Source organism: Xenopus tropicalis, chromosome 4, assembly GCF_000004195.4.
Source record: "Xenopus tropicalis strain Nigerian chromosome 4, UCB_Xtro_10.0, whole genome shotgun sequence".
Classification (NCBI taxonomy): domain Eukaryota; kingdom Metazoa; phylum Chordata; class Amphibia; order Anura; family Pipidae; genus Xenopus; species Xenopus tropicalis.
In genome coordinates, this window is record NC_030680.2 from 120,341,140 (window position 1) to 120,413,228 (window position 72,089).

The 72,089-nt window shown below is 41.8% G+C and overlaps 4 protein-coding genes across 5 annotated transcripts in view; 2 read left to right on the forward strand and 2 right to left on the reverse strand.

Annotated features, from left to right (window-relative positions):
• The window catches only part of aco2 (aconitase 2), a 16,504-nt gene extending 15,436 nt beyond the window's left edge, over positions 1 to 1,068 (reverse strand). Inside the window, 1 exon segment of the mRNA NM_001011445.1 lies at positions 1,016 to 1,068. Within this exon segment, the coding sequence (NP_001011445.1) occupies positions 1,016 to 1,051 (36 nt within the window). The 5' untranslated portion in view covers positions 1,052 to 1,068.
• Positions 1,069 to 11,490: 10,422 nt separating this feature from the next.
• On the forward strand, positions 11,491 to 16,982 carry phf5a (PHD finger protein 5A). The gene is given in 4 exon segments (NM_001130240.1): positions 11,491 to 11,676; positions 13,670 to 13,693; positions 15,091 to 15,257; positions 16,801 to 16,982. Coding segments are annotated over 4 exon segments (333 nt in total). The 5' UTR covers positions 11,491 to 11,624; the 3' UTR covers positions 16,891 to 16,982.
• A 7,960-nt stretch (positions 16,983 to 24,942) lies between these two features.
• tob2 (transducer of ERBB2, 2) lies at positions 24,943 to 35,727 on the forward strand. Its single transcript, NM_001016213.2, is given in 2 exon segments — positions 24,943 to 25,118; positions 33,133 to 35,727. A coding segment is annotated over 1 exon segment (897 nt). The 5' UTR covers positions 24,943 to 25,118; positions 33,133 to 33,137; the 3' UTR covers positions 34,035 to 35,727.
• A 25,726-nt stretch (positions 35,728 to 61,453) lies between these two features.
• The window catches only part of gtpbp1 (GTP binding protein 1), a 22,492-nt gene continuing 11,856 nt past the window's right edge, over positions 61,454 to 72,089 (reverse strand). The window contains 9 exon segments of one of the 2 annotated variants that reach the window (NM_001078704.1): positions 61,454 to 62,282; positions 62,988 to 63,029; positions 65,046 to 65,228; positions 65,822 to 66,000; positions 66,596 to 66,731; positions 66,860 to 67,042; positions 67,158 to 67,302; positions 67,413 to 67,527; positions 68,880 to 69,003. In NM_001078704.1, the coding sequence (NP_001072172.1) occupies positions 62,190 to 62,282; positions 62,988 to 63,029; positions 65,046 to 65,228; positions 65,822 to 66,000; positions 66,596 to 66,731; positions 66,860 to 67,042; positions 67,158 to 67,302; positions 67,413 to 67,527; positions 68,880 to 69,003 (1,200 nt within the window). In that variant the 3' untranslated portion in view covers positions 61,454 to 62,189. 2 annotated transcript variants of the gene reach the window in all.

Below are 72,089 nucleotides of genomic sequence, written 5' to 3' on the forward strand. Positions count from 1 at the left end.
CTTACAATCTAAGGCACCTATCACATTCTCACTCAGTATGGTCAGTTTAATCAGGAACCAATTAACCTACCAATGTTTTCTTTTTCAGTTCTGGATAGTGTAAGGAAGTAAGAGCACTTCAAGGGAACCCATGCAAGCACAGGGAGAAATTACAAACTCATGCACATAGTGCCTTGGCTGGGATTGAACCACTGCCCCGCAGTCACCAATTATCACAATATTATGAGGCTGCTGAACTACTTTTACCAGGCTGTGGCTCAGACATGGGAGTATAAAAACAGGACTCCCATAGGGTATATTTATCCTGCTGTGTAAAAAGTGGAGTGAAGCATTACTGGCGATGTTGCCCAGGGCAACCAATCAGCAATGAGAGTTTAGAAGTTAGAAAACCAAAGCAAAGCATCTGATTGGCTGCTATAAGCAAGATCAGCAATAATGTTTTACTCCACTTTTTACACAGCATGATAACTATACCCCTTGTTTACAGATAAACAATGGGCCCTTTGTCAGCACAGTTAGTGAGCTAGTACCATGGGCTACTAAAATTGAGAATGGCTACTTGGGTTACTTTTCGTTTTTTTGATAACTACTGTATGTGTTTAATGTGTATGCATTTCCTTGAGTTCTCTGGTGCAGCGCACAAGCTAAGCTGGCCAGTACCGGGGAAGGTCACCTCCCTCTCCGCAATACAATAACTGTTCTCAACGCCGCTGTCACCTTGAGGTCACCTTGAACCTGAACTTGATAACCGCCCCATCTTCCTAGCACCGAGTTACAAATACGAAGAACAGATAGTATCAAACGCACGACTAGAATGACAGTGACAGGTTACCACGGTAACAGCAGTCAGGTCACCTGTCAGGGACAACTCAACCTCATGGCGCCTTGGCGCAGCGCGCAGTAGCCGGACACCATATTATAAAACACAATGCCACCGCCAGAACAAAGGCTTCCTACAACCCCCCTCACTGCCTCAGGTCACTCGCTTCGGTTTTGCTGGTTCCTATCTACTTACCTGAAGCCGGCTAGCAAGCAGACAGTAGGACGCCATTTTGTTCACTGACAAAGATGAAGCCACATGACCGTGACGTCACGTCACCGACATTTATACATTGGTAGATGGGCGTGACCTAATAGAGAATGGGTGTGTTCTTAAAGATCCTGCTGTAGCAGTAAATAAGAAAGTAGTGATTCCCAGATAAATGTACGCGGAATTGCGTTGAATTCGGGATGACTTATGGGCGTGGCATGGTCAAGTTCAGTGCAGAAATTAGGCAGGTTTTGTTACGTGAGAACAGTAAATCTATTAAACCACAAGTGAAAGGTTTCCATGTATCTGACAGGACAATGAGGTTAGAGAAGAGTGATTATAACAGATGGTATTGGGCCAGTGGGACGTTGTCCTTGATCTTTCAATGGATATTTGTATCTGGTTTCTGTGTGAATCATTTCCTTTGCTCACAAGGAGGCTGCCATACAGGTGCTTAAAGGGGGCAGTGAGCATAACAGATAACATGGAAGGGGGCACATTTACAAAAGCACGAACGCACGAGCGTTCCTGCGAACGCTCCAAGCGTATTTTCGGCGATTTTTTCGGGCGTCCGCACGACTTTTTTGTACGGTGCACAACTTTTTCGTATGGCACACGACTTTTTCGGACGTTTGCACGCAAAAAAACGGAAAAGGATTTACGGCTGTTTACAATTATTCGGTACGAAAATTTTGTGACTTTCGGATCGCCAATACGATATTATCGTGACCAATACGATTTTTTCGTAAGCATTTTCGTGATATTTGCGATCTTATGAAATTTTCGTTTCCAATACGATTTTTTCCCATTCGTGATTCGGATTCATGGATTAGTAAATGTGCCCCTTAGAAGGTCCCCAAGGAGGAACCAACTATTAATCCACAGGTCACCTGTGCCCCTCTGCCAACAATTAGAATAGGGCCTATTGGGGCCCCTCTGCCATGGTGCCCCTGGCTGCAGTACCCCCTGACAGTGACCCTGGATTTGGCACTTTATCTGTGGTTTTTAATTAATGGGTCAAGACTTAAAATTGGATCATATGCTGTTAAGGTTGGGTCATCACGACCCCATTAATTACAACTGTAATTAGAATAAATTAAAATCAAATGAATTGCTGTAAACATATTCAGAGTAGTCCTTGAATTTTCTATTTTACTGGTTGTGAAGGTCAGAGTGACAACAACCCCCCATATGTAAAAATCCTGACTTTGCTATACTACATATGCGCCAGTTCTGGACAGCAGCAAGGGATCACTGGAAAAGCTCTAAAAGGGACTGTCTATACACTCACCTGGCTCAGTATGCTAACATTATGCTTTCACTAATAGAAGTCACATTATAATCTAAATTTAATAGTCTGTACAATAAAAACATAACTTGTATCTGAAAGAAGTCCCTCAAGGATGGTGCCAGTAGAATTTCTTATTTATGAGTACTAAAGATATAGATCTGTGATTTTGTTCCATCTGGAACCTGGAGATCCACTCTTGCTTAACTTATTTCTCATAATATGAGTAATAATAACAAACTAACAATAGATTGTTAGCTATTCAGGACATGGAACTCAATTCTGCAGGATGTTGAAACTCATATCACTTTTATTTATTCTCACTGTCTAATTTATATTAACTGCCTACACTTGTGGCTCTATATAAATATATAAACACAAAACAGTACAAAAACAAGATATCAGGTTGTCCAAGATCCCTATATTTTATGCCTTAAAAAATATTGCAAACGTCTGTTTATTGCCTGGATTCTGCTACATTATTTCAGAAATCAGAGCCAACAGTGAAAAGCACAGAAAGGAACAGACTGATACTGAGTTTAATACCAGTTCCATTTAGAAAATTGAAAACCATTGAAAATTTACCATCTAGTCCGATCAGCAAGACAACTGATATCTGTCAACTTGTATCCCACCATACCCACCATACACACACTAAAAATCATACGAAACCTCGTTCCATACAATAATATTGATGTGTGTATGGCCACCTTTACCCTTAGGCTTACTGACAAATGTAACCTCTCTCTCACCTTGATCCTTTGTGAAGTAATGGATTCAGGCATTTGAAGTCCCTCTGTATTCCACAGTGGGTTATGTAATGTTTTAATTGCTGTTTATGGCAAAGTTGTTTAAAATGTGAATAATTTTTGCACACATTAACATCTGATTTATGTTCACCTAAGGGGTAATTATATACACCCTTTTCAACAAGAGTGCAAGGAATAGTACTGGATATACCTTTTCCCTTTTGTTTTTATTAAGAAATATCCATTGTTTCACTTTAGCACCTCCAGTCACTTTGTGCTCTGCCAAGCATTTTTGAAGTTCATAGAACAAACCAATCCACAAATAAGCACTCTTTATAAAGGGATGCTCATTATTTCAAAGGCTTTGGGAAAGTGGGGGGTTTGTTTATTCAGAGCTCATTGTCTTTCTTTGGCTAAATGGCCCTGTTTATAGGTAGTAATTAGTGAAAAGCAATTGTTTTCTATTAGTGCTTTGTCATGGAAAAAAAATTATGACACATTTTTTTTAATTAAAAGAACACATAGGGGCACATTCATCAAAGTATGACTGGTCCGAATACAAAAAAATTGTGTTTTTTTTAAAGGTTACAATTTTTGCGTATTTTCTGCAACTTTTTTGTACTTTGCGACAAAAAAGCCAACAAAAAGGTGCGACAAAATTGCATTTGTCACGCCCAGTACGAAAGTTTTGGATTCATTAAAGCTTCGTTATCGTAGCTTTCCTTGGGCCAGGTTGGAGCTGCAGAGTGCCATTGAGCCCTATGGGAGGCTTTCCTTGGGCCAGGTAGGAGCTGCAGAGTGCCATTGAGCCCTATGGGAGACTTTCCTTGGGCCAGGTTGGAGCTGCAGAGTGCCATTGAGCCCTATGGGAGACTTTCCTTGGGCCGGGCTGGAGCTGCAGAGTGCCATTGAGCCCTATGGGAGAATTTCCTTGGGCCGGGTTGGAGCTGCAGAGTGCCATTGAGCCCTATGGGAGACTTTCCTTGGGCCGGGTTGGAGCTGCAGAGTGCCATTGAGCCCTATGGGAGACTTGCCTTGGGCTGGGTTGGAGCTGCAGAGTGCCATTGAGCCCTATGGGAGACTTTCCTTGGGCCAGGTTGGAGCTGCAGAGTGCCATTGAGTCCTATGGGAGACTTGCATTGGGCTGGGTTGGAGCTGCAGAGTGCCATTGAGCCCTATGGGAGACTTTCCTTGGGCCGGGTCGGAGCTGCAGAGTGCCATTGAGCCCTATGGGAGACTTTCCTTGGGCCGGGTCGGAGCTGCAGAGTGCCATTGAGCCCTATGGGAGACTTTCCTTGGGCCGGGTTGGAGCTGCAGAGTGCCATTGAGCCCTATGGGAGACTTTCCTTGGGCCGGGTTGGAGCTGCAGAGTGCCATTGTGCCCTATGGGAGACTTTCCTTGGGCCGGGTTGGAGCTGCAGAGTGCCATTGAGCCCTATGGGAGACTTTCCTTGGGCCGGGTTGGAGCTGCAGAGTGCCATTGAGCCCTATGGGAGACTTTTCTTGGGCCAGGTTGGAGCTGCAGAGTGTCATTGAGCACTATGGGAGACTTTCCTTGGGCCGGGTTGGAGCTGCAGAGTGCCATTGAGCCCTATGGGAGACTTTCCTTGGGCCAGGTTGGAGCTGCAGAGTGCCATTGAGCCCTATGGGAGACTTTCCTTGGGCCGGGTTTGAGCTGCAGAGTGCCATTGAGTCCTATGGGAGACTTTCCTTGGGCCAGGTTGGAGCTGCAGAGTGCCATTGAGCCCTATGGGAGACTTTCCTTGGGCCAGGTTGGAGCTGCAGAGTGCCATTGAGCCCTATGGGAGACTTTCCTTGGGCCGGGTTGGAGCTGCAGAGTGCCATTGATTCCTATGGGAGACTTTCCTTGGGCCGGGTTGGAGCTGCAGAGTGCCATTGAGCCCTATGGGAGACTTTCCTTGGGCCAGGTTGGAGCTGCAGAGTGCCATTGAGCCCTATGGAAGACTTTCCTTGGGCCAGGTTGGAGCTGCAGAGTGCCATTGAGCCCTATGGGAGACTTTCCTTGGGCCAGGTTGGAGCTGCAGAGTGCCATTGAGCCCTATGGAAGACTTTCCTTGGGCCAGGTTGGAGCTGCAGAGTGCCATTGAGCCCTATGGGAGACTTTCCTTGGGCCAGATTGGAGCTGCAGAGTGCCATTGAGCCCTATGGGAGACTTTCCTTGGGCCAGGTTGGAGCTGCAGAGTGCCATTGAGCCCTATGGGAGACTTTCCTTGGGCCGGGTTGGAGCTGCAGAGTGCCATTGAGCCCTATGGGAGACTTTCCTTGGGCCGGGTTGGAGCTGCAGAGTGCCATTGAGCCCTATGGGAGACTTTCCTTGGGCCAGGTTGGAGCTGCAGAGTGCCATTGAGCCCTATGGGAGACTTTCCTTGGCCGGGTTGGAGCTGCAGAGTGCCATTGAGCCCTATGGGAGACTTTCCTTGGGCCAGGTTGGAGCTGCAGAGTGCCATTGAGCCCTATGGGAGACTTTCCTTGGGCCAGGTTGGAGCTGCAGAGTGCCATTGAGCCCTATGGGAGACTTGCCTTGGGCCAGGTTGGAGCTGCAGAGTGCCATTGAGCCCTATGGGAGACTTTCCTTGGGCCAGGTTGGAGCTGCAGAGTGCCATTGAGCCCTATGGGAGACTTTCCTTGGGCCAGGTTGGAGCTGCAGAGTGCCATTGAGCCCTATGGGAGACTTTCCTTGGGCCGGGTTGGAGCTGCAGAGTGCCATTGAGCCCTATGGGAGACTTTCCTTGGGCCAGGTTGGAGCTGCAGAGTGCCATTGAGCCCTATGGGAGACTTTCCTTGGGCCGGGTTGGAGCTGCAGAGTGCCATTGAGCCCTATGGGAGACTTTCCTTGGGCCGGGTTGGAGCTGCAGAGTGCCATTGAGCCCTATGGGAGACTTTCCTTGGGCCGGGTTGGAGCTGCAGAGTGCCATTGAGCCCTATGGGAGACTTTCCTTGGGCCGGGTTGGAGCTGCAGAGTGCCATTGAGCCCTATGGGAGACTTTCCTTGGGCCGGGTTGGAGCTGCAGAGTGCCATTGAGCCCTATGGGAGACTTTCCTTGGGCCAGGTTGGAGCTGCAGAGTGCCATTGAGCCCTATGGGAGACTTTCCTTGGGCCGGGTTGGAGCTGCAGAGTGCCATTGATTCCTATGGGAGACTTTCCTTGGGCCGGGTTGGAGCTGCAGAGTGCCATTGAGCCCTATGGGAGACTTTCCTTGGGCCAGGTTGGAGCTGCAGAGTGCCATTGAGCCCTATGGAAGACTTTCCTTGGGCCAGGTTGGAGCTGCAGAGTGCCATTGAGCCCTATGGGAGACTTTCCTTGGGCCAGGTTGGAGCTGCAGAGTGCCATTGAGCCCTATGGAAGACTTTCCTTGGGCCAGGTTGGAGCTGCAGAGTGCCATTGAGCCCTATGGGAGACTTTCCTTGGGCCAGATTGGAGCTGCAGAGTGCCATTGAGCCCTATGGGAGAATTTCCTTGGGCCGGGTTGGAGCTGCAGAGTGCCATTGAGCCCTATGGGAGACTTTCCTTGGGCCGGGTTGGAGCTGCAGAGTGCCATTGAGCCCTATGGGAGACTTTCCTTGGGCCGGGTTGGAGCTGCAGAGTGCCATTGAGCCCTATGGGAGACTTTCCTTGGGCCAGGTTGGAGCTGCAGAGTGCCATTGAGCCCTATGGGAGACTTTCCTTGGCCGGGTTGGAGCTGCAGAGTGCCATTGAGCCCTATGGGAGACTTTCCTTGGGCCAGGTTGGAGCTGCAGAGTGCCATTGAGCCCTATGGGAGACTTTCCTTGGGCCAGGTTGGAGCTGCAGAGTGCCATTGAGCCCTATGGGAGACTTTCCTTGGGCCGGGTTGGAGCTGCAGAGTGCCATTGAGCCCTATGGGAGACTTTCCTTGGGCCGGGTTGGAGCTGCAGAGTGCCATTGAGCCCTATGGGAGACTTTCCTTGGGCCAGGTTGGAGCTGCAGAGTGCCATTGAGCCCTATGGGAGACTTTCCTTGGGCCGGGTTGGAGCTGCAGAGTGCCATTGATTCCTATGGGAGACTTTCCTTGGGCCGGGTTGGAGCTGCAGAGTGCCATTGAGCCCTATGGGAGACTTTCCTTGGGCCAGGTTGGAGCTGCAGAGTGCCATTGAGCCCTATGGAAGACTTTCCTTGGGCCAGGTTGGAGCTGCAGAGTGCCATTGAGCCCTATGGGAGACTTTCCTTGGGCCAGGTTGGAGCTGCAGAGTGCCATTGAGCCCTATGGAAGACTTTCCTTGGGCCAGGTTGGAGCTGCAGAGTGCCATTGAGCCCTATGGGAGACTTTCCTTGGGCCAGATTGGAGCTGCAGAGTGCCATTGAGCCCTATGGGAGACTTTCCTTGGGCCGGGTTGGAGCTGCAGAGTGCCATTGAGCCCTATGGGAGACTTTCCTTGGGCCGGGTTGGAGCTGCAGAGTGCCATTGAGCCCTATGGGAGACTTTCCTTGGGCCGGGTTGGAGCTGCAGAGTGCCATTGAGCCCTATGGGAGACTTTCCTTGGGCCAGGTTGGAGCTGCAGAGTGCCATTGAACCCTATGGGAGACTTTCCTTGGCCGGGTTGGAGCTGCAGAGTGCCATTGAGCCCTATGGGAGACTTTCCTTGGGCCAGGTTGGAGCTGCAGAGTGCCATTGAGCCCTATGGGAGACTTTCCTTGGGCCAGGTTGGAGCTGCAGAGTGCCATTGAGCCCTATGGGAGACTTTCCTTGGGCCAGGTTGGAGCTGCAGAGTGCCATTGAGCCCTATGGGAGACTTTCCTTGGGCCAGGTTGGAGCTGCAGAGTGCCATTGAGCCCTATGGGAGACTTTCCTTGGGCCAGGTTGGAGCTGCAGAGTGCCATTGAGCCCTATGGGAGACTTTCCTTGGGCCGGGTTGGAGCTGCAGAGTGCCATTGAGCCCTATGGGAGACTTTCCTTGGGCCGGGTTGGAGCTGCAGAGTGCCATTGAGCCCTATGGGAGACTTTCCTTGGGCCGGGTTGGAGCTGCAGAGTGCCATTGAGCCCTATGGGAGACTTTCCTTGGGCCGGGTTGGAGCTGCAGAGTGCCATTGAGCCCTATGGGAGACTTTCCTTGGGCCGGGTTGGAGCTGCAGAGTGCCATTGAGCCCTATGGGAGACTTTCCTTGGGCCGGGTTGGAGCTGCAGAGTGCCATTGAGCCCTATGGGAGACTTTCCTTGGGCCGGGTTGGAGCTGCAGAGTGCCATTGAGCCCTATGGGAGACTTTCCTTGGGCCGGGTTGGAGCTGCAGAGTGCCATTGAGCCCTATGGGAGACTTTCCTTGGGCCGGGTTGGAGCTGCAGAGTGCCATTGATTCCTATGGGAGACTTTCCTTGGGCCGGGTTGGAGCTGCAGAGTGCCATTGAGCCCTATGGGAGACTTTCCTTGGGCCAGGTTGGAGCTGCAGAGTGCCATTGAGCCCTATGGAAGACTTTCCTTGGGCCAGGTTGGAGCTGCAGAGTGCCATTGAGCCCTATGGGAGACTTTCCTTGGGCCAGGTTGGAGCTGCAGAGTGCCATTGAGCCCTATGGAAGACTTTCCTTGGGCCAGGTTGGAGCTGCAGAGTGCCATTGAGCCCTATGGGAGACTTTCCTTGGGCCAGATTGGAGCTGCAGAGTGCCATTGAGCCCTATGGGAGACTTTCCTTGGGCCAGGTTGGAGCTGCAGAGTGCCATTGAGCCCTATGGGAGACTTTCCTTGGGCCGGGTTGGAGCTGCAGAGTGCCATTGAGCCCTATGGGAGACTTTCCTTGGGCCGGGTTGGAGCTGCAGAGTGCCATTGAGCCCTATGGGAGACTTTCCTTGGGCCAGGTTGGAGCTGCAGAGTGCCATTGAGCCCTATGGGAGACTTTCCTTGGCCGGGTTGGAGCTGCAGAGTGCCATTGAGCCCTATGGGAGACTTTCCTTGGGCCAGGTTGGAGCTGCAGAGTGCCATTGAGCCCTATGGGAGACTTTCCTTGGGCCAGGTTGGAGCTGCAGAGTGCCATTGAGCCCTATGGGAGACTTGCCTTGGGCCAGGTTGGAGCTGCAGAGTGCCATTGAGCCCTATGGGAGACTTTCCTTGGGCCAGGTTGGAGCTGCAGAGTGCCATTGAGCCCTATGGGAGACTTTCCTTGGGCCAGGTTGGAGCTGCAGAGTGCCATTGAGCCCTATGGGAGACTTGCCTTGGGCCAGGTTGGAGCTGCAGAGTGCCATTGAGCCCTATGGGAGACTTTCCTTGGGCCAGGTTGGAGCTGCAGAGTGCCATTGAGCCCTATGGGAGACTTTCCTTGGGCCAGGTTGGAGCTGCAGAGTGCCATTGAGCCCTATGGGAGACTTTCCTTGGGCCAGGTTGGAGCTGCAGAGTGCCATTGAGCCCTATGGGAGACTTTCCTTGGGCCGGGTTGGAGCTGCAGAGTGCCATTGAGCCCTATGGGAGACTTTCCTTGGGCCGGGTTGGAGCTGCAGAGTGCCATTGATTCCTATGGGAGACTTTCCTTGGGCCGGGTTGGAGCTGCAGAGTGCCATTGAGCCCTATGGGAGACTTTCCTTGGGCCAGGTTGGAGCTGCAGAGTGCCATTGAGCCCTATGGAAGACTTTCCTTGGGCCAGGTTGGAGCTGCAGAGTGCCATTGAGCCCTATGGGAGACTTTCCTTGGGCCAGGTTGGAGCTGCAGAGTGCCATTGAGCCCTATGGAAGACTTTCCTTGGGCCAGGTTGGAGCTGCAGAGTGCCATTGAGCCCTATGGGAGACTTTCCTTGGGCCAGATTGGAGCTGCAGAGTGCCATTGAGCCCTATGGGAGACTTTCCTTGGGCCAGGTTGGAGCTGCAGAGTGCCATTGAGCCCTATGGGAGACTTTCCTTGGGCCGGGTTGGAGCTGCAGAGTGCCATTGAGCCCTATGGGAGACTTTCCTTGGGCCGGGTTGGAGCTGCAGAGTGCCATTGAGCCCTATGGGAGACTTTCCTTGGGCCAGGTTGGAGCTGCAGAGTGCCATTGAGCCCTATGGGAGACTTTCCTTGGCCGGGTTGGAGCTGCAGAGTGCCATTGAGCCCTATGGGAGACTTTCCTTGGGCCAGGTTGGAGCTGCAGAGTGCCATTGAGCCCTATGGGAGACTTTCCTTGGGCCAGGTTGGAGCTGCAGAGTGCCATTGAGCCCTATGGGAGACTTGCCTTGGGCCAGGTTGGAGCTGCAGAGTGCCATTGAGCCCTATGGGAGACTTTCCTTGGGCCAGGTTGGAGCTGCAGAGTGCCATTGAGCCCTATGGGAGACTTGCCTTGGGCCAGGTTGGAGCTGCAGAGTGCCATTGAGCCCTATGGGAGACTTTCCTTGGGCCAGGTTGGAGCTGCAGAGTGCCATTGAGCCCTATGGGAGACTTTCCTTGGGCCAGGTTGGAGCTGCAGAGTGCCATTGAGCCCTATGGGAGACTTTCCTTGGGCCAGGTTGGAGCTGCAGAGTGCCATTGAGCCCTATGGGAGACTTTCCTTGGGCCAGGTTGGAGCTGCAGAGTGCCATTGAGCCCTATGGGAGACTTTCCTTGGGCCAGGTTGGAGCTGCAGAGTGCTATTGAGCCCTATGGGAGACTTTCCTTGGGCTGGGTTGGAGCTGCAGAGTGCCATTGAGCCCTATGGGAGACTTTCCTTGGGCCGGGTTGGAGCTGCAGAGTGCCATTGAGTCCTATGGGAGACTTTCCTTGGGCCGGGTTGGAGCTGCAGAGTGCCATTGAGCCCTATGGGAGACTTTCCTTGGGCCAGGTTGGAGCTGCAGAGTGCCATTGAGCCCTATGGGAGACTTTCCTTGGGCCGGGTTGGAGCTGCAGAGTGCCATTGAGCCCTATGGGAGACTTTCCTTGGGCCAGGTTGGAGCTGCAGAGTGCCATTGAGCCCTATGGGAGACTTTCCTTGGGCCGGGTTGGAGCTGCAGAGTGCCATTGAGCCCTATGGGAGACTTTCCTTGGGCCAGGTTGGAGCTGCAGAGTGCCATTGAGTCCTATGGGAGGCTTCCAAAATCATGCACAGAAGGATCAAAGTCAGAAAGATTTTCCCACATTTTACGACTGTTCAAATATAAATATATATATCGTAAAGATCCGATTTTATTATATTCTTAAATACAAATTTTTCGTACTTCAAAAAGCATGATACAAAAAAACGTATTTGATACGATTTTTTTTGTATCATGCTTTTTAAACGTATGAACATCGTACTTCGATAAATCTGCCCCATAGAATATATTTTAATTGCATTTTCTTTATTGTACTTTATTTTTGGCAAAGTATGTTTAGCTGTAGACTGCCCCTTTAAAGGAAACAGTACTATGGGGCCGAAAAAACGCAAATCTTTTATAAAGCGAAACGCCTATTAACAGGATATCCGGTGTAAAAGTTCATCGCACAAGAAGGAAGAGAAGCGTCTAAGCGATTCTTTAACCAATTGGAACCCACAAGCTAAGTTTCCTAGGCGTAACAGCAAGGAAATGACGTAAAGTCCATGGGCGAGAAAGAGGCTTGGAACACAGAACTGGAGTGAACGCGCGGCCGGCGAAGGAAAGGAATTTAAACAGACATGGCGAAGCATCATCCAGATTTGATTTTTTGCAGAAAACAGGCGGGCGTGGGTGAGTTGCGCTGGGTAATGTGTTCGGTGTAACGGTGTAAAACTGAGGACAGAAAACTCTCCTCTCGTAGGCATTATAGATTGGCCGTTTCTATTGATTGCCTTTCTAAATCATTCGGATAGCACGTTCGGTACTTGTGTATACTCTCCTTGTATGCGTATGTAACAGGTATATGTGTTCCCTCACAGGGCTTCATTAACCCTCTTTTATTTGTTATCCACAATACTTCAGTTTTATAATTGTTATGTATATTTATGTTTCAGATTGTAGTTTGAGAGGTGGAGCTTGAACCTGATCTAGTTATACGCTGAATGCTAACTCCTTGATTATTGCAATTCTACTAAAGCACAATCTGACTTTCCTATTTAAACTCATGCAACAGAACTTGTCCTATATTTGCAGAAATCTGCAGAGAAACCTAACTTCTTATTTAAGGGAAATGTTGATTATTATAATTACAGAGGTGATCTGCACAGTAATGTTACTATTGAAGTGCTTTCCAACATGAATTTCTTATGTTATGAATGTGAGGGAAAATGACAAAACACAATGTTTAGGTGCATCGAATGGGTGAGATTACTCTGTGACCTGTGTAATGGCAAAAAAACAGCGTGCTATAGAAACACAGATTTGTATTTTTTATTTTTTTTTAATGTTTTCCTTTTTCTAAAGCTACATTGTATTTAACATAACAGATAATGAATTCTAAAGCTTAGGGCTTTCATTGTTGTGGACCTCCTGGTAATCTGATACTATACATGCAATGATACGTCGGTACATACAATACTGAAACAGTTCCAGCCAATACCATTTGAGGTTAATTAATGCCTTACTGAATTTATAAATTAATTTCATGTTTGTACTGGCAAGTTGTTGGAGCTAGTAAAGCTAGTCTTTACTACAGCTTTCAAAGGACATGTAAACCATTTATCTTCCTACCACGTATATAAGTTGGCACATACCCCCCCCCCCAACCAAACTTTACCATTTGTACTGCATATAACCCCTCTGTTTGCCAAAACCATCACATTTTCCTAAAGCAAATAGCAGCTTTACCCGGTGGCCATATTCTCTCTCGCACATCTTTAGTGACATTAAAGGAGAAAAAAATGTTAGGCAGCCCCACGTGGCTTTAATCGCTTACTTTTTACCCTGTGTGGTGCCCCTGTTAGGAGAAAACCGCACCAGCACTGGGTAGCTGTGAGCAAGTGTCTCCTCTTCCTTCTCATCAAAATCCCTGGGCCGGTGCATGTGCAGTAGAGTGAAAAGCCGACTTTTTTGTTAAAGTTTGGCTTTTCACTCTACTGCGCAAGTGCGCAAAGAAAGAAGAGGAGACCACACTCGCAGCTACCCCAGGCTGGTGCGTTTTTCTCCTAACAGGGGCACCAGCCCGGGGTAAAAGGAAAGCAATTAAAGTCACTTGGGGGTGCCTAACGTTTTGACACCCCCAAGTGACTTAGCCTTTCCTTTTCCTTTAACATCTGTAAATTGCACATATTAAAGTTACTTTAACAAGAAGTCCTGCTTGGATTGTGCCCTGTAACCGTAAACTGAGCTCCAGCAGATTACACAGCGAGAGCAGCGTTTCTAGGGAAACCAGCAGTGATCTCTTCATTGGCTGCTAGACTGGAGGCTGTGTTTGGTAACCTGAGTTAAGAAGAACTGAGCATGCTCGTTAGCCACCAGCCGAAGTCAATTCATAAGGGATGGGGCAGAGCGGGTTAGAGGAGGAAAAGAAATCCTAAGTGATTAAGGGGATACTGCAGCCTTTCTATTAACCGTTTGAACAACAGGAGTGGCAGGTATTTAAAGATTTCAATGAGGCTGTTCACTGATTACATTTTTGTTTGTTTTACATGTCCTTTAAAGCATTTTAGATATTTAAGATATGTGTACAACATGATGACCACTGTTTAATATATATATATATATATATATATATATATATATATATATATATATAAACACTTACATTTATAATTTTCTATTGCAGCTATTGGAAGACTCTGTGAAAAATGTGAGTATATATAATTCTTAAACTTTTAAAATATAAATTGCATTTGTTCATATGCAAAAAATGTTTCACCTTTGTCTTCTTTGTGCAACTGATTATTTCTCAACAAGCAATGGTTTTTAAGTGTTGCTGCCAGTCCTATATCTGATATCTCTGATATATCTGATTATATATTCTATATTCAGCAGTTGTATTACATTAGACATTATTAAAAAAATGACATTGCTTAACATCTGCTGAGTGGGGAAAATCAAGAATTTACAGTCTGTTTAAAAGTGTGTGTAGTTGTGGGGTGCATGTAAGGTTAGACTTAAGGTCCTCATACACCATAAGATCCGCTCGCTTGGCGATGTCGCCAAGCGAGCGGATCTTCTCCCGATATCCCCCACCTATGGGTGGGCGATATCGGGAGAATCCAGGGTAATTCGATCCCTGGGGCCAAATGATCGAATTATAACAGCAGGTATAGGAAAAGTCGGTCCGGGGACTGCATCAATGAGCCGATGCGGTCCACGATCCAACTAGATTTTCTAACCTGCCCCATCGAGATCTGGCCAATTTGAGGCCAGATATCGGTCGGGCAGGCCTGTTGGGAGTGCGCTTACACGGGCCAATTAGCTGCTGAATCGGCCCAAGGGACTGATATCGGCAGCTACTATCGGCCCGTGTATGGGGACCTTTAGTCTTTCATTACCTATATATCACAGCATGGTATGGGGTGCAAATCATTGCCTTTTTAAATTATCAAACAGGATGGCTGCAAATCAAGAGTGCAACAGTTCTGGACTAAAAGTCCATTGAGTTGGAGCTGAATAGCCTTGTCTTTTTGAGTTTAATTGATTTGTAACATTTTTCAGTCTTACCATGTATAGTTATAGTATTACAAGTCTTAAAGGGTAAGGAATTAATTAGGGAGTCCCTAAGGAATATAATCCGTTACCTTGGATTTTGGGCTTGCTCTCCTCTTTACTGAAAGGTGCACTAGCATAGTGGTGTATTTCATTAGCACAGCACAGCCATCTTCCAAATGATCCCTTGGCATGTACTATAGGCTTGCATAGGAAATTGTGTGCAGTAGAGTAAAATCAGGGATTTATCTTTCCTGCATGTGTGCGTAATCAGCTGCAAGGGATTCCTGGGACTTTACACAAGATGGCAACAGAGAATGGAATGGAAACTTGGACCAGTCCATTTTTCAGCAAACGAGTGGATTTTTTTAATTTACCATCACCCAGTTAGTCACCTTAGAGAGAATAACACTCTCATTGCCCTAATAAACCGACACTGCTTGCCATGTCCTTTTATCTCTGTTACAGGAGCAAAAAAAAAAATGTGCATATCTGGAGAGTACCCAAGCCTGTTAAGAAATTAACAATTTAATTATTTTTTTTAATCTGCAGGTGATGGGAAGTGTGTGATTTGTGACTCGTATGTACGCCCGTGCACTCTTGTGCGTATTTGTGACGAATGTAACTACGGCTCTTACCAAGGGCGATGTGTGATCTGCGGAGGGCCTGGGGTTTCAGATGCTTATTACTGCAAAGAATGCACCATCCAGGAGAAAGATGTAAGTAAAGACAAAATAAAAAAAAATATATAGCAAAAAATAGCTGCATTCGCTTATTAGAGAGTGTGCCTGGGTGCACACCGCCGAAGAGTAAATATAGACTTTCATATAAAGCAGGGCACTCACAGGATTTAAAAGTATGGTGAAAAAGAAATAAAGTTTATTTGTTATTTCAACGTTTCGGTCTTCCTTGATAAAGGTCTCAAGGAAGACCGGAATGTTGGAATAACAAACTTTATTTCTATAATTTAGAGTTGAAGCTGCCATTTTTAGTTACTGTCAGAAATGGTTAATGTTTCCTGTGCTATTAAATTACATGTTTTGTGTGGTCTTTACTGATTAAATTAGTTTAAGTGAGGGATCTAGAACCCAGAATCCCATTATCCAAAAGATGTTAGTAAGGGAAGAGTTGCTTGCTTTATTTTTTTCTCTAATAATTAGACCGTATCTTGCACTTGGTGATAATGAAGCTGCATATAATCGGTAATGATGGCAGCACATGTTGGATATTCATAATTGTTGTATTTATTTTGGTAGCCTTAGGGCACAATGCTCCAGTTTACAGAAGCACCCTATATTCGGGAAAACCCCAGGACCGTGCATTCTGTATACACAAAATCTTTTCCCAAGGCAAGCTGTATCACTTCCCATTTTCTTATGTGACATGCAGGAATAATCTGGTTTCCTAATTTTCCATCTAAATGTACTGCATTTTTCCTAAACTATTAAAGGATATTTTTTTCCATGTTCTTCCACAGTTAGTTACATAGTCATCACCTAAAAATTCCCTTTTATGCCTTTTTTTTTTTTCATAAAAGCTTAAAAATCTTCTGTTACTTTTTTGTTACATTACAAGATTTTTACATTGCCTTAAATAGCACATGGGCAATTATGTGCAAATTCACAACACCAAAGGAGCCAAAACCATCCCACTTCTGTAATGACAGTAGCCTGGAATTGTGGTCTGCAAGAACATAAGTGCCAGCATCTTTTAAAAAGAAAATTTTTTTTTTCAGAAATACAGGAATTTTTTTTCTTTTTTGGAAATATACACAATATTAAGTATTGTTTTCAGGTAAAACACATCCATAGCCATTATAAAGGCATTTAAATATCACAGCTGCCAATCATGTATTGCCTGCCCTGCCTCTATGCCTAGGCATAGAGGCGGGGCAGGCAGTTACTTTTATTTTCCATTCAGAACTCGCTTTCCCCGTTTCTCCTCACCATCTAATTGTGTAGCCAGTACGTGGGTATGGCCCCCCCATTCTGGCTAATATACAAGATTTTGGGGTGATACAAAGCTAGCTTTAATAAGTGTCTACAAAATGGAACCTGCCTGTTTGCTGTGATTATGTAATTCCAAGACTGAAGGAAACAAGATGTATATTATTTATATATTGTAAGTGAAGTTTATTTTGCTTGACAAACACAATAGAAAATTATTTGGAATTATTTCTTAGGGTGACAGGCCCCCTTTAATTACTTGTGTTTATAGTTTTGTTATTAACGTTTTCATTACTTTTCTACATCTATTTTGCAGAGAGATGGTTGTCCCAAAATTGTAAATTTAGGCAGCTCCAAAACAGATCTCTTTTACGAAAGAAAGAAGTATGGATTCAAGAAGAGGTGATCCTGCCTTTGGATTTTCTGTGTGATCTTATCTTTTTGTGAAAAACTGATTTTGTAATGTTGAAGAAATCATTAAAATGTCTTTTACAACAATGCCCCTTCTCATTTAACATCTTCTTTTATCCTATAATGTAAAGAAACCATTAAATACATTTAGAACAGGTTGCAAGGTATTTAGGCTTACTCTTTATAATGTGCAACAAAAGTAGTGGTATACTGTTAACCTGTGGCGAATAACTGTGGCACCAAGGGAAAAGGATATCATACCTCCCAAGTGTCCCATGGAGTCACGATCTTTAACTGGCTGCCTGCAGTCCTGGATCACCTATTAAATGTCCAGCACTGGATTTTTTTTAATAAAAATATATATTTTTTTTTCTAGTAGTAACTGATCTCATACCTGTATTTGCCACTACCATTTTAAAGGGGTGGTTCACCTTCAAGTTAACTTTTAGTATGTTAGAATGGCCAATTTTAAGCAACTTTTCAATTGGTCTTCATTATTATTTATAGTTTTATCATTATTTGCCGCCTTCTTTTGACTCTTTCTAGCTTTCAGATTGGGGATCACTGACCTATGCTCTGCTAGCCTACAATGTTGTTGTTACTTTTTATACCTTATTTTTCAACTTAGGTCCTCTCCTGTCCATATAATAGTCTCCCATACAAACCACTGGTTGCTAAGGTAATTTGGTTACTAGCAACCAGATAGCTGCTGAAATGCAAAACTGCAGAGCTGCTGAACAAAAAGTGAAATAACTAAAAAAAACTATATATAATGAAGACAAATGTCCTTGTTTCAAAAAAAAAAAAAAAAAAAAAAAACTTGCTCTGAGGATCCAGTCAGTACTAGTTTAAAATTGCTGTGTGGTTGTTGGCACATCACGATAAACTATTATCTTTTCAAACAACCTCCACCCATGCCTTTTCTTATGTTGATATGGCATAATCCCATATCAGCCCTTTTTAATTTAACAACAGATACTTCAACTGAGAATTCCTTAGCTATGTTGCCATTGGTGATGTTAGTTCCACAATGTGGGCAACTTCTTACTCCACCTTATGGTTTTTTATTGTGAGTGATGGCTGTAGGTAGACTGACAAAATGAATTAGGTCTGCTATTTCCAGTGTTCTTGTCTTGCTGTGAGTTGTGGCAGGTTTCTGTTGGCAGATCCAATAGCTATGTTTTTAAGCAAGTGATGCAACACACTGTCTGGACATAGGGGTTCTACTTGGGCAAACAATATATATATATATTTACTAAAAACAAGCTATTGCTGTAAAAGCCTGGTAGAATCCTAGTGACACTGGGTTTATGTGGTTTAAGAGCAATGACAAGAAGGGGTTAAATAATTAATCTGTGAGCTCTTGTGTGCACTGTGAAATGAGACACCCTCGAAATAGCTAGAAATCCGAGAGCAGAACATGGTCGTCCTTGAGATAAGACTGCCAGCAGCTGATCCTTCTCCTTGAGAAACAATACACCTGCCACAGCCCATACTGCAATACAATTCTACCAGGATCTCCAAGGTAGCTGGGAAAAAATATGTTGACGCACAAAAAAATGTAATTTACTTCACATCTCTCAACATACATTTCTCAAGTCAGCCAGATACCTATTATTAATAATGATTAGCATCGGGGCAGTAGCGACTCCCTTTCAAAGTGGCAACAAAAAGAGGCAGAAGCGCGCTTAGTTTTGTAAGTTACTTCTATCTGAAACTCTGCTACATTCATTTGGAAGGGGTGGATGGTGGGGCACGTCACTACTTATAGCATAAATTACATGTTACTTTAAGTTCTCTCATATTGCAGGGAACTGCTGTACCCCAGCAAGATTCTGGGGGTGCATAAAACATTATTTTGGAGAATGGTTAGCACTGAAAGAAGCAGTCACCCCAAACCCTAATCCTCACATGAGTGAATCCTATGAGTACTCTGTCTCCTTTCCCCACCCCCTCTCAAAAGGCTTGTGGTGATGTGTACACCTACCTGCATGTCGTTGCCCAAAATGGAGCCATGAATGAGGTGCTGGAAATTGTTTCCCCTTTAAATTATAACTAAGCTGTCATTGTGTAAGCCTTTTGTGTGCCCATGAGCTTAACATTATTCTTTGCTCTTTTGTTTTTTATAATCTCCTAAAAAATTGTTGGAATTGGTGTGGCCAATAACTATACCATATATCTATGCCAGCAGAAGTGTTGCTGTGTCGGAAAATGGTACTTGCAGTAATCTAAGTATTCGTACCCTGCCAAAAATGAATTGCTAATGCATTGTTCTTTGTTCTTTTCCTAGTATACAGTCAAAAATAGCTGTAGAATAGGGATTGTTTTCTGTATAGCCTGCTCTTTAAAGGAGAAGGAAAGGTAAAAACTAAGCTTTATCAGAAATATTTTATATACAGCCATAAGCACTCACAGAAGAAACACAGGATTCCTTGTCTTTTTTTTGTATACGCATGTTCTTCGGTATAGGACTTCTTCTCTCAGAAAAATCCTTCCTTCTTTCCCCTCCCATCAGAATGTGTGATCTATGCTACCAGCAACAGGAAGCTACAGAGACCAAGCTAAAATGGCAGCTGGTATCTTAAACAAACTGAAGGAACTTCTAGGGCTCTTTACTCGGGTGTGATAAAACTTTATGCAGAATAAATATATTGTTCTAGGTTGCACTAATGTGGCAAATCTATTGGCAGTGAAATGCCAAAATTAATTTCCTTCTCCTTTAAATATATAGAAATTGCCATTATATGTCTTAGAAGACTGATTTTATCTTTGTCTTACTTGGACAACTTTGTTACTGGTGCTGACCATAATAAGATTTTATCAGTATATCTTTATTATACATGTATATTCTGATATATTCTGTTTGTTTTTAGGCATGGTAAGCGATTTCTATTTTGGACAGCACTTGCCGAACGGCAGTTTTTAGTTACATCCTTGGCTAGTGTGAAGCTCCGCCGCTTTTGCTTTCTGAGCACTCCTTCTCTCTCCAACTATGACCTCAAAAAGGTGCCTACCGCATGTGTCTAATTTATTTTAATTGGAGCAGAGGCAGTGAGCATGCCCAGTAGGCACATATTTGAGATCTTCATAGCTGGAGAGAGATGGAGTGCTCAGAAACAAAAAAGGTGCAGAGCTTCACACTGGACAAGGAATTCAGTAAAAGAGCTGTAGTTTAGCTGCTTGTAAACAAAGTAAATCTGCATGCAGGGAGAAATGTATGTTATTCTAGGGTTGTTTAGAGTCATTTTAGGGGATTTTAAAATAAAAGGCTTACTTGTCCTTTAAACAAGGCTGCTGTATAGCCATGGAGGCAGAAAAAGAGAAAACAAACCGGTTAAGGAGCAGATAACATATATGCTCTATAGTGTGCAATGGTGTTTTGCAGAGCTTATGTTATCCTCTGTGTAACCTGTGCTATATAGTCCTATTTTAATTTGAATGCCTATCCCCATGGCTACACAGCAGCTTTGTTTATATAAACTACAGTAGGGTTTCTGAAGCGCAAACACAACTTTTACCAGTGCAGGGCAAAAGTGCATTATATTTTAATTACTTTAATACATCTTTTTTTTTTTGGTGTTAGTGTTCCTTTAAGCTTCTTTTAGTATGTTTGCTTAAGTAGAGTTGCCAGCTTTAGAAAGATTATGTTCCATCCACGCATGTGAAATATTTTATTTACATTTAAAAGGTATATCTGTTTGTCTAGAACCAACAGAAAATGTTTTTTATTTATTTATTTTTTTTTTTTTTTGCAACAGCCCTGTTTTATGGCTCATCGCATACATGGCAGTTTCCACTGCCAATGTCATGATAGTCAATGACAAGTTGTGCAGCCAGGTTCACATTTTTTTAAGGAGAGCTGTGTAGGGAGCTACGAATGCCACTTTGAGCTCTTTTTATCAGCACTTAAGTACTAAAACAACTTTATTTTTAACTTCTTATCTGCTATATGCTATGCAAATATGGCTCTGCAGCTCTGCTGGAAGTTGAATGGCAGCTCACGTGGCTATATAGTAGCATATTTATTTATATATATACATTTATCGCTTATGAAGCAAACACAAAATTGTTTCCAGTGCTGCAAGGTAACTTTGCATGGTACATTTTATTTAAAGTGATACTGACACTAAAAAAACTACTCTTCAAAATATGATTTTACATTAAAAGTTGCCAATAGGTCATGCTTATTATTTTCCACTGATAGTGCTGCTTTTGTAATTGTTACTTGAATTTCCTAAACCTGACTATTTTGACAATCTGTCAACCTGATAACCTGTTGGTTACAGTTTCTGATGCTAATGGACTGCGGCTGCACAAATATGGCAGCCCCTTCATAGAGGTAAATAGGGGAATCACATAGGTAATATAAAAGCATTGGGCAAATACATTTAAGGTATAATTGTAAACAGCATTCAAAGACAGTGTTATGATATATATATAAAATTAGGTATAATTTCTGGTGTCAGTATCTCTTTAAAGACATACAATAACCTTTAATTTATAGTGCTTTTAGCCCTGTAAGATAGAATGTATCTATGTGCATGTTAATCTGCCTTTTTGCCAGCAGATGTCGCCTGTGAATAATTAGCTATGTTTTTGGCAGACCAGTCAGACTCATTGAAATGACACCCACATTTTTACACTCTACTTGGTGTTTGTGTACAGCGATTTTTTTTTTTTTTTTACAGTACTTATGTTATCATCCTGTATTTATGTTACTTTAATACTGCTTATGGACTCCAAAGGGTCAGTCTTTGTAACTGTATTTCCTATATTTTAATACTGTTTATGGAACTCATAGGTTCAGTCTTTATATTGTATTTCTCTTATTTTACTACTGTCAATGAAATCCATAGGGTCATTTCTATTCTTCTAAGATGTTTTGAATTTTAAATGTGCTTGTATGTGAAAAAGGACAGTAACGCTGAAAAAATCATGGTATGGGCGGCACTGTCACCTTTATCCTCTTTATTGATCCACCTGCCTAATTAATATTTAAGCTGAGTTATGTTTTTTTAACACAAAAAAGATTAAATAAACAACGACCCACCCCCATTAGACTTGAAGAACTAAACTTTCATTTAAAGGTGTTTTTCTTACAGAGAGGCAAGTAAGGTTGTAGAAAACCCTGCAGGGGTGATGTTATAATAGCAGACCTAGAAATGCCTTTCAATCACAAGGAAAGCACATTTCATGGGCGGCGGGGGGGGGCTGCAAAATGTTAGGTGCAGAGAAAACTGCACTGGCCCAAGGAAAAACTACTCATTGCGGGAGCATGTTAATTACTTTTTTCCTGGCATCCTAAGCGCAGATTCTTATATGCACATGCACAGTACAGTAAAACTGGAAAATTTACTCTGTGTAAGCGCATTAACTAAAGCCCAAGTGCCAATGACTGCAAGGGTCCCCATTAACAGATGTATATGTTGTAGAAGGCTGATATCAGACGTGGCGTATTCTTGGCAAGCTGAAAAACGCTTGCCGAGAATACGCCCCGCTACTGTAAATGTGTCCTACTTGTGCCTGCACCCAAATGAATGAGATACGCTCGGGTGCAGGCACATGTAGCCGATATACGCATAAAAACACGCCACGTCTGACATCAGCCTTAACTCTGCACCTCAAAAAGGGTAAATTTGAAAAGATTGTGGACACTTTAAGAGATATATATGTAAGTGCTGGGGATCATTTGGAAGGGTTATCTATGTACCTATTATAAAATACAAATCACATTCCAAGCATGGCAAAAACACCCCTGTATGAAAGGCAATTATGGTGAGATCTAGGTGAACCTTATTTTTTTTTTTTTTTTTTTTATACCGGGATTGTGTCCCAGATATTTTATGACCCATGGAGACCAAATCATTATTACAATAAAAGTCGCTTATCTAAAATGCAGATGCATAATGTAATATCTAATGTACCAGGCAAATTCACAGTAGTTTAAAGGGATAAACCTAGCATGGCCAAACCATAACATTTTGCCCGTTGCTTCATTAGAAAGCACTACAATTAATAGCACTGAGCTGAGCTGTTTGAATACTTTTGTTGGAATTGTGCCCCGCTAATTTGTCTGCACAAAGTTTACTTTCAGGGCAATCTCCTGCATGGCTAAATCAGCTTTGTCACCCACATATTATTCTTGCTGACACTGTACCACGTCGACAACAGCTCAAAATCCGTTCATCAATAGAAGACTCGGTATAAAGAGCTCACTAACACGGGCACTTCTTAATAACAACGATCATCCATTCAGATGTGGGAATAGTGCTATGTTCACAGCCTTACAGAATAAAGGCAGAAATGCCGAACATTTACAAATATTTTTCTGGAAAATTATGTTCATATTACATTGACAGACTGCTAAAGATTCCGACTAGGCCTTGAAATTCTTCACGCCCACTAAAAGCAAAACTACAATTCCCATCGGCCACCGCCTCGTGTTTTTTTCCATAGTCCATTTACGTAGGTTGACGCACCACACACCTCTCCTTCCTATTGGTAAAAGCGTCAAGCCAATGGGCTGTTTACGATGGTCTGAGCTCGTCCAACGAGATTGCTGTTGCTAGCATACTATTTTATTTTTAGCTCTCGCTCTTCTGACCAGAACGGCATATTTGCTACTCGACGTTCCTGTGGAATCAGTCCGCTCACTACTAAAAGAACAAGTAGTCCCTGTGATGTCAATAGTAACCCTAACCTTTCCGCTTTTGGAGGAAAGCCTCAAGCGGAAGCATTAAAGTAAATGTTTCTAGTAGTCCGCTAAACGTTAAGGCGTTAAGCATTCCCGACATTTACCGATTTATTTTGCGTATCAAAGTATGTTTGATATGAGTTTTTTCGTACTCCAGTCAATCAGTGCGTCGTATCACTAATCAAACATAAGATACTTGATCGCAGCGATCCCATATTAAAGCTTTACATTGTGGTGGTGTCAGTGTATGTTATGGCATACTTTTTTTTTTTTTAGTAACTTTGGGTTATAGAAGGAGAGCAAGGCACTTGTATTCTGTATTTCTAGTCATGTGATCATTCTAATTTGCAGTTACTTTTAGCCATTTGCTTCTACCAACCTGATGGCAGCAGCATAGATACATTGCTTTTATATATATATGAAATGATTATGTAATGTTTACTAGATTATGTAAAAACGTGGGGGCACTTCTAGAATAACCTGCTATAAGGCCTGGTGTTACTACTTATCAACTGACCTTGAAACCACAGGGGCCCCACAGAGTGCCAGCACCTCCCAGCTTGAATGTTAGCAATGTGCAGTGTTTATATGTGTTTTTGATGTTTTTAAGAGCCCTGGTAACGTTCCCACAGGCAAGCCACTACCACAGCTGGACTGCAAATACAAGTGTATTAAGCCCAGGGTTGCCACATGATGTGGAAAAACACTGCTTTCCTATATTTTTATTTGTCTTCCCTTTTCATAACATAAAGTATCATTTTTACCAGATAGGTCGTTAAAATACTAATTACTTGTCAACCATAGACTTTTACAGTACTGCACAGTATTAATATATATATATATAGTATAACTGTATTTGATTCTCTCATATACACATTTGCCACCGTGTTCTTTTCATTTGCAGATTCGTGTCTGTAGATCAGGCCCAGCATTACCATATAGGCACCAGGGTGCTTACATATATTTATTATTCACAGACTAAACTGTAGGCACCTAGTGTTGCAATGTGGACGCTTACACTTAGCAATATTAAAGACCAGGGATAAATGTAACCTGGTCTGCTGTGTGCTACTTAATTTAAAAGATGACATTACGGACTCTTCTGATTGAGGCATTATCCCCCAAACGTTGCTGGCGTGTATAAACATTATAGTTATCAATGCCTAGAACGATATTTCGATTGGGTAAGTATGACAGCAAAGGGGTTAATGCAGCCTAGGCTTTGGAAATAAGTTCCGGCTCATCGTCTCTTCGAGCATCAGCAGCCTGGGTGTGTAAGTGCGGAATCCCTCCGCAGGGTTGCTAAGGGTGAAACTTTTCCCTTGACTTCCCTCACTTTGGGCCAGGAGGAGGGAGGTTGCTGGATCCCAACGGGCTCCGTGACCCCCAGTAAAATCACCCTAAAAAAAAGGGGGACCCCAGAAGATAAAAAGCAAAAGATATCCTAAGCGTACTCAGCACCTCCTCCTGCTGCTCCCAAAGCACAGCCATCCCAAGCGCCAGGATTCCGGAACCCAACTACCGACCAAGTAAGGATTCTAGGCTTAATATTGGTGCCTACCAGAAGGGCTTTGGTGGGGGTCTCGGCAGGGTGGGCTAGCTTACTGCTGCTGTGACTTGTTCCATTTCCCGTGAGGTACCCAGGCACAGGGAATTCTATTCACTGCAAAGAGGGTTTGGTAAAATCGGGCGAGCAGTGTGGCTGTACGGTCCTGTAAGCAGTGTTATTGGTATGGCTGGGCACACTGGGCTCTATATAGTGCTGCTCCTTCAGGAGAAATACACTCTCCGGCTAACTTTAACCATTTGCTCGGATTTGACACATATTTTATTACATCTATAGCTGCTAACTGTATTGCCATGTCTTACTGGCAAATGCATGAGCTCTGCCCTTGCCTACTGAAGCAAAGTGTGAGCAGGGTATTATTGAGTGGCAGTGTATATTCAGATGATTATTGGGGGTAGGATCACCAGATTATTATTGGGGGTAGGATCACCAGATGATTATTGGGGGTAGGATCACCAGATTATTATTGGGGGTAGGATCACCAGATTATTATTGGGGGTAGGCTCACCAGATGATTATTGGGGGTAGGCTCACCAGATGATTATTGGGGGTAGGCTCACCAGATGATTATTGGGGGTAGGCTCACCAGATGATTATTGGGGGTAGGCTCACCAGATGATTATTGGGGGTAGGCTCACCAGATGATTATTGGGGGTAGGCTCACCAGATGATTATTGGGGGTAGGCTCACCAGATTATTATTGGGGGAAGGATCACCAGATTATTATTGGGGGAAGGATCACCAGATTATTGGGAATCTACAGGGGCAGACACTTGAGAGAGCATCTGGGCTGAATGGGAATGAGGGGCTGTGAGATGTAGTGAGTCCTGTTGGCAGAACTTTGTGTCCCAGTCATTTGGATACGCTAATTAAGGGAGAACAATGATTTCAGGGAAACAAATGGTGACAGGGCCCTGCTCCTGGGAGCTTGTATTTCAGCAGCTTGGAACAGCCATGATAGGGCAGGGGGCAGATCCCAGCTGTCAGGGTGTCTGTAGGATATTCAGTCCTTACCCCTGGTTTGATATATCTCAGTTAGCAGGCTCTCTGTAAAATCAGTCATATGTGCCTTCTGTACTTTGATCCATATTCCCCATCATTGCGTTGTTTGTGTGCTTCCATATGTTCATGGCTGCATGAGTCTAAGAAGCATTATGGTCCTACTGAATTTGGTGCTTGACCAGATTTTTTTTTTTTTATTCCCTGATTTTTTTGGGTTGTGTTTCTTGTTAAATAGGTGGCAGTGAGGTTATTGATACATTGGCTGTCTGTGAATAACTGTACTGTTAATAATTCCTTCCTTAGAGTATAATTAGAGTTAAGGAGTGACTAAAGGTGGCCATACACGGGCCGACTATAGCTGCCGATATCGGTCCCTTGGACCGATTCGGCAGCTAATCGGCCCGTGTATGGGGAGAGCAGAGCGGCCTGGCCGACCGATATCTGGCCTGAAATTGGCCAGATCTCGATCGGCCAGGTTAGAAAATCTGGTCGGATCGGGGACCACATCGGCTCGTTGATGCGGTCCCCGATCCGACTGCCCCATTGCCGCCCACATAATCCGATCGTTTGGCCCCAGGGCCAAACGATCGAATTATTATTTTTTTTACCTAAATGGTCCCCGATATCGCCCACCCGTAGGTGGGGATATCGGGGGAAGATCCGCTCGCTTGGCGACATCGCCAAGCGAGCGGATCTGCTCGTGTATGGCAGCTCTTCGTCTTTTTTTATATCATATGTTTCTAAAAGAAGTTTGTGCATTTGGCATAAAGTCGACCCATCTGCCAATTGTTTCTAGTTAGGACTGGTAACCTAACAGTGGTGTGTGCCATAACACAACTATATGCAGTTGTTGGATGCTAGCGAGGGCAGAATTTCATTATCTATGGATTGTCCCTACTACAGACTCAGCTATAACAACAATTCTAATCCCACGGCTAAAATGTAATATGGCTGCTGACTGTGGAACAGCTGGTGTATCCCTCCCCCAAGCTGACTCTCGTTCTGTTGCTTGTAGAGGCCTACGCAGCTACTGTTGGTAAATCCTCATCCCGACATTTCCTAATCCCGTTCCTGCTGTGTTTGCTTCCCTTCTTATAAAAGAGAGAGCTTTCTAACTTTCCGCCAGAGCACTTTTTTTGCACCACATTTTATTTCCAGGGTTGATGTTTAAATTGCTCAATCCAAGATCACCTCATGCTTGTCACTCTGGGTTAAAAGTAATCCTTCCCCTCTCGCTAGACTGCCTAGTTTAAGATGTTGTATTACAGCCCCCTTTAGCCACATTCAGCTCAAAATCCCATTTCACAGCAAATGCAATTTAGTCTTGCTTTTAATAGGTTGTTTGGTCATAGGGTATAAAACCTGGATCAGTGTAGACTGCTGCTTATCTTACACCTCGGCATAGCCTGTGAATATCTAGCTTGCAGCCTCCAGCTGTTTGCTTGGGCAGCCTGTGTCCCTCCAGGTTTTATTGACCGAAAACCTGAAGATGTCTGGTATTTCCGAGATATAGTGAACATGGTCTGGAGGTGTGTAGTTTGCCTACCTTTATGTTAAATTAGAATTGTCAGATCGGAAAATCGGAAAATGTTCACTCGGCGTTATTAATAATTGGAACATTGCAATTCGACATTTTAGCTCTGAAAACACAACCCAGAAGTTGATACACATTTGAGAAACCTGGGCCGGAGGTAAGGAAGAAATGAGGAGGCCAGGGCCCCTATATCAGTGGGGAGATACCTACATAAAGGATATCCAGCCGCCCTGCTGCCGTTAATCCCAGGATCCCCCAGTCAGCCTTTGACTGTCAGTGGGTTGTCACAGGGCTGCAGTTCAACAGAACCTGCAAGACCCGTAGATTGGTCATTCTGATGGCTATATACTGAATGTATTTCTACACACTTCTACTCCCTTTCTGTCATACCCCATAATCTGCCTCTGAACTGGGCAAATGACGTTTAGCAGACTGTAGGTCCCTTACTTATGGAAGGATTTGCATTTCACAAGTTGGATTGTAAACACTGATTGCTTATTGTGTACTATAAGTATGCACACACAACATAATAATTAGAACAATGCCATTTGGCTCCTCTGTATATTTTGCTATACAAATTAAAAATGTCAGTGACTAAAAAATAAGGCATTGACATTTTTTACTGATGTTTTTTTCCCTATATATAATCCTTGTGTTCTGTCGGTCCTGTGTCTGTTACAGTAACCACTCAATTTTTAGCCTCTATTTTTGTACTAAGTCTTATGAAGGGGAAAATAAATGTGATCCTTGAAATTGAGAATGCAGATGACAAGGTTGTTGGCCTCCTCCCTATAACCTTGTTTAATATGTAAACAGGCATTTAATGTCAGCTGCGCTAGCCCTTTAAATGTGGGAAGCAGCCAAGCCGTTCAGGTAGATTTGTCCTCTGTCCCATCCCCAAGCAACACCCTTCTGCATATTTTGTTCTGGAGCCAGAATATGGCATGGAAGGTGTTAATGTTGAAAGGACGCGAGCTTCTAAACTGCACTATATAATGAATCCAGCTCTAGTTTTCTGAGGAAAACACAAAATCATTGAACAGTGTTGCACTCTGTGCCATTTTGTAATATATTATTTAAAGTATGAATGAGGCATTGTGTTTGGCGAATAATCCACTGAAAATAAATTTTCAAAAATCTATATTCCATGATTTGGCACTGCTATAGTGAATATTAATAAAGGATAGGCATATTGTGAAGCACTGTGTGTAAGGGCAGTGAAGGACAAGAAACATAATGAGATTAGAGACAGCAAGGACCCTGCTCCCAGTGGCTGAACGTCATATAGGAGCTGTTGTGCTCCTGGCAGAGGGACATTACTTACTGTAAAACTCCATTCTTTCTGTGAATGTTGCTGTTATATAATGGTTACAAAATTCAGCCAACATTGCTTTATAGCCTGCCCATTTATTTGACGGTTAAATACTTTTCTAGGTTAATCAACATTAGAATTTTTCGGAACAGTCTTGAATGAGTTTAAATCAGAATAAAACTACAACTCACAGAATACTTCAACCCCTGGAGTGGAACTTGCTGCTTATTAATTTTAGTGAATGCATATTTATATTGTGCATTCCATGAATAGTCCAAAGAACACCACACCCTGTATGGATCTTGCACAACTTCTACTAAGATCTTCATTTGGAATTTTCATATGTGAACACCACCTTGCACCTACAGGCCTTTAAAGACACTTGCACACATTGGACTCAACTAATCTGGAGTGTCCAGCTCTAAACCCAACAGGCAGGTGTCCCTACATAGGATCTGTATGAACCTCAGCTTATGCTGTTTTTTCAGTTTACTATAACCTGCAGTGCACATATGCAGTATGTATGTAATACCCACTATATGGAAGAAGTTGGAAGGCATTATTTAAATATGGCCATGCCCAGGATTGGTATCAGAGAAGTTAATGATTGTCTCTGTAGTTATGGCATGGATGATAGATAGAAAAACACCAGTCCCCTCAATAAGAAACTTCAAGGGGGATTACTTTTTTTTTTATTTCACCAATAAAAGAAAAGTGTATTGTTTTAGACCCTGCAGTACTCTGATGTTTTCACCTGAGGAGATCTTTTGAGTGGGCACATATTCTATTTGTCTGTGTGAGCTATAACAATAATCATTCTTATGAACTTCTCAATTGCAGCAGTTTTTTCTTTTGCAATGAATTTCTCAAGAAAAAGGCTCTCCAAGTGCCATAACCCTGAATGCCAAGCCCTGGTCTATCTTCCCATATCTAATCCATTTAGTCCAGTATGCCCTGAACTATAGAAGTCATCATCATATTGTGCAGGTGTAACTTTGTTCAGAGCCTCAGTTCTGTTTGTGTGGCTTGCTTGGGCCTATCTACATTGATACTGCGATATCAGCAAAAATGTAGGTGTAAACCAGTCTGTGTGTGCCATCTGAGCTCACACCCCCTGAGCCTATCCCTACCTCTGATTTATAGGCTAAGTAAGATAGTTAGCCTGCATCTTTCTGCACCGCACCCTCATGTAATACTTACTTGTCCTAAGCAGTTGGTTTCTACACACCAGAGAGAGAATGGTGTTTTATAGTAGTGGAATCGCTGAATCACATTGGGCACCACCTAGAATTCCCCGGTGAGTCCAGGATGATTTGCAACTTGCCTATTTTGTATTATTTAGATTTAAGAGATTGTGTGGCATTTTTTTTTTTTTTAAAAATCGCTTTGTAACTCCTTTCACAGATCCTAATTGGGACAGGTGACAATATAAAGCCACACCAAAGAGGAAGCTATAATGATAGGAGATTTTATAGGACCTTTTTAGCATTTCTTAGAGTTGTTAAATGATGCAGTTTTATAGTATTGAAGATTACCACCCTCTTCTTATTAAGGAATACTGCCTTCTCAAAACAAATTGTTCCTCCTTCCAAGACCTACCAGGAATTTAGATTGTCTGCAGTTTTTTTTTTGTTTAAAGGCACATTCCAGTTACTTGGAGGCATTGGTCTCTAAATTGTGGGTCTAGCCAAGAAGCATTGCATTAGAAGCCAAACGTCAAAGGTAGTGAATATGACATCTGAATGTTAAAGGGGCCCTAACACTCCAAATTTCCACCTTTTAATTTGCCTCTTCAGATACCATTTGGAACAATATGTAGTCATCTCATACCTTTTACCTTCAGTATGTGCTGTAAAGTGAGGTTCTTGAACTCAAAATCCTACTTTATGATATGTGGTGCCAGGGTCAGCTAAAGTTACTTGCCAACTCATTGGCTGTATATTCATTCTCTTGCCTTTCCTTCCCTCAGCTTTCATGGTACTTGTATGTGTGGGATTCTAAATAGTGTGTCTCTGCCATTGCAAGTGTTATTTAGCTGGGGCCGCAGATGTTTTTTTTTTTTTTTTTTTTTTTTTTAAGGTGGATCCACCTGGAATATCCACCATTGCCATCTGCCTGCTGCAGAGACTTCTGTCCAGGTTTCAGCATGCCTTTACTGGCATATGATGTACTGTGAAACCTCAGTTTTTACATTGCCTGTTTTTCCCTCATTTTACCCAATTTTTGTGGTTTCACCAATGTGTAATGCATAGTCTAGTTCCCGGTTTTACATTTTCCTGGAATTTACATCATTTTTTTTCTGGTACCCTAAAAAATATAAAATAGGGGTTCTACTGTAGTAAAGTAACTAGGATGCTAGGTAGCAGGAATGGGATTCATTACACATCATTGTGAAGAGTGTGCACACTGACTGAGCAACCCCTTGAAAGCTTAGCCGATATTTGTGCGAGTTGGCTGTGCGCTTTGATTGCCAAATAGCACTAATCCATCCCACCGGTGAGCCCTTTCATCATTTGGTTCACTCAGCAGAATTGTGAGGAAGAGCAGCCTGTGCATTTTCAAGTAATTGCGCGTCTAAGTGAAAATTTATTCAGGTTGTGGGTCTACCTGAGCAGACCTTCGCAGGTCTAATTTGCACATGTAAATTAGGATTCAGTTCAGTATTCGTTCAAATCATTCACAAAGAATTCAGGGCTTGGTTAAACCCAAAAATAATGCATTTGGTGCATCCCTAGTCTCTAATATAAGAGACTGGAATATACATACTATAACACAGTGTGATTAAAAACTATTGTACTTTCTGAAAATTGTGATGGGCTCCTAAAACTAAGCTGCTGGTTGGTACACATTTTCTTAATGTGTACAATCAAATCAAATGTCATAATTGGATCTATTTTTTTGTATTTCTTGGTTCTCCCTTGCAGTTTAGTAGGGACCCACATGAGGATCAGTTAATTAATGTGCAAAGGAATTAATTCAATGACTTTCCTGTTCCAGTCCTGAAACCTGTTAAATCCTAAATTAAACATTTGTGTTATTGCTTTTATTGCAAAATGGATTAATTGCTATTTGTTGTTTTAGGCTTCTTTTATTTCCCAATACACACACACACATACACACACACACATACACACACACACATACACACACACACATACACACACACACACACACACACACTAAGGGGCACATTTACTAACCCACGAACGGGCTGAATGCGTCCGATTGCGTTTTTTTCGTAATGATCGGTATTTTGCGATTTTTTTCGTAAAATTATCGCGACTTTTTCGTTACCAATACGATTTTTGCGAAAAAACGCGAGTTTTTCGTAGCCATTCCGAAAGATGCGATTTTTTCGTAGCGTTAAAACTTGCGCAAAAAGTTGAGATTTTTTCGTAATGTTAAAACTTTGCGCGAAACGTCGCGCCTTTTAAGTTTTAACGCTACGAAAAAAGCGCAACTTTTCACGCAAGTTTTAATGCTACGAAAAAAGCGCAACTTTCGGAATGGCTACGAAAAACTCGCGTTTTTTCGCGTAAATCGTATTGGTAACGAAAAAGTCGCGATAATTTCCGAAAAGTCGTAAAGACGCCGAAAAAATCGCAAAAATACGAAAAAGTCGCAAAATGTTCGTTTTCCAATCGGAATTCTTCCAATTTGGTCGGAATTCGTGTCTTAGTAAATCAGCCCCTTAGATTTAAGACCTAAAATGACTCTCTCCATGCTGCATATATCTAGATGTTAATAAGGAGTCTTCTGGAATTTCTCACTACCCTCCAAAATTCCATAACAAATCTACTTTGCTTCCAAATAGTTTCACTGCAGCTGTTTCACAAAACAGCTAGTCTGAACAGTTTACTCCGTTTTGTGTGCTAGACTTTTCCTTTGGATATTCTACGTTTTCACTGTTACTAAGTATTGCTTGTCTACATGGCTCCTAATTTTGGACTGCCCCTCCAAAGGCCCACCAGAAAAACTAGCTTCCAGGAGCTTCCCCCACAGAAACATTAGATGTAATAGAGGAGAGGCCAGTACAGCGCTGCTACTAAATGTCTTTATAAGTAGGACTTGGGATTCTTATATCTTGGCTGTCGTTTGTGATAATTGTATGTTTGCTTTATTTTCTAGAGAATATGCATCTGGAGATTAAAGTTGCCCTGAATTTCATTATTTCCTACTTGTATAATAAACTTCCAAGAAGAAGAGCTGACCTGTTTGGAGAGGAGTTAGAAAGGCTTTTAAAGGGCAAATATGAGGGGCACTGGTACCCAGAGAAACCACTGAAAGGTTCTGGGTATCGATGTGTTCACATTGGAGAGACTGTTGATCCAGTTGTGGAGCAGGCTGCTCGAAGGAGTGGATTAGATATAGATGATGTACGTGCAAATGTTCCAGAAGAATTGAGTGTGTGGATTGACCCATTTGAAGTGTCTTATCAGATTGGAGAAAAGGGATCAGTGAAGGTGTTGTATCTTGAAGATGTGGAAAACAGCACTGAGTTGGACAAAGAAATAAAGAGTAGTTTCAACCCCGAGGCACAGGCATTCATCCCGATCACTAACCAGGAAACCTCTTTATCTAATTCTCCATCTCCGTCATTTGGTCAATCCCCAAGCCCCACATTTATTCCCCGGGCCTCCCAGCCAATGACCTTTACAACAGCAACCTTTGCAGCCACCAAGTTTGGCTCAACTAAGATGAAGAAAGGAGGTCAGCGCATGGCACGTTCCCCAACTAATAACCTGGTGAAACATAAAGGTCTTTCTCTGTCGATGCATTCGCTAAACTTTAGCCCAGCCCAGGGGGCTCCATCTCAGCTGTCTCCCAATGCCAAGGAGTTTGTTTTTAGTGGTGCTCCTGGGCTCTTTTATGATGGCGACAACCAGAGCCTTCCAAGCCCAGGGCCATTTGCCACTCCCTTTGCCAGTGGGAGCAGCCTTTTTGCTGAGAAATCTCCTTTTGTTGAAGGGTTAAACTTCAACCTTCCTTACTCAAGCCAACCTTTCCAGCCTGTTGTCCTGGCTAATTAAGCTCATTGAAGAATTACTTTTTTCGCCACTTTTTTTTTTTTTTTTTTCTTTTACAAAAAAAAATAGAATTAAAATGGAAAATAAAACATACAAATATTTACTGGGAGACAAAACCTTGGGTTGCTTTGCTACTGAACACTTGTGAAGTCCACACCTTATTACAAAGATACACAGAGGAAGAAAAATAGAGGTATTAGATGGCTAGCAAGTACATTTTCTTTCCCAGTTGTATACAACCCCCCCCCCCCCCCCCCCCCATTCAGTGTCCAAAAACCAAACTTTCTAAAGGAACTCATTCCAGTTCTGAGCAGTCATATCTGCAGGATGGTGCCTGTAACTTTGCTATGTCGGTAGCTGAGTGCAGCAACTGGTACAAAATCGCACAGCTTGGAACAACCTCACAATCTTGCAGGATCCAGTTGAGTCATACTTGAAGAACATTTCCCCTCAGCAGTTGTTTCTGTACTGGTGAACCTGAACCTCTCTCCAGGATTTTTTTTTTTTTTTTAAGTCCCACCCTTTTATGCTGCCTTTGTCACAGTTATGCATTATTTTCTTCCACTGATTTTATCCATTATTTTTTTCAATCACATGTACCATATTTAAAGTCTGTAGCCCAATATAACCCCCCCTGACGCCACTTAACGATGGTCTTTGTGCACACCACATTTCCCCACCCTTTCCTACTGGAATTCATTCTTACCATTACATGGGCTTTCTATACTCCATGTTTTTGACAAAAACCATACAACTACAACAAAAATTCTATATACAGCACCAGAGAAGTGTTCATTCTGACAGCATCACTCAAATATGCAAATGGGGATATAGTTTTTTTTTTTTTTTAGTGTTTACAACAGTTTTATATTTTTATTTATTTTTGCCCAAAACAATTCAAGTCAAAAGTCAGCATTCAGTTGTGTAATGCATTGGAAGCCAGATATTTAACAAAGCAAAGGAACGTTTGATCTCGTATATTACAAAATTTACATTTCACAGTATATTTTTTATAGAAAGGCTAACATACAAGAGCACTATCTTAAAAGTGTTGTGTATATACTAATTCAAATGTCTGAACCCCTAATGTGCTCTTCAGAGTGGCACAGATTTGTAGCATGCAGGTTAGACTGTATGAAGGTATGCATGCAAAGGACAAGTTAGTCTTACAGATATTCAGCTGGTTGCTGTATATATTAATATATATATATATTATTTTTTTTAAATACAGAAACACTCTTGTCTAATACCTTGACTGTTTTCAGTAACACATTGAAAAAATTAGAAGTCACAATTACCAGCACTTTTTAAGTTGGGTTTAAAAGCGGAAATATCCATTGTTCTGCATGGCAGTATTAAAAAGCCCATCTTTTCTCAAATTGACAACATTACTGGAATGATGATGTGAACATTGTGAGACTGCTTTCCCCATCTCTATTCCTGCCACAGCAAAGGCGTATTTATGTGAAACATTAGATTTATGTTAAAAAGGCCCATCAGGGCCAAAGTGATGGCATCAGAGAAGATAATATATTAACAATTGTTTTATATAATAACTATATTTTTTAAAGTTTGTAAATCCATTTTTAATTTATTTTTTTCTAAGAAATGATTTTTGAATAAGCCTTGCAAGGATCAATAATCAAATTATATATCTTAAAAAAAAAAAAATTACAAAAAAATACAAAAAAAAAAATTTAAAAAACAAACTTTATAAATAAATAAAAAAAAATGTAGCCTCTTCTTGAAAGTGAATAATTTGTAAACTCCAGCTTTCAGGGTCTGCACGTGGATTCTTCTGAAATTCAAGGCAGATGTCCATGTTGGGTTTCAAAACTATGTGCTTAATATTTAGACACCTAAAGGTCCTTTAAAAAAAAAAATGCATCAGACGAGACACTGTATTTCCGAAGCTGTGACCGTACTGTTTACTTTGTAGGCACAACTGAGGTTATTTCTTTTGTGAATTAAAGTATTTTATGTAAAAATGAAATGGGCCGTTAATACTGAAATACCAACGTTTGGGCATTGTAGACTAAGATTCCAGTTGAGCATTGTATTCATTGCAGTTACCTTCAGGTACCTTCAAAATCTTTCAAGCTAATCCAAACTGATGCCCTAATCCACAAAGAAAATGATAATAAAATACATCTTTTTGGTTCGCAGTCGCTATATCTGCTGCAGAGATTTGTAACTAGATCTGTGTTGTTGCAGAACAAAGCTCAGGTTATGTTATGAGGGGAAATGAGGAAAATATTTAGTGAAATATGGAGCAGAAACCTTATCAGTGAGTGGTTTCCTCCTCAAACCGACTTGGAAACTAAACATGAAATATTAAAACCAATATCACGTAGCTTTCTGAAGCATCTAGACTTGTGCACAATGGCTTACATTTTACTAAAATGTAAGTTTCTTAGACAGGACTCACAGCCACTAAGCTGATTCCTATCTGATACACATGGATAATTGCCCTTTTTAGCTTAGAGAGACCATTGTTACTGTAATAAATCCCTTCAGTTTTATATGTCTATGAAGATTCTCATTCATCCAGGTCATAATATACAGTATCTAGTAGAATTAAGTCTAAAACAACTGGACTTAAAACTCAGAAAAGTCCAGTTGTTTTAGACTTAATTCTACTAGATTCAGTTTTATACATGTGAATTTTGAAAGTCAATATGGTCATCTTCCAGTTTCTGAAATATCTATTTCTAATGAAATAGACAAATCATATCCTTTTGCCGATTTATTGTAGCCTGTAATTTAGCAAAGAATTTGTGTCACACACATTTATCTTTCTAAATAGATACCAAAAATCATGGGGGGGAAATGGGAATCGTATGACATTTCTGACCTTGGAGTAAATTAGGACCTTACTACCCCTCATTTCCTTTATTCCCCTTGCAAAGAGCCCTATAAATCTATAAGGTCTTCAGAAATATCACTGCCTTTAGGTTATTGGAATTTACCCAGCCACTACATAGTTTGGCTATGGACTTACAGTAAACGTCTCTTACATTCTGTGGGTTTATCCCTTGCTGTTAAATAAAAATCACCCCCTCTCAATCTTGTAATCCCGTCTCCAATATTGTCATTTGTAGATTGGGCCCTTGTTTTCTGGGAATCCTAAAGCAAAGAACTACACTGGTTCTGATCCATAGCCATCAAGCAAGCTATTAGTCTGGCAGGATCTTTGGGAGGGTTGTTTTTTAGGGGAAGAAGATCAGTGAAGCTAGTTCATGTAACTAAACATGTAAAACTATACAGTATGGATATCCATTATCATTTCCTCGACTGAGATTCTCATCTGATGCTCTAAGGGTTAAACCACAAGTCTTCAATATCTGTGTTTTGGGGTGATTAGTACTTCACAAGTGTGAAACTACTTCAAGTTGCTACACTGCATTTTTTTTTCTCTTGCAACCCATAGATTTAATAGAAAAAAAAAAAAAGAAACACTAGCGTCTGTTTATGTTTTTATTTGTGTTTGTAATAAAAGAATAAAGAGCGAAAGTAAAATATATAAAATTTGCTACATTTGTAAAATGTGAGAGGAATATATTCTAAATATATATTTCTAACATACATTTAAGCTAAACTTCAGTTCAGGTTTTTTTTCTTAAGAAAAATAGAAACGTTATTATTAAAAAGAGAACTTTAAAATATTTTTTCATAAAAAAATTGTAAAATGAAAAAAAAAAAAAAAAAAGCAGAAATATAAACTCCAGAAAACTGCCTATCTTTCTCCATACGGATACAGTGTCTAATCTTGTACAGAACTGAAGGTATAATCTTTATATGGAATAAAATATTGAACTGTAAATGTTACACTATAACAGGTTTTTGTTTTACCTTTTGGCTTAACGCAGGACGATGGGAATGGGAGGGATAATTTTTAGTTTATTTACCGAAAAAAATCATAAGAACTTGATTCTTTTTTTCCTTGTATAATTTTTTTTTTTTTTTGGAACATTGTGCAATATTCGATGGCCTAATGGAGTGTTAAGTTTCAGATGTACAGTTTATATTGTTCCAAAGTTTTTTAAGTTTGTATTAAAAGCATGATATTGAACTTAGTCTTTTGTCTCCTTTTCTTTGTACCAGGAATTTAATTTGGCTTGCGTGTATGCGTGTGCCCCGATGATTTCACTGAATTCTGTCATGTATAAGAAATAAGTCACGTTTTATGGTAAACCATAAAAAGAGTCAACAACCAAAAGGGTCAGTGTACTTTGCCTAAAATAACGCCAGCCGTTGGAACCCATACTGCACACTGCCAAGCTCTCTCCAGCAGCACAAACATTTTCATAGGGAATGCAGGGTTTTTATAGGTGGTCAGAGGCAGACAAACCTAACAGCACTGCACAGTGCCAAGTCCCAGCTGTTGGGCTCCGTAGCAGTGGGAATGTTCTCTCGAGTGATAAATGTATATCTTGTATGTATGTATGTATATCTTTATTTAGAAAGCGCTACTTATGTACGCAGTGCTGTACAGTAGAATATATTAATACAGACGGGGTTATTAAGATAGTAATAGTTAATACACAGTATAACAATAAATACAAGATACAGTTGCAATAAGTTAAGAGTCAAAGACACAAGAGGATGTAGGTCCCTGCCCCGTAGAGCTTACAATCTAGATAAATGGCAATTTACCATTGCAGTTGGAAAAGGTCTGGGTTAGGCAGAACACTACCTGCCTAAAAGCAAAATGCCAACAGTAGAATTTAGGGGATGAGGAATAATGGTCTGGGGCTGTTTAAAAGCAAACCTTTAAGGCAACATTGTGCTATGACAATTCTGTGTTTACTACTTTGTGGTATCAGTTTGAGTAAGGTTTGTACCTGCTACAGAACAATAATGAGCCAATGTCCAAAACAAGGCTCTTACAGAATGAGCTTGCAGAGATGGGAGTGAAAAAACCTGAATGGTCTGCACAGAGCCATGACCTCCACTCAGCTAAACACCTGGTAGATGAATTGGAACACCAACTACAAGCCGGGAAACAATCTGGCTGTATTTAGCAGTTGTGTATAAAGACATTGGGGTGATACATTGTTGTCTTAATTTGTGAGTTAGGGCAAACACCTCGTGGTTAGAAGAAATATGGTGCAATATAGTTATTTTGTTTAAGCTTGAGATGATTTTCATAAAAACGTATTACTGCTGCTATTTTAGCAAAGAATTGCAGTTGGGAGACCACTGCCATTTTGGGTTTGTTACAGTGTGTACTTTCTAAAAATATATGGTTTTCTGGGTTGAATGCGTCTTTTTGCTGCTACCATGCAGCCATGATAGTTTGTTTGCTTTGTTTTCATTTTGGGGTCTCTACATGCCACATACTTTAGTAATTCTGTGTATATAGGGAATCTGTTAAGAAGACCCCTGGCATTTGTTTTAATAATGTTTTATGTTGTTACTTAATGACATGGGCGTAATATGCTACAAACTTCAAGATTTAAAGGCATTTTGCAGAATTTTTTATAATAACAGCTAAATTTGCAGTTTGATAGTTTGGAGTAGAAAGATATATTTACCCCTTTTCAATACATTAAAATGTATATATGGTTTATGGGGAGAATGTACTGTTAGTGGAATTTCTGGCTCTGCAGTATAAAGCATGCTGACTTGTGGCGCAGTGCCGTACTGCTGGGAGCTTGTCATCTATAGAATTCTGAATCTCCACAAAGCTATGGATATTTAGCACTGGCACAACATGGAGCTTTCAAAACAAGTTGTATTTTCCTAAGTTTCATAGGATGGGTTATTTCTGCAAACACTGTGCAATTAAATTACTTTATGTTTTTACTGATAATTTTTCCTTATGCTATTTAAGGTTACTTTTTTGGATTTACATATTTTTAACCAACCCTATAAAAAATAATAAATATTAGCATTCTGCATAGAAAATTCTGCCATTGCTGCAATATGCCAAGGAACAATAGAACCAGTCTCCATTCTTATCGATCGTTATAGATAAGCAACAATACCTTGGAACAGGTTGCCACCATAGATGACTTTGGGTAGCCATGTATAAACCAATAAAAGCTTCTGATTTGGTTCTTCTAGAGCAAGTTGTTATCTTATTGGCCCATGTATATAGCCAATAAAAATCTGTGTGGGCAGGTTTATATATCCTTTTGGGATTAGAGCCGCATCATTGTGTTAATGTGGTCCCCCAACCCTGGCGACAGTCTGCATTTATCGTCGTTGTGATCTAATTGGCCAAGTGAACTGATCAGCCCAATATCACCTACCTCAAGGTGGGCATATCAGGATACACTTGTTTGGCACACACTGCGTCTTCCCTTGATTTGCTGCCTTCTGCCCCATGTCTGCAATTCCATAATATCCACAGGCAATAAGGCACACCAAAGTGTATTATTAGTATCTCATGCCTACAAAAAGAAACACAATGCATTTTGACCACCATTGGGATGGGATCTTTGATAAATCATGCGCAAAATGCCTTGGGTTTCTTTTTGTGGACATGAGATGATAATAACATTTATATCTGTTATCTGTAAATTTACTTGGTTATGAGGTTTTTCTGGTTAAATTGACATAGTGCCCGCTTGTTATATAAGTACTGTTCTGCAGTTCCACTAGCCGGTGTGGCTTGGGCCTGTGCGTATGTGGGGCAGATTTCCGCATGGTAATGTGACAGTATACTTGCTAATGCCAAAATCAGTTTTTGGTTGCAGGCTGGAAATAAGCAGAATTAAAATGCTTATATTTCAAAAACTATTCAAAATAACTACGGAAGACCAAGTGAAAAGTATCTTCGAGCTTTTAATGTAGCTTTTAGGCAGTAATATGAGTTTGCTATAATTAAACATATCAATGACATCTATGACAGTGTGGAGGTTTATTGGAAGAAAACTGTGCTGTCCATTTAAACACACAAGTAAACAACATTTGCGTTCACAGTGGGAGCTTATTTCACCTGCTGTCATCCATCCTTCCTTCCTACCTACCCAGAAGCACTGAACGGGTCCAGCGATTATACTGGTTGAATGGGATCATTATAAGGGCATTCATGTGTGAGGCGCAGTAGAACTGTACCTAGGCTGGAATTCTACTCATTTAAATGCTCTTCTGTATTTATGGTGTATGCTATACATTTCCTACAAGTGACTTCGCTTGTGATTGGGTTCTTTTCCTTTTTCTCTAAGTCCTTATAAATATAGTAATCTAGAAGAAAGTCATCATTAGGGTGTTACAATTAGTCAGGTTCTGGATGTATATCTGTGCTATAAGCTTATTTGTGATCTAGCCTCCCCCTACTACTACTGCTAAAGCTAGCAAAAGCCATAATACAAATGATATGCATTAACATATAATTAAAGCTCAGTGCTCTTCAAATGGTATAAATGGTTTCCTCAGCCCAACTCCTCTGCATAGCACTCTGTTTACAGGATAAGTGAATACACCCTTGGTACCTATACAATTACAGAGAATAGCAAGCAATTATAGGGGCTTATTTACAAATATAGGTGCTAACAGCTATAGCTCTTCTACCTTATGGGTTGAGCACATTCTAATGGGAACATATCCAGCTATTCTACCTTCTATTGGGGATATATCCAGCACTGGCCGATATCCTGCAATCCCAGGTATTTCCTTCAGTAAGCTTTCTCCCTCTCCCCCCACACCACACCACGTGATTACTATGCTAACACCTAGGGAAAAGCACTAAGGATAGATCAGGAGGAATTCAAAATGCATAGCGCATATGGGAATGCAGTCACTGTAGGAGGCAAAAGGAAATACCCCAGACATTGCGTGATGGATATATCCCTGAGACAGCATGCAAATAGATGGCAAAAAAGCCAGTTTTACTGAGGGACCAATAGATTTTCTTTTGCTAGTGATTTTTTATTTTTTGATTTCTAATTTGAAAAGTTTACATATGGCTGTATATTATTCACATATAAAGAGAAGATAGATTGTAAAGAAGAAGAGATTTGGAAATATTAGTAAATTAGAGTGCTCAAAATGTAATCAAAGTTTCTGCCAGATTACCCTAACTATGCCTAACTAAACTATGCAGTATCAGTAGTTACAATTAGAGAACATGTTACTGAGGGTTTTGCAGAAATGATTCCATAGGTTATCATCCTGTATTGTCATGAGTTTAGCTAAGGACTTTTTAAAGTTGATGTTCCGGGAGATTTCCTGGATTATTAGTCTGTTAGTTGGTAAGGAGCTTTGCTTCCAGTTTCACTTAATATACTAGTGATCCTTTTGATGGATTACCTGTGACCTCATAGGAAGATTACCAGGGACCTCATAGGAGGGTTTTAAGCATACGTTTGTCAGTTCTTTAATTTATGGTCAAGTCAAATCCAGGGGAGAACAGAAAAACCATCTTGAGCGTGCAGCTGTAATGGGCCTGTAAGTACTGGTGCCTTTAAAAGTCATACTTAGTAGTGCTTAATCAGTCACTGGGGTGTCCAGCGTTCTACTCCAGAAACAGTACTGCCTTCTAATTATGAGGATCTGAAATGCGAGTAAGTAAAGGAACTTCAGCATCTGTGTAAGGGTAGCCCTGTTTTTTAGTAGTTCAGTGGCCCAAGGCTAAGCACACCCTTTAATAAAACAAATTGCACTTTAGATCTTCTCTCACCTCTAGAAAAGCGGCCTCGCCAAACAAGCACATCTTTCAGTGTATGGCCACCTTTACTCAATCTGTGATTGGATGGAAAGTCTCTTATTGGCTAGTTGCTGCCTTTTCATGCCAACTGTTTATTTATCTTTTATATTTCTTTTTTTTATGACGTTTTCCATTCTCTATATCTATCCATGTTCTGCTTGTACATTCTTCTGTGTGCTCCACCTTTTTTATCCTGATACCATCTGCTTCCATGATAATGCCTTCTCCTCCATCTTCTCTTCTCCTCACTTTCTTTTCACTATCGTTCCAGAATCCACCCCTCCCACTCTCTTCCTCCCATCTGATCCTATCTTCCAATTTTAGCATGACCTTCTTAATCTTCTGCAGGGAAACCAAAGCTCTCCTGCCCTAGTTTCTCTGCCTCGTAATTAACCCCTTCAGCGCAATAGGGGAAAAAATACCTTGCTAAGCAGAAAGAGTATAATAGTATTATTCTTATGTTCCTCTCCCAGGTGTAGCTTTTGTGTTCAGCAAGAAAACTGTTGCTCCTCTAATGGTTTTTCCATTAATGACTTGGCAGGGAATTAAAGATAAGAGGACAAGCACAATATTGGGGGCGGGGGGGGGGGAGGCTACAAATAAACCTAAATAAACTGTACCCATACTGGGTGAACTCTGGTATAATATTTTACTAAGATACGGCAAGTGGATTGTGTGTGTGTAAAGCTTGTAGGCATGTCTGCAATGTGTCCTTCTGATAAACTGCTTGGGAACAGAGTCACCTTGCTCCCCAAAGCTCTTTAAATCAGAGGCTCTCATACTATAAGGCTGGCATCATGGCCCAGAGCAAGGCATCACCTAATTAGGGGAGATTTGGGGTATGCACTTATTTCTTGCTATAGATACTCCATAAACTTATAATGAGCAGCGCCCTCTATACCTCTTGTATGGGTCAATATTTGTATGTTTGATGTATACACCACTCTATAGTAAAGGACTGCTGTTGTCATTTGTAATAAATAATTGTAATAATAACTATGGCTTGTGGCATAACATGTATTTATATACCTATATGCTGTGTTTCAGGGGTGCCACCTGGCCTCCATCATTAGATCTGCCTTACTGAAAATAGTGAGACAGCTAGCATTTGGCACAAGCCACAAGAAAATACACCCAAATACACATAGCAATATATACAGTAAATGCAGTGCCAAATTCACATTTCATGCCCACATAACATTATACAAGTGCCGGCAAATTCATGTAGCCCACTTTGTAGTTTGCACACAGAAACATATAGAAAGTGGGAACAAATTGGAACAAATGTATACAGGGGCCAGGCAGGGACAATCTTCTATGCTGAAATGAACCTACAAGCACAGATGGCAAGAGCGGCCACACTCAAAAGCTCCAGTATTTTGTGGTGGTGGTGGGGGGGGGGGGGGGTGGTGGTGGGGGGGGAAGAAGTGGCAGGATGGTATCTCGCTGCATCCCACCTCCTGGTCTACCAGAAACTTTTAAATGATCTACTGATACAATGCGATCTACATCTTTGGCACCTCTGCTCTGCTTAAACCTGTAATGTCTGAAAACCATTGCTTCCAATAATGAGCTTTTTACCCTGCTTCCCACAGCTACCACCATTAGCCTTCACCAGGGCTTAGAGTCCTGCTCAGTGATGTACCTACAATACAATACGCCAAGTGCACCCACAAAAAGTTCTTCGATGGGGCCTGGCATGCATGGCAGCCCCGGCCCATTTGCTTCCCCCACCGTGTAGCAGAAATGATGTCACTGTGGAGGGGGATTAATGAGGTAAGGGGGAAAAAATTTATATTTTTCCTCAGCAGGTTGGGGGATTAGAGCCTCACTTCACTTGAGTACCCAGGCAGGCCACCTACCTGGCAGGGCATTATGGGAGTTATGGTACAACAGCAGCTTGAGGGCCACAGTTAAGACAATGCTGATGTAAATTTAGAAGTATCAATCATTTATTGCCCAACCCATAATTTGTCATTTTGCTGATTTTTAAGGCAAGATGTGCTCTCTAAGGCTGGGTGGCCAGGGCAATGCCCTCTCTGTGCTGGCAGCGACTAACGTGCTTTCTATATCTCTCTGTACTATCAGTTTGTTCTTGCTCTGACTGCCTCTAGCCCATGCCTGTGGAATATGGGCTGAATATGGGCTGCAATGGGTGGTGGCTGCTTGTTTGCTGGTGGGACATAGAACGCTTGGTCTCACATCAGCCTGACGCATATTAACATTTGAAAAGGTTTTGGGCTAAATATCAGTGGACCGAATATGTTGATGGTGTCTATGACATCGTGAGCCTGGAGAGGGTGCTGCGCAGTGATTGGCCAGGAGATGGGGGAGTGGAGGACAGGGGTTAAATATCTGATTACACTGCTCCTCGCTCAGGACTAGAGTACAGTTTAATGTCAGGGAGCACAGAAAAACAATTCAGCCATTTAAACAGACAGCCTCTCCTATCGGTTTATGTAAACAACTAAGCACACACACACACTAGCAGTGCTGCAGGGCACATATTGTCCCCACGGTGGAAAAATAATCCCAAATATACTGAACTGGCTTTTACACCAACAAGGGATATGGGGGAAAAGCCAAAGTCACCCTTATATCAATATTTTTACTCACAAAACATCCTACTTTAGTAGCTGTAAAACTCACCTATATTTTAAGGTTCACTCAAATCATTTTGCCCAGAAGCACAAAACCATCAGGGGGAGACAACTTTACTTTAGAGTCCCTTCATTTCTGGGGTCAGTATTTCACAGGGGCCCCTCAAATGTTGCATTTGTACTGGGCTACAGAGAAAAGATTGAGTTTCTAATGGCAGGCCTACTCGTTAGGTTACACATACAGGACTTATTTATTAACACTGAAGACAAAATCACCAGTGATGTTGCCCATAGCAACCAGTCAGATCTTTGTTTTTGTCTTCCAATATTAATAAATACTCCCCCAAGTGTTAGTAAAAGGGTAGGAATAGACACAGTACTGATAGGTAATTGGCCTTTGGCTGTCAGTTGGATGTTGGGAGTTGCACAGGAAGTTCTGGAGGGCCGCCAGTTGGCTAAACTGTTTTGCGCACAGGTGCAGTTCTGTTCATAGACCAGCATACAAGCCCAATGTAACAGAATGTAACAATAAACACACTGTCCACCCTCCCATCTACAGTACTTTGTAGGCAACTGTTTGAAACAGGTGCAACAAACAACTGCTATTTTGATTTCATGAGGATAGTTGCTTAAATCCCTTTTAGGTCCTAAAATGGCTGCCCTGATGGAACTGAAAATTGTTCTATTCTATGGTGAACTGTGGGAAACAGAGATGCAACCAGAGAGTTTGGGGGACATTTTCCTTCCTTGTGCTCATACAGCAGCTCTATGGCAGGAACTGATGCTGGACATATTATTCCTCCAGGATTTAGTTATTATTATTATTAAGGCTCATAGTACGTTTTGCAAGCAGAGCTTCCTAAACTGTGACCAATTGGCCTCCAGAGGGGCCTCTAAAGTAGTGTGTAGGGAGTCCAGCCTGAAAGCTTCAGGACTCAGGGCTGCCATCAGTTAAGTGCCCCGGACAATGTTGGTCCACAAAGGGGACCTTAAACCCAAAATATCCTTTGAACACACAGATAATTATTGCTGTATGTCTGCCATCTTATTGTCAATTAAAGTGCTGCAATGCTAAAATAAACAAAAAAGTTCTTGCACTTTATGAACCAATAATCATTGTGAAATTAACATTAGGCATTGTTGTGTGTGTGTAACTACAGGATTTGGGCAATGCCTGGGCCTTGTAGGTGGGGAACATTGAACTGTTTTTTGCCTTGGTGGTTGAGACATTAAAATACAGTTCCAGGACAGGAGGGGTGAGGGGCAAGTGGAAATGCATCATGCACTGCATGTATAAAATAAACTACTGGGGACACGCTACCAGCTCATTGACATCATGAGAGAAACCTAAGAAAGCCCCAAAAAGAAGAGCCATGGTTGTGAACTTGCCCTTGCTCTGAGCATACTTCCATCTTTAAGAAGCCATGGCATTCAGAGCATCAAAATGGAGTGCGTGTATATCTGATCGTCCTTCTGTCACTGCTTGTCAGCGGGCGCCTGTCAGAACAATCCATGTATGTTCTGTCCTCCAAGGGTGATTTCTCTGTGCAAATGTCCCTTTGCGTCATCCCGAGTGTGTGTTTCCCTCACACTGCCATTATGTAAGAGCAGTTAAATATAGATCAGTTGTGAGTGAAAGCAGATGGCGTCAGGGGGTTGGGTAACCTCTCGCAGGGGATGTGAGCGTGAAGGAAGAGTGGCAGCTTAATCCCTTTCCTACAGCTGTCTCTTTCTCCCCTCTCACTAAGTATCCACTGACCCTTACTATGTTGAATGGCTACTGTTAAAGGGGAAATATACCCTATTTATATGCAGCTTAGCCTCGGTTTATTTTCACTTACATGGATTACAGCCAGCTCTGTTATCAGGGAGATAATCATCCAGTTGTGGAGGGTGATGTTTGTGTATGGGGAGTCTCAATAAAGATATTTTTCAGGTTCAGTCTCATGTGTAATACCCAAGAACATATGGCATGATAATGCAGAAGCAATTTCATGTAAAATATCTCCCATAACACCTTGCTGGATAAATGCAGGGCCAGTTTTTGTAGAAAATATCCCAGAACACATGGCAGGGTAACAGAGATGCCAATCTAGATCATAAGTAATCCGAGGGCATCGTGACTGTACCTCTGAGACCCCTGGTCCCGCCTCCCTTACCGTTCTTCCTGCTCCACGGAGGCGTTTGAGCAATGATTATATGCATTTCAGTGGGGGGCATATTGGTTCCAGATGCAAATTACTGACAGTGGAAGACACACCTGTTACTGCAGTTGACCAGGTGAGAGGGGCTTAAATCAGGGAGGCTCGGAACAAATACAGTGGAGTTGACATGTCTAGGATAAATATACCCCAGTTCATGACAGGATAAATAGTTTGTCTATTCCATATATAATATCCCTGAAACATATGGCAGTATAAATACAGTGTCCGTTCCATGTAAAATACTTCCCAGAACACACAGCAGGATAAATGCGGTGCCAGTTTCATATATAACATCCCAGAACACAAGTCAGATACAGAGCTAATTTCATGCATCCCAGAACATATGGCAGGCTAAATATAACGGCAATTTCATATATATAATGTCCCTACAACATATTACAGAATATATATATAATGTCAATTTTATGTATAGTAACCCCAGAACACTACCGGATAATTTCAGTGCCAGTTCTACATATAACACCCTAAAAACATATGACAGTATCAGTTTCATGTATAATAACCCCAGAAAACACAGCAGAATAAATGCAGTGCTAATTATATGTATATTACCTCCATTCTTGTTGTTAGAAGCTACTTGGAGTTGGTTTGAGGAGGCTTAGCCTCATACAACACCTATGTGAGCATGAAACTGTGCTAGGCACATACCTCATCTGTCTCTACCCCTTGTACGGGTCCTTGCCCCCCCTACTGCCCTCTTGTTGCTAATCCCCATCCCGCCATTGTCAGCACATGCTCTCGCTTTGGCTTTGTGCATGGAGGGCGAGGTGGCCGGCCGGTTCGTAAGCAACATTTTCTTATGCAAAGCTTAACACCCCAGCAGTATTCTCTGCCCATTTCACACAAGGCACAATCAGTTTTGAAGACCAATGTTCTTTAGTCGGTTGACTTGTTTCTTGTCAGAGCAATCATTTAAACCTCCAACATAGGCTCCAGTGCAGTAGCACCCAGCTATGCCCAAACTTGCACTGGAAACACTCCTTTAGAATTACCAAGTGTTTACAGCTACATAACATGCCTACTATAATAAACCAGGATATGGGAGGCTGGGGGTGAAGTGGTAGAACAGAATTCTCACGATATATGCATTATTGCTTACTGGCTGTTTGTTTTGCTTGTTTATCAGTTTTATATTTCCAGAACTGTGTGGCCCCGGGGAATATCTCAGCATGTCACAAATACCCCTACAATGGGGTTAAGTAGCCTCTCACATCCTCTCCAGCTCCGTCTCTGATGAAGTGTCACAATCCTCCCTCTTCTCATCCTCTCTCCTGATTTAGCCACATTTCTTTGTACGTCATCAATATCTGAGGCACTAGGTCATTTTATCCAGATGCAGCTGCTGTAACTGAGCACTAGGCCATGAAATGAAGCTGAGCCACCAGGGAAAACCTTCCTCAAATTACTAAGCCGTATGGTATAATTAACCACTTGACTAACAATATGGCTGCAGACCTTTGCACAAATATGTACATGGTTTTGATTTGATCAACATTCTGTCTCATAGAGTACATGAGGTTTTATTTTAGTGTGACTGAGAGGTAGGGTGACAATCTAGAAACCCATGTAGCTGCTGAACTAGACAGATACACAGCCTATGCCAGTATGAAAAGCTCTATGGTGGATAAAGTAGTCAGTGCGGGCAGAAACCATTCTTTCTCCTGTAGTATATACTTACGAGGTACCATTTCCAGCTGCTCAAGGGTAGAGCACCTCTACATTTAACTATCTCAGTTGGGCCCTCACAGAAGTATAGAGGAAGGGTCTTCAGGCTGAACTAAAACTTTCAACACAGTACCTTTCACATAGAAGTTTGGGTGCCAATGGTTCTTAACCAGGAAGTAGATTTAGTAAACAGAAAGGGACTTCCTTTATGCACCAAATATGTGTGGCACAACATCACATTGTATGTCAAGTTCACAATGGGTAATACTCACACCATAGGTGTCTGCCCCCACTGCGCCAGGATTCTCAGTGTTCTCCAAGGTAATTGACCCTCTATCCCTGAGCCTCTTCAACTGGAGTTTCTGCAGTCTGGTGGGTGTCACTGAGGGAACTACCCCACATTACAATCTCTTTGGTGGAGCACAGAGCTTCTATTACTTCCTTTATACTATCAATCTAACACTCCTGTAGAATTTTTTCAACAAGCTACCTGCCACTATCTTTATTTCATTCACGGGGATACCCAACTTCAGTAAGGCTTGGGTTTCCTAAGGGGTTCATACTCAGGCCTCCTACCCAAGGCTGCCCAGTGGCATCTACCACCTCCATAGAGGGGAGTCCAAAGGGACAGAACCATGTGCTCCTGTTCCCTTTATATATAGATTATAGGAACTACAGGGGAAGCCATCCCTCCCCCAGAGCATAGGTACACTTCTTCACATTATGGATGGCTAACTCCATTATCTGCCCTCTACAACCAGTTCTCATCATGAAAAGGAAATGCACCAATTATAACTGATGCCATCACTAAGCAACATTTATAAGGATATAATACACAAGAGCCATTAATATAGTATAAATTATATGCTTATAAACGGTGCTTGGTAATATCATCAGTTATAAATGGTAATTAGTCATTTCTGTCACATGACTCACTGAAAGTTGTGTATTATAATAAATAATGTACCCCCTGTTGTAAAATATAAGTACATAAAATTTTACCTTGGAGTTCCATGACCTGTATAAAAACACTCAGCTTTCAGCCTTGTACCTTTATAGGATCAGGGAACTCGTTGCTGACTTCTAATATCTTTATGTTTTACAATAAATTGTACATTATTCACTATATAGTTGACAGGGTATAGATGGCTCTTGTGTATTTTATATATAATGAATAATATATTTATCAAGGGGGTACAAGGATATTAGAAGTCAAGGAGGAGCTCTATGACCAGATCCATATTCAAATCATGGACCTCCAAGGTTTCAGTGAATCCTATAATTTACAGGATATTGATAGCTCTTGTGTATTATATATAAATATTGTTGCCTCGGTGGATACATTGGTATATTTGATATTGTCATAGTTTCCAGTAACTTGAAAGTAAATGTTGGAAGATGGCAGCGAGCTCCTTTGCCAACAACAAGAGAGGCTGAAAGGAAAACACAAAGCTTCAGTCAAACCATCCCCAAAAGCAAGGGGAGAGGCAGAGGAAAAAACGTTGGTGGCCATGTGTGAGGGAGCAGTGACCCAAGGAGAGATCCCAGGGAAGGTAACCTGAGAGGGAAATAAACACATCACATTCTGGCACTGCATCATTGTCTGAACACTGAACTGGAGCTGATCCCCTTCTTTAGAGTCAGCATGGAATGTTCCCTGTCTAAGGCACATGGGACATGGCTTCAGATGGAAGATTTCTGCTAATCTGGATCATTAAGTTGGGCAGGATTCATGCACCTACTGTGTAGCTGTGTAACAATGTGTGTTGCTGCAACTATATTGTGTTCAGCCTGTACTTAAGTTACCGATAGGTTGTTTGCACTTGGCGTGGACTTCTCAGCATTGTGTAGATTCACCACCCCCATATTTGGTTAAACTACTCAAATATGTAACAGGACACAGTCTTTCTCTGCTTCATTGCACAGAATGCCATGTAGAGAAGAACTGAAGCACAGTCCTGAAATGGGAACCCCAAATATTGGAGCGCCTACAAAGTTTTCATACGGCAATGATAATGTCTTGAAGGGATGTTCAACAATAAACTAAGTATAGATTCTATAAAATTGGCCATAACCAGAGGCTCACAGGCAACATGTTGCTCTCAAAACCCTTGGAAGTTGCTCCCAGTGGCCTCAAAGCAGGGGCTTATTTTTGATTTCCTGGCTTGGAGGAGGATTTTGGTTGAATAAATAGAGGTATACCAAGAAATTGAACCTCTTTAGGCTGATAATTCATATAGCGCAGGGGTCTCCAACCTTTCTTAATCGTGAACCCTAAGTCAAATTCATAAAAGACTTAGTGAGCAACACAAGCACCATAAAAGTTCATGGAGGTGCCAAATAAGGGCTAAGATTGGCTATTAGGCAGCCTCTATGCACACTATCAGCTTACAGGGGGCTTTATTTGGTAGGAAATCTTGTTTTTATTCAACCAAAACTTGCCCCCAAGTCAGGAATTCAAAAATAACTCCCTGGTTTGGGGGCACTGAGAGCAACATCCAAGGGGTTGGTGAGCAACATGTTGCCCCCTAGCCACTGGTTGGGGATCAGTGATATAGTGGCTACCAAATAGCCAATCACGGCCCATGTTGGACACCCCCAGGAACTCTATTTAATGTTCGTGTTGCTCTCCAACTCTTTTTTTTTTTCATTTGAATATGGCTCATGGCTAAAAAAAAGTCTGGAGACCTGTGCTGTAGAGGGTCGATATAAAGCCTAATGCAGCAGCCTCTAGTAACTACACTACTGGCAACAGTGCTCTTTCTGTCAAGGAGAGGGGGGGGGTATATGCTGTATAAGGCAGGCCATGTCCTGTTAATGGGTATTGGACCAAAAATGTTCCCTGAGCTCTGTATAAACAATTCCCTCCCTTCAACATTTGTTGTGACAGTTTTGGCTTGCTGAGGTCCAAATATACAGGAGGATTCTCTGGGAATCTAAATATCTTGGGGGCCAATCATGGGGTAGCTTCTGGCTCCCTGATTAGCTGAGGAAATAGCAAAAAACAGATTTTTCCTGATTAAAACAACAGGCAAAACATATGTTCAACACAAGTAAAGAGAAATCACAGAAACGTGCAAGGTATTGTAGCAAATAATGTCTGAATATTTTGACATTGATTCAATGGAACGCAATTAGGGCCAGATAAAATTTTTTATATTTTGGTTTACTTTTCTTTTAACTACTTCACTGATCATGAAAATTGATGGTGGTGACACCAGTGTGCGGCACCATAACTCCTACATTTCTGTTCTGTTTCCCCTGGCAGTGAGAAAGGTTTCTTAGGCCATCTATGGTACAGGTATAGGATCTGTTATCCGGCAGTCTGTTATTCAGAAAGCTCCAAATTGGAGACCCAAAATATGGAAAGATCCAGAAAATCCCAGATCGCAAGCATTCTGGATAACAGGTCCTATACCTGTACTGGTGGTTGGCAGAACCCAAAGGGTTAATGAGCAGCTTAGAGAAAGACTATAGCTCAAGGTCTAGGTAATATGTAAGGAAAGACGTCAGTAGCTCGTCCTCACAATGGTGGCAGGCGAAACTCTGAGTGCTGCATGCACCTTGGACCTTAGTTTGAAAGGCATCGGCTTGCGAGTATTGTGATACAGATATAGCGCTATATAACATTCAGTGCGAGCCTACCATTGTGCTTCAGGCATTGGCTTTATTTATACAAATGGCGTGGGACGTACTATCACAACTATCAGTATCCAAGCAGAAATTCAGCTCCTCTTCCATACATGAGTTATATAGTCTAACTATAGTTATTGTTATATAGTTATATTGTCTAGGCCAAAACTTCTCTGACAGATTGACAAACCATGACTGGAGCCGAAGGAGCATTAGCCAAGGGCCAATCTGAAATAATATTCAAAACAGGCCCTGGTATTTTATACAGAGACCCAAACAGCCCCAATAAATAGTGATTGTCAATAGAATCTTACAGCAGCCCCTCAGGCATTTGCCAGAACTCACAGTTTGCCAGTCCGGGCCTAGTTCTGCTATTGCTACATGCATAATACCCCCCATACCCCTATCAGACATATTCTCTTGTTAAAGGGTAAGAATTTTGATATGAAAGATGACATGGTGTGAAGGTGATACCATTTTTGGCTACTTAGGATGCTAATCACTGAGGCCTTCAGAACATCTTAGTTCAGTTCCATTTTCAGTGCTGATTCAAAGCTGAAATAGTATGTGGAAAATATGGAGGTGACTTCAGGAAACTTTATAGCGCCATCTAGTGCTGGAAATGGAGCAGAGCAAAACTTGCCTTAACAAAAATATACCTATATTTTATGATTTTAAAGATTGATCACTGCCCTCTTTCTGTTGTAGAAATTTGTCCAACCTTCTGGTAAAGGTTTCTGCCTCATGATACAAAATCACATTCTCTGGCTGAAAATTCCTCACAAAGGGGTTATGTAGGACAGCATAACAGTAACAGGAAAGAATAAACAACGAATGAAAGAACAGTTTCCTAATGTTGCAGAATACTAAGGCACAGCAAGCTAAAGGAGTCTATACACATTTCCCTGTAGCTATACACATTTATATGTACAGTATGTATGTATGAGAGGGGTTTCATCTTCTGCTGTGTTTGACTGTTCCCCATACAGTGCAATGGGCTTATACAGGGGTCTGGCCTGTGTTACTGTAAGTAGGCAATAAGCATAGCCCTCTCCAGGTGTAGGCATATCCTGTGGGTGGCTTTAATTGGTGCATGGATGTCAGGTGGTTTCTGTTAGTGCTACATAAGGTGGAGAGCAGGGGGTATGACAGGTGAGCTCTCTCACTTTTCCATCATTATGCAGGGTGGATGAAGTTTGGGCCATGAAGGCCATAGTAAAGAGAAAGACCTCAGGAAGAACTTATGGAAGAGGGACCCTATGAACAGGGACTAGCCAGTTCATTATTCATCCTACATGTTTATTGCAAAACTTCAATAAAATGTTTAAAAAAGAAAAAAAAAAAAAGGACTAGCCAGCGGGGTGCACAACCCTATGTGTAATTCTGGGAGGAAGAATAGGGCAGGTCTGTTTAGTAGAGAGGCCTGAAAGGTTGGCAAGTAGTGTAGAAGGTAATTAGCCTGGGCATTTTTACTAGCGTGAAATGTAAAAAGTAGTCACACTACAAGCAGAGCATTCCCTTCTGTTGGCTAAAACTAGGGAATCATGTTCCTGCATCAGGTCAGTGACTGCCCCAAACATCTACACCTGTAATGGAAGAATAAAATAACACATATATGTGCAATAAATCAGGGCTGGGCAACCAATGGCTCTCCTGGAGTTGCCATACTGCAGCCTTTTGTACCCTGGCAGTGCTTGGTGCTTTGTGGTTGTAGTTCAGCAAAATCAGATCATCCCCTGGATCCCTGGGCCTTACAACTCCCAGGATCACTGCCTGGCTCAATGACTTATGAGCTGCAGTGCCTGAACAATATATGCCACAGACCATTTAGATTGGAAGCTCTACAGGACAGGAACCTCCAACCTTGTGTCTCTTTGATTCTTAACTGATTGCAACCGTACCTTTTATTTATTATCATACATATTTATCTGTTAATTTAATAACCCCCTGTTGTATTAATGTATTGTTCTACTGTACAGCACTGCATACATAAGTGGCACTTTATAAATATATACCTGCATACCCCGCAGCTGCTTGGGGGTCACATCAAAGGGTGGAACTGCTGTGTGGCTGAGAGAGAATGTGAAACAGACCATCTTGAGCAAAGCTTTGGTGTTGGAGTCTGAGACAAGTTCGGTGTAAGTTCTAGTGAGTAGTTATGCCAGCGGGCTGTACCACAGTATCCCTTAACACAGAGCAGATGCCAGGCATGCCAGGTACAATGCTGGTATTTCAAAGCTAGAGATACAGTTGAATTATCATTTCAGCAAGCCATATAAAAATGGAACTGAGTTTCTACATGAGACCTGGGTAACTGGTCGCCCTCTACAAATGAACAGATGATCCAGCAGTTTATCCGTGTCTGATAAACAGCTGCTTATTTACACAGTGAATTATGTCATGGGTAATGTGTTGTTCTCAGTACAGCACTCGGGCACATGATGGTTACAAGCCCAGCTTGGCAGCCACACCGATCAAATGGGATTTACTGGGCAGCACTTTCCTGATTGTTCCTACAGCCCCAGAATATTCTGATTCTTTTATAAATGAAATCATAAGGCGCCAGTGAAAGGCAAGGGCACCTCTTAATAACAAGAAAGCAAAATGAGCAAATAGAATGTGGTTTTAAACTGAGGAATAAGATGGACAAGCGGATCTATATCCGTCTATGTCTGCAGTCTGGTTTTCACAGATCATACAGAAAACAAGTGCGACATTTACAGGTATGGGACCCGTTATCCAGAAAGCTCCAAACTGCAAGAAGACACAATTTTAATTCACAATTAATTGACATTTTTAATAATGATTTGGCACAGCTCTGTTCCCTTGCTTATTGGCAGACATACACTTGTTTGTGAGAGTCAAGCCTATAAGGCAAGGATTGCATTAATGCACTGATTTAGGTGCCTACAACATTCCCCATAGAAAATACAATGAAAAAAATATGCAATCCGATTAAATGCTGATGCCATGCATGCTCCTGCCATTCTCCATGGTAGGTCAGTTAATGGCAGAACATGCAAGGCATTTTGGGAATAGGAGCCTTGGCTTGAGGAGAGCTGACTTCAGCTTCACAGTACCTAAAGTCAGAACAAGCAGTGCAGGGTCAGAAAGGGACAGAGGGACACTTATCTTTGAATGGCATTTCTTTCATTCTTCCATTTTTCTTTTATTTGGGTGGAGTTTCCCTTTAAACAAATCCCCATCCTGAAAGGAAGGATTTTTTGTGTCCAAATACTCAGGGTGTAGGAGGGAGGAAGGGTCCTACAGTCCTTTATGTATTTTAAATTCAAACAGAAGGCAGAGCATATTGATCTGATACAGGTGCCAACCTTGGCCATCAAGCCCACTCTGTCTCCTTGGGGACCTGGCCAAATGAGTGGATCTAGCCATATAGGAGCAGCTTTAATTTATTAGGCGTTTGTTATATACAGGTGCATATTCATATTGTGTTTGTGAGGGGAGAATATTTGCTTTTGGCAGAATAATAACAGCTTCAAAAGAGGAGGAGGATTCTCTTCCCATCTGGCCTCAGTGTGGGTTCCTACATCCTTAGTTGCATAAAAGAGAAACAGAATGTGTGCAGCAGATGAAAGGCATGTGTGGATGAAGGCAGCTCAGTCTGGGAGGAGCTGCCCTGTGCCCCTAACTCTGGTCGCCATGAGAGAAAAGCAGCAGCCATAGCAGGATACTGATAAGCAAGGCAAGGCTCTGCTGGGGGTGGTAAGGGAAGATTCTGCAGACTGCACAGCTGGTTATCAGCACATACGGTCTGCACTGGGCGGATAGATAGATAAGGGCAACAAATGTCTGTGTGTAAGATGGGAGGAACCAGGGAAACTCTGTGGGAGGCATAGGAAATGCTTACAAAGCTCTCACAGACGTGGGGCACATTCATGGGCAGCTGCTACATGTGCTTGCTTTACAAGCCACCCATTTCCATTATATATACACTGCAGGGGCACAGGGGGGCAAATACTGCTGCCCTTTGGCAGCAAAAAGCCTGAAAATGCAGGACTCAACTGGATCAGAGCTGAGAATTTCAAGTCTATTCCAATCAAAAGCATTTTAGGGTTCTGTGACTATATGGTTCAAGTGCCCTGTGCTCCCATGAGTATTGATTTCATATTCCAGCTCCTCCCCAGTTACACTCTGAGCACAGGAGCCAAGGCTTTGGGGTTGGAGGGATAAAGCATTAGCTAGGATGGGAAAATGCCAGGCCTGCATCTACTTAAGGAATTGATGATAAAGGCTTGTGCCCGTGCTGGGGTACAGCAACAGCCTTTTGTCCCACAGGCCTCAGGTCTTAAGCAACTGGACATTGAGTCTTCTTGGAACATTTCACCACTCATCCAAGTGGCTTTTTCAGCTCAACTGAGAATTCCCTACTACTCAGTTGAACTGGAGAAGCCACTTGGATGGGTGGTGAAACGTTTTTTTAAGCTTTAGACTTAATTCTACTAGATACTGTAGAAAATTCTGCACTTATTACGACACTTGTGCATGCTCACAAGGAGTTGCTATAGGGAACCGGCCTAGGGCCTCTAGAAGCAGATCAGTTAACAGGTATTCATGGCAATATGGTGCTAAGCTAACACTATGCTTAATACAACCATTTAGTGCACTTGACCAAATCAAAGTCAAATTCTCATAAATAAAACTTTTTATTTACCAGACTTTTTTTTTTTACCCTTGTCATCTCAATTAAATCTGATTCCCGAGCAATTCTTTTAGTATACATACCTATTGGTATAAACTGTATATAATGGAAAAAATATAGGGAGAAAGAATACAATAGAGCTCAAAAGAACTGTGTCGGCCCCCCACCCTCCCCTTGGCAAAGGCAAATGGTCCAAAACTGAAACTGTAATCTCTGCATCCTTGTTTCATCCAATCAGCCCATGAGCTATAGTTCACTGGCCATCAATCGCTTATATGCAAGTGACCCTCACTCAGGGTGATTGGTTGATATCCTGCAAACTGGTCATGGCATGGCCAAAATAAAATATCTTATTTCCATTTAAAGGTTATATTTGTACAGCACTTTGTAGACAATATTTCTTGCAGCATCAGACCTGTTTTACATGGTTATCATCCTATCAGTGTGTAGTAAGCCATGGATGACACCTGGCAGGTCTCCAATGAAGAACTAAAAGTATTTAATTCTTTACAGCATATTTATTAAGTGCTATGTAGATGGGGCACTAGAGCTACACAGTTAAACCTTGAATACAGTATGTGTTGGAGTTAAATCTGCGGCCTACATCTAAGTTTAATTTTGGAACACTTACGTAATATCATTGGAAGGGCAACCCTCTTTCTGTTTACAAAAGATTTACCAAAAGAATTATGGCACAAAGGAAGAACATAGAATCTCTCAGCCTCTGTATTGGGATAGAAAAGGAACAGGGAAACAGGCGAGCACCATGAAGGGACAGACTCACTCATTAAAGCTCAGGTGATGAAATACAATGCTTTTTTGGCCAATCAGTGGGAGAGGATTTGTAATCTTCCTGTACAAAGCTCTATATAGATATAATTAAATTAACAGCTGCATGCTGCAGACTGTAATCATTTCCAAGATATCATGCAGTTCACTTGATGATGACTCACTTACTGCAATAAAATCTATGTAATGTTTATATACCTTTTTGTAGACTTAAGATATGGTAATCTAAATTACAGAAAGATCTTTCATCTGGAAAACCCCAGGTCCCATGCATTTCAGAATACAGATCCCATACCTGTATATACTTATATACATATCACATCACTTTGCTTAAAAGGGGACATATAGAATACATTTTCACAATGCAGTAAACCGTGAAAAATAATGTGAAATAGATAACTTTCCTGTCAAATACATCTATATCAGCTTGAAAACTGTGCTGGACCCGCCCATTTTAAAACTTTCCAGTCTAGGAGTCTGCAGTGTATTAAGGGGCCACAGCACCTTCTGTCTCAGTAACAGAGCCGCATACACTGAGCGGCGTGCAGAGATGGGCAGCTTTGTTTTCCCTGAAACTCCCTGCACCTAATTGTATAGCAATGTGAAATAACAGTATATAATCCAGAGCAGGGAGTTGCAGAGAAAACAAAGTGCATAGTGTATAACAATGTATTACGGCTATAGAGTATGTCCATTTTGGAACATACATTTGTGAATGATACATATGTTCTGTGGAACATATAAAATGCACTATAAATAAAAGGAAAATATTACTAGTAACATGATACTAGTTAACATCGATTGCTTATAGCTCTATAGTTTACTTATCAGGCAGCAGCATAAGACAGCTATGTGAAAGATTGGACCAGAGAGAAACACAGGCAGGAAGGTGGGAGTGGTTCCCCTGTTACTTCAGAGTTCAGCCTGTCAGTCAGTGCTGTGACCACTTCCTCTGGGAGAATGAAGAGACACTCCCACCCATCATTTCAGCCTAGCTTCTGACCTGAAAGGGTTGTCTCTGCAGCACTGATATAATGACAGTTCTAGGAGGTAAAATGCATTCAAAATGGTTTTTTTTTTCGGTATCATTACGTTTTGAGGATGAATGAATAACATAACTGAATATGAATGTTATATAAAATATCTTTTTTAAAGCTTTGTTATATCTGCTGGATAGAAAATGACATTCTTACTGTGAAGGACACTTAAGAGTTTCAGGTTAATCTTGTAGTATTAACAGTCTTGTCTGTATCCATGTTATAGTCACCTGTACGACGCTTCCCCATAAGACCCAGTCTGCGCAGCCAATCAGCTCTCAGATACCAAGCTTTGTGGGGGACAGCTTATCACCACCCTCTCTACTGGACATCCAATTGCAGAGGCAGCACAAAAAGGCTGCCTCACTTTGTCAGGAGCATGGAGTTGCTCTGTATAAAAGACAATAACTCATACAAAAATGACAAGAAAACAGCACTCCAGTACAGGCGTGTTAGGAGAAGGGAATATAAATAACTGTACAGCACCACCAAACAACATGGCTACTAACTGAAATAGTCCAGTTAATGGACAGCCAGGATTAGATTTCTATGTATACATCTAAAAGTGACAAAAATGTTTGATTTCTGATAAGTTGCTATGCACAAGTATATGCAAAAATATAATTTTTTTTTTAATTGCCAGGATGAGTCCACTAATTCAATTAAACCATTAACAGAACAGATTATGCTACAGATGTTCATTTGTCATTTTCAATGCAGATTCCACAGTACTTGTTATACAAGACTGACAAAATGTGCAATAACGAGAGTATTATCGTTATAAAATGACCACCATTACCTAAATATAGGGTATTCACACCTCTGTCTCAAAGATTACTGGGCAACAGAAGTATTCAATACTAATAAATTATGTTTTTATATATTGTTCAGCAAACCCTGTTCTTTTGTATTCTATTAGTCAGCAGTAGCCAGAAAGTCACTAATTGGACATCCCTCAATACTGGAATGAATTTTCTGAAAATTATTTTCTGCAGCTATTGACAGCGGCATAACTACATGGGGGGCCTGGTGTGCACAGCCGACCCTTGCTGGGCACCTACCCCACCCCAGCCCTGCTGTCTGCTTGCATCCCCAGCTTCCTGCCTATTCTCAGGTAGGAGGCCAGCTGGGGAGTATGGGATTTCTAGACTATAGAGAAAGAAAACCCAGCAGTCTGGGCCCCCTGTTCCCTGGCAATCATGGGGTCTGCTTCCTCTATAGCTGCGCCACTGGTTATAAAACAAGTAATAAACTTAATATTCCAGCTACACTCATAGCTAATAGTTAACATGCCAGTTATTTTACAACAATAAAAGCAACATATCCTAACTTGTATAGGGTTCATTTTTTCTTTAATGGAGATATTAAGAAATATCGGAGATACCAGAACAGCAATATAACCTGCCAACTGTGAAGAATTCTCTATAGAACCCCAACAAAACAGCACCTTCTAGTGTTTATAGTGGATGCTGTGAAGCTGCCATTTCCCTATTTAAGGGTAATGTCCCACGGTAAGATAAGTCGGCCATGATAGATCTCTGTTACCTCAGGTGACGAATATCCCCAAAAAAACATTTAACCAGCAAAGAAAATTGCTGGTGGAAAGACCTTCTCATCGCTTTGGCTTTCAGAAGTCAGGAAAAGTTCCCTTTCCCTTTGTTGCTGGTGGAAGAGCAATTAGGAGAGATTTGTTTCCTACAGTAGCAGAGATTTATTGCGGGCGACCTAAAAGGGAAGCAACTCCCACCCGTGTGTATGCAAATATGTCCTGTACAGTAATTGTGCCTTCATTAACTTGCTGCGCAAACAAACATAGATAATAAAAATAAACCCCATGTCTTAAATACAGCTAATTTTCCCTTTATATTGACTTGCCTTTACACCTTTACCTTGTGGTGTCATGGGATGCAGGCATTCAGATCAGAGACAGAACCTTCTGTACCATTTGAACAGAGATTTGCAAGCCAGCAAGCAAAAGGTCTGCACAAGTCATCTTGATACAAATGGTATTGCACTGGCATCATCGATAAAGAAGGTGCATGAAAAGGCAAGCAGTTTCACCTCTGTGACTAGTGCAACGCGTATATAAACATAGAACTTCCGAACTAAAAACCTACAGCAATACTAAATAAATGAATTCCAAATACAAAGTCCATATACGTTTTTTCTGTTTCTTTAATAAAACCGATGATCCTCTCTTTGAAATGTCATCTCAATTTTTTGTCAGCATCCTAACAGGAACCTTATCCTTGTGCTGTTACATACAACGCACACACAGATAGGGAACCTAAGAATACCGCAGATTAAAAAAAACATAAAACAGGGTATCTCAACTTCTTTTGAAGATTTTAAATTAATTTTAAGAAAAAACATTTTTAAGAAGTAAAATTAAACTTTTTATGGGGGTGGTTGGTACCAGGTAGGTAGGCAAGTGTACCCCCCCCCCCCAAAAAAAATAAAAATTAAAAATGATTTACTGCCAATTGAGTTTTAACAGAACTTTGCCAGAACCAAAAAGGTTGATCTTCCATAATTTTTTTTTAAAAAGAAAAGTAAAAGGCTTGACCACCTGCTGGATGGAGTGCAGTTCTGTTACCTTACAGGCGAATGAGATCACTCTCCACATTCACTTTCCACTTCCAGGGCAGAGTGATACAATGGTGTGGGGAAACTTTGTGGCATTTAACATCCTTAAGACCATTAAAAACCAGATAAGATGAAAACACTAAGTAACTGGCTGATGGTCACAACAACTGTGAGACATGGATGAATAAAAGCAGCAGGTACAAAAAGGACTGATGGTTTGAAGAACATGGGAGTGTGTTGCTTCTCTCCACTATGTTGTAGTGAAGCTTTTACAGCTCCTCATAAGGGATGGAGGGTTAAGTGAAGTTCAGCATCCCCCCGTGGGCGCCGTACATGCCCCCTGAGATTTTACTTTATGTCTCTGGCCTCCACGGCGTCTTCCACCACCTCCGGTCTTAGGCTGTCAGAGAGACAAAGTAGGAGTATTAGAAAACACATTACATGTTCAATACAAACATTTCATATAGGCCTAAGTAGAATGAGCTCATAATAGTACAAGAAAGCCAGACAGTCCAGCAAGGCATAACCAGTTCCATTAGGTGGAGAAGAATAAACATGCTTGTGCCCTATATACACAGACACAACATATGTTATGCATAAGAAAGCTGGGCCGGGCTGGAATTAGAGGAGCCCTGTGACATGACAGACTGCAAGGTTGTCCATTAGAACATCAAGTTTTTCTGATCTCAGCCAAGTAAATAATGGCAAGGCAGCAGTCTGAGACTTTCATGGTCATAAGGCTGCTGGATCTTTGGGCTGGTACAGAAGCTCTATATATAGCTTCTGGCATAATGTGCTGCACGGCTTGACCTTTAATGTAATCTGGTCCCCTATTGTGGTTACTCCTAGCAGTGCTGCCAACATCAGTTACATCACTACCAATTTTGAGTAATGTTTTGCTAATATTCATTTTTAAAATGGAAGTACACATCTATTATACGCACTATTACCTCACCTCTCCATTGCTAACAGAGCTGCCTAAGCATTGCTGGTCTTTGGATTTCTAAGGGAGACTTGCACATTTTCCTTACAGTCTATAGATTCCTGGAGTTGCAAATAGTTGTTTCTGCCAACATATCTAACTAGCCCACAGGCATGACTGTACCTTATTTTCTGCCCTGCACTGGAAGTCCTCAGCAGAAGCAGTCTGAGAAGTAGCAAAAGAATATATGGAAGTTTTAGAAATGTACAGCCAGAAAGTAGAATGCAAAATTAGGCATAGCGTAAACTATAGTACTAAAATTCATATACATAAAAGAAAGAAGGACTCATATACAGCAATAGTTCTTGGTTCAATGTAGTACATAGCTAGTTTATACAGTCATGTGAATTCATGCTATGTGATATACATCATATGTGAGACATGTAAAGTTGACCTGTTTTGGAGGGCCGCTAATGGAAGCCAGTTTTGACCACTCCCCTTTTTGAAACCACACCCACTTCAAACCACACCCATTTTATCACAATGGTGGTAGCACAGCAAAATCCCAAATGCTTGGTCCTTACTGTGGGGATATCAACCATCATTCATATGTGAAAGAATTATGTCATATTAAGATATTCCATATGCCGCCGCCTCCTCCTCCCCTGTGGATAGCAGAGCAACCCCCAGTACATAAATACACACCATAGGGACCATTTAATGGCTATTTCCAACTGCTAACAAACTCCCACAACAAATCCCTGCCTGGTTCACCTCCCACAAGCAGCATAGGGCAAGCAGAGTATGGCACACACAGGCAGCACTCTGCCTGTCCTATGCTGTCTGTGTGTGCCATACTCTGCTTGCCCTATGCTGTCTGTGTGTGCCATACTCTGCCTGTCCTACCCTGCCTGTGTGTGCCATACTCTGCCTTCCCTATGCTGCCTCTGTGTGCCATACTCTGCCTGCCCTACCCTGCCTGTGTGTGCCATACTCTGCCTGCTCTACCCTGACTGTGTGTGCTATACTGACCTATGCTGCCTGTGTGTGCCATACTCTACCTGCCCTATGCTGCCTGTGTGTGCCATACTCTGCCTACATTATTCTGAGGTGTGAATAAGTGAACAATGGGGGTGATTACAGTCTGAGCCTGAGGTGTGAACACTGCAGGGGGTGAACAATGCAGGTACTAAAAGGTGTGAAAAACACAGGGGATTACATTTTTAAACAATACAGAGGGATTACAGCCTGAATCTGAGGTGAGAACCATGCAGGGGGCCAGTTATTCTCAGTACTGGTACCATTTAAAGCTTACTCAAAGGTAAGCCATCAAAGCAGCCAGACAGGTGGGGGGGCCACACAGAGGGGGGTCGCGGGCCGCCAGTTGGACAGCACTGCCCTAGGCTATAAAAACATTGTTTGCGTTTTAACCAGCTCATCTTGTTTGACTTTCCTAATATCCCAAGGCAAGAAATGCATTTTTCTGACAATAGTATTCCAGTTAATCGCAATGGATCAGCACTCTCATAATTTTAAAAAAAAAATTGATTACAAAATATATATATATATATACATATACACACACACATATATTTAACAAGAAAAGGCGGCACACTTTTTACAAAAATGCAAAAAAGTGTATTCAGTTCATAGTAATAAAAAACATCTTACAAACAGCCTGCATTCCGTGATATATCCAGCAACGTTTCGGGATAGCAATGTGCCCATTATCAAGCTCAAGCAGACAATCGTAGTGCAGGTATGTCTCTCCAATTAAATAACTTAACACAGGAAGTGACACAACTGGTGGTATCTTAGCAACGATTATACACAATCTGATATACCTCCCTTATGTATGTAACTTTATGTGCAAACAATTAAACACAGAGTATAAATTCATAAAAAAAGATATAGGGCAAGCTTGTCTGCTTGAGCTTGATAAAGGGCACATTGCTTGCCCAAAACGTTGCTGGATATATCACAGAATGTAGGCTGTTTGTAAGATGTTTTTTATTACTATGAACTGAATACACTTTTTTGCATTTTTGTAAAAATTTTAAACGCCTCCTTTTCTTGTTTTACCAATATATATGGAGGAGTAGAAACGGAGTTCTCTTTCTAAGGCTGTGCACCAGTATATTAACTATATTGCCATTTAAGGCGAGTGCTGCCATATCTTATATACATACATAGATAACAGGGCAAACAGTGCAGTTTAGACCTATTAATTTTTCTCTTCACCTGTGCTTGCAGAGAGCCAGCTCCCGCAGTTACCCCAACAGCAGCTGAAGGAGAAGCCTCCTCTGGGACTGCTGCACCAGGGATCTGTTCATCCTTCTTCCCGTGTGGACTCTTTTTTGTGGACTGCATCTTTACTTGTTGTGGCTTGGAGTTCATGGGCAAATTGTTTGTACTTTGTAACAACTAATTAAAAAAAAAAAAAAAAAAAAAAAAAAAAAAAGAGAGAGAGATTTGCGTTTAGCCCATATTTTGGTAACTCTACTATATACTACTCAACACATTTGCATTTGTACTTGTAAACGTAGTAGCACTATAAAGACATGAAAGCAGTTTTCCCTAAAGTTGGGAGGAGGTGGCACAGTCCATTTTGGCAGACTTATTTTCGTGGTGGCATGCTACTGCACAAAAAGATATCGGTCTGAACACCAGGGAAACAAGTTTGCCTGTTGCTTACAATAAGTACTATGCGCTTTTCCAAAGCACTTCTCCTAGTGTGCAGGGATATCCTCCTTCTACAGCAGTGTGAAGATACACATGGCCACCGTAATAATAATTTCTGAGGACACTGTGCCTGTATGTTACTAAAAAGTTCTGAAATTATGCACATTATTGTAAAAGTTGGTTCCCTTACAAGTGGGTATGGGTAAAATAGGTGGATGGGGTGATTGCGTGTCATCAGCATAAGTGGAATTTACTTATTTACAGTACTTTCTCCTAAGTAACATCAAATTCCAACAGACACATACAAGGGTTTACTTCTCTTATACTGCCCCTACCTTGGTTATTGTTCCAACTGCTTTGGTACGGCCCTCCCTAAATACAAGCCTCTGGTCAATGTGCAGATACTCGGGGGTTTTGATAAAGCGGAAGTGCACTGTGGCCTTGTCACCGGTCCGTAGACAGTCACGGCTCATGCTCAGGATAGTTGCAGTCTGCCGGATGCTGCCACAGTGTACTAGAAAAGAGCAGTATACATGACAGATAAGGTATGAATAAATTGTTATGTAACAATAGAATTAAACCCACTTTGGACAGAACTAAAAAATTACTCTTAAAAATCAGTTTAAAGTTTAGGGGAACAAAATCTTTGAGAGAGGGCTGTGGACCTGAAATGTGTAGTGTCACACTTAAAACATTTACAGCCTAAATTTCTGCTTTTTGTCATTTTCTCTATATTTCCCTAAATATTACTTGGACCACTTGTGTGCTTGGGCAGGAGCATGTTGGAGCTCTCCTTAAATATCACCAGCCTGATTGGACCACTGGAAATTGTGCATCTCGTCCTTAACCAGATCACAAACAAACTGGACAAGGCAATAGAGGTATCTGTATTCATTATAGATTTATATTATGCTTATTTCTCAAAGTGTCCTAGTTAAATGTTTTTTCTGCTAGAAGACAGCACCTTGTACTTGAATGTTAATTAAGATAGTATAGTATATCAAACCCCAGGCCCCAAGGCTTCCCCCAAGTAAAATTGTGCAGGCATAGCCTTTTTCATAGCGATCTGTCCTATAAGTTCCACCCACAATGAGGTGAACACTAATTACCCATTGCTTGATAGCGCGGGCTGATAGTGGTTGGGTGGTGAAGCACCAAGATCTCTGCTTCAAACTCCCATGATGCTTGTGGATTAAGGCGAGGGGAAACCATCACCATACCTTTTCTGATAGAGGAGCGTTTAATCTGGAAAGAAAACAGTATTTAAAAAGATTGGATATTCCCATGTATTAGTTTCTCTATTGTGTTCTATTTTCATAAGCAAGCTTTACATATGAAATCCATAAAAATCAGAAGAGGTCACAATGCCGTACCTTTTTAAGGGCAAAAGATGCAGTCTGGCCACCTCGCACCTCTTTAACTGGCATGCGCTTGCGGTGGATTGACTTTACTGCAATGGAAGTAAAGTTGCCTAATGGATCTGGCCCCAGTAGCAACAGGTCATTTAATTTAATCAGCCCTCTCAAAGTTGTGCCTGACACAACAGTGCCAACACCCTGAAAATACAATGAAATATTGAATTCCAACTTGAGTAAAAGGTATTTGTCTCCAGACACACGACTACAGATCAAGCAGCGTTGGCTAGAAAGCAAAAGTGATTTCAAATCTTACAGGTACAGAGTACGTATCATCGATCTGAAATTCTGCAGGCTCCTCCTCCCGAGAGCTACTGCGAGGAGACAACAGGTTCAGAAACATTTTCAAGAGCTCCATGTTCTCCCCGGTAACATTCGAGATCTGGAAAATTGGACACATCCTGTGGAAAGCAAATGGAAGCATAGGTCAAACAGGGACAAAAGGTCAGATACTCTTGCAGCATAAATGAAAAGTATTGATGAAAACTGCAATAGCAAGGGAGATACCAACCTTTCTGAGCTAAAATTTGAAGCAGTTACAATCACATCATCCTTGTTCTGCACCAACACTGGGATCTTCCTACAGCCAGGAGACTTCAGCAGCCTCTGCAGCAACTTTAGTGTTTCTATCGCAGAAGAAGAAAAGATTATGGGGGTACATTCATCAAAAGAGTGATTAACCGGAAACAGTGTCCACCTTTGGGAAAAAGAATAGTTAAAATACTAAAAGGTGTGGGTAAAAATAATTGGAGTATTGATTGTTTTTGTCTTGTCAAATTTATTCTATAATAATCTCCAATATTATTTAGATTTAATACAATTTTACATGGTACTGCATATTCCTGGAGGCAAAATTTCCTGAGATCTGGTAACCTATAGCAACCAATAAGCATTTAGTGGTCCTATGCAGCAACAATTACAGTAAAAACCTAACTGGTTGCTACTGGTTACTTGAGGTTAACTGGATTTGCTCTTCTTATCAAATTGTTCAAAATCTACAGAGGGATTAAAGAAAAATATAAGGTAGAAGCACTCCTTATGATTCTAGTTACTTACATCCCACCCTGGGCACCGCTCTGCCATATTGCTCTGGTGCAATACAGCAGCACAAAATGGTTAATTCTCATGTGAATGAATTGTCTGCTTTGGGCGATGACCCACAGAGCTACTAGTAGCAGCTACTTGCCACGGCTTCAAAAATAGACAATGCTGATCATTTACTGATAATTGTCTCTACGTGTGTTTTAGCAGAGGCAATTCTCAGTATTGTCTATGGCAGGCCTTCTTCTGGCATTTAGTAGCCGTGACAAGTAGTTACTACTAAGTAGCTCTGTGTGTAGGAAGTCACTCCTTGTAGAAAAGCGGATAGATATGTAAAATAACCTTCCAGCATAGGTAGGGCACTATTAAGGGACTTTAAAATATGCACAGGACAGAAAAAGAAATTGTAAGGGAATTAAGAAAGAACACTATTAAGCATTCACACTCAAATACTAGTATTTCTGCAGTGATATGATTTTACACACAGCTAAACTAGATAGAATAAGAAATTGTGGGAGAATGAGTCTGTTGCTACTTGTATATCTATGCATTGACATTTCACCCACCTTCCAGGCTTTTGTCATTAGTATGTGATGGGTGCTTCACCTTGCACTAGTTTCTATTAATTGTACGCTGAGCATATAGCAAGGAAAATGCACCAAGGGCTGCATTGCACCACCTACAGTAGAACCCCCACTTTTACATTCTTCAGAGGATCAGAATAAAATAGTGTTAAGTCTGGGAAAATGTAAAATCAGGGAAAGGCAGTATGCATTATATATTGGTGAGACCACAAAGATACAGTATACAATGAGGGAAAACATAAAATCAGGGTATGTAAAACTGAGGACTCACTGTATATGACTGATAGCAAATGTTCCACATGTACAAATATATCTCCAAGAAGAACTTGGATTCTAAGCAAGCTGATGCTCACCTTGTAATATGTTTGCTGGACACATATCTATCTTGGTCACCACTACAAAGACTGGGACATTAAGTGCCAGTGCCAGGCCAAGGTGTTCTTTGGTCATGCCAACTATACCAGCATTACTGCCAACCTGTGGGTTAGGGAAAAGATATTAGGCAGAGAAGAAAAGTGGTTTCTATATAGTATTTGCTAAGCATGAATGATAAAGGGCAAAATTATTATAAAAAAGGGTAAAATGATTTAGATCGAAACTGCAAAGAGGTTCAAAGATCTTTTTAAAGGAAAAGAAATCCCTGAATAGAAGTTTATTTTAAGTAATAATGTCACACAAACATCGGTATCCATTATTAAAAGATTGCACAAGCCTATCAGTTTATAGTCTTTTAAGCTGAAAACAAGACTAACAGGTATTTAGTCCTTCTTTAGTACATTCACATTCATTTTGTAAAATTTAGACTAGGTGTATATATGTACAGAACATTACTGGTGTATTGACGCAGTGAGCAACTTTTGTGTAAAACCACTTTTATTAAAGGCATTGTATCAAAATCGGTTCTTCCCATCCGGGCTCTGCAACTCTGTCCTTCCTGCCTTCCATAACGAATCGGTCGCCCATTGACAAAGGGGAACCCTGGAGATACCAGCACCTCCTGACTGGGCAGTAGCTCCAGGGTTCGCCTTGGCCCTGTGTCAATAGGCGCAGCACACATGCACCAAAAGAATTGGGCGCAAACATCACTCGCAAGCCAAACACCAAAAAAGACACAAGGCAGATTTCTAAAATATTTGGTGCACCTGTGCCTTATGTGCAACAAAGTGAATGGGCAGTTGCATCCACTTTGCAAATCTAACCAAACTGTCAGACACAGCACAACTGTGTAAGGTGTGACACCCACTTGCGGTTGAAATGACACTTGCATTCTGGGGGAAAATGATGCATTGTGGGGGGAAAAAAATGGTGACGGGGCTAAAAATTGCACTTTGCTTACTGCATCTGTGGATGTAAGAGAGTCCTATGGCTTCATACATTTTTAACCACTTACAAGTGTAGGATTATAGAACTAGAGAGTTATAGAGCCAGCTGCAGGTGTATTTATAAAAGACAAATTGTGACTGGTTGCCGTGCGTGCTCAGGTGCATATTTGCTCATAGCGGATAGATGAGCGCCACGGTTCATAACTTCTCACACAGGCAATGTCAAAAGCAATATAAGTTACAAGCACCATTGTTTTTCCTATTTATTCTATTGCAATTCTTCTTGGTCTTTTTCACTCCTCTGTAAATATGAACCTTAAAGGAGTGATCAACTTTAAGCTAACTTTTATTATGTTACAGCAGGGGTAGGGAACCTATGGCTCAGGAGCCAGATGTGGCTCTTTTGATGGCTGCATCTGGCTCTCTGCCAAATCTTTAATAAAAAAAATAACGACTGGCGTGGCCTGCGCTTGGCGGATAGAAGACGTGTTCTAAGCCTTAGAACACGTCTTCTATCCGCCGAGCACAGGCCACGCCCTTCTCCGCATTCGGCATCCTTGGGACACACCCTACTTTGCCCCACAGTATCTGTGCCAAACATATTGTATGGCTCTCATGGAATTACATTTTAAAATATGTGGTGTTTATGGCTCTCTCAGCCAAAAAGGTTCCCGACCCCTGTGTTACAGTATAGCCAAATCTAAGCAACTTTTTAGTTGGTCTTCATTTTTTATCTTTTATTAGTTTTTGAATTATTTGCCTTCTTCTTCTGCCTCTTTCCAGCTTTCAAATGGGGGTCACTGACCCTGGCAGACACAAAACTATTGCTCTGTGAAGTTACACTGGTATTGTTATTTTTTATTACTTATCTTTCTATTCAGCCCCTCCACTATTCATATATTAGTCACTCCTTTAAACCATTTCCTGTTTACTAAGGTAAAGTTGACTCAGAGGTGAACAACCCCTTTAATGGATGCCATTTCCAAAAACACTTTGTAAACCTATACAAGTGATTTGGGTGTGGATTCACAGTATTCAGGCCATACTTAGGGCCAGTTCACCCATTAATATACATACAATTAAATGTAATTTACAGTAACAGACAGGAGCTAAGAATAACCTGTTAAATATATATATCCATATAAATGTAGGATAGCAATGTCAGCATTGCAACATGTAATAATACTGTACACACTAAAATATGTGGATATTAGAAGTCACATTCCACTGCAGAGCCTCTCTAAAATGCGTGCAGAGCAACACATCTCTGAACAAAGTATGAATGGGTTTACGGTTTATGAGGCAGCCACCACTGTTTTCATGTATCTGCTGCTTGTGCCACGTAGGACAAAAACACCTGAAACTACACCCCACTGACTTGCGTGTGAATAGCCTGCAAGTACTGGTGCTACTGCACATTGCCCACGAGAAGGTTTCTCCATGAACTGCTGTGCCCAAAACCTGCTGCTGCCCATTCCAGACTTGCCTGACAGCTCTACAGGCTGTTTGTGACCGAAAATGTGCTTTAAGACTGCTTACTCCTATCTAGTGGTGTCAGGTAATTGACATCAAATTATGTGCTTGCTGCTATAAACGGCTAAAATTCACCAGTGAAAAAACCCTAATTCATTGTTGGCATTAAGTTATTTGCTAGAAAGCGCCCAACTTGGCTGTACTGTGTGTACCTGCAAGTTTGAATCATATGAACTTATGTTTAAATATCACTACAGTGAATAATTACCTAAGGGGCCGTGCATGGAATACACCATGCATAAGCTCAAGGAAATGTTGACTAAATGCCAAGAAATACAGGCATGCCAAGCTCTGTAGTAGATTGTAGAAGACAACAGCTTTCTGGCTGCAATCACAGTGGAAATGACTATAATTATACCTCTAAGTATCTCAATAATCAGGCCATCAAATAAAGTTGCTGACACTTCGAGTGGGTACGGTTGATCTGGCAGAGACAGGAGAGGTCTCCAAGATCTGCAAACAAGGTTTTTCTGGGCCTATGTGGAGGAAATAAACAGCACCATGACCCTCTCCTGCTTGACTCTCTTGAGGATCCTAGATAAAGTTAACAAGGAAAGAAGGAGATGGAGTGGAATGGCTGTGGAGCCATGAGGGCACCCACGTGCATCTAGGTCTCTTGACTAAGATAGTAAGCTGGGAAAGCTTAGAGTTGACCCTGGAGGCCTGGGATGTGGACTGCAGATTTTGCTGGAAAATGCAGTTCTGCCA